This window comes from Gossypium hirsutum, chromosome D04, assembly GCF_007990345.1.
Source record: "Gossypium hirsutum isolate 1008001.06 chromosome D04, Gossypium_hirsutum_v2.1, whole genome shotgun sequence".
In the NCBI taxonomy this organism is placed as follows: domain Eukaryota; kingdom Viridiplantae; phylum Streptophyta; class Magnoliopsida; order Malvales; family Malvaceae; genus Gossypium; species Gossypium hirsutum.
This window is the reverse complement of record NC_053440.1, coordinates 4,552,257-4,624,345: the sequence shown is the minus strand read 5'-3', so window position 1 is coordinate 4,624,345 and position 72,089 is coordinate 4,552,257. Positions and strand designations below refer to the sequence as shown.

Genomic DNA, 72,089 nt, shown 5'->3' with positions numbered 1-72,089 from the left:
TGTGATAACGGACCTAAGAACACATACATTTCATATGTTATGATGGGATAAGACCATAGAAACCCATCTTGGGGAAATCAGGTATTGGGATTTTAGTGCTTGATATGATCAGGGGTCATAGTTTAGGTAGAGGTCCCAGTCGACGGTAGTGATGCGGTTACGGGTTCGAGTATAACTAGGGGCTAGGTGACGGTCATTACGTGGTCACGAGTTCAAGCTTTTTGGATGCCCGCAAATGATGCCTTATATATACCATACATAAAATTGAGGTCATAATCATACGAAAAAACTCTGGGGATTTTTGGTGTAATCAATGTAATTTTTTTCTTTATTTCCAAGTAGTCGGTATATTTAACCTTTCATTCTTATTCGAAGGCTGACACCGAGGTGGACACAAGAGGGCTCTCAAGGGGAGAACAGATGTTTTAGCGAAAATAAAGGTCAAACTCGGGTCAACGTGGTAGCGGTTGTAGTTTTTAATGTGTTGTTTAATAACGAGACCGTCATTGACCCGAAAAGAACATCACATTTACTTTATCAAAATAGTCATTCCTCGCCTGAGAGTCCTCATATGTCCACAAAGTGCCAACTTTTGGATAAAAAGAAAGGTTAATAGTACCGATTGCTTGAAAATGAAGAAAAAATTATGTCGGTTATAGCATGAAGTCTCACAATTTTTTCGTATGATTATGCCTTCAAACTTCTGTATGGTATTTATAAGGCAACATTTTCGGGTATCTGAAAAATTTTGAGCTTGTGGTCGTGTAATGACCATTAATTGGCTCCCCCATTATCTCCCGATCCATGACTGTATAATGGCCGTTGATTGAGACCTCCACGTAAACTTTCACCCATGACCATACAAAGCAAAACCACCCTGGAACCTGAGTTCCCTGTAACACCCTTAGCCCATCTCTATCCTCGGATTAGGTTACAAAACATTACCGAACAATCAAAAAACATTTAATATCATAACGTTAAATAAGTTAATCTTATTCAAAAACCAATCAAACATATGCATTTTGGTCCCTAAATTGAGCCTTTGATGCTGTAAAAATAGCTTAAAAGCAATTCGGGACTACTTTGAATCAAAACAGAAGATTTGGGAAAAAGTTGAAAATTTTGAAAATGGGTTGGCCGTGTGACATAACCCAGGTTATGTAACAATCGAATAAGAGACACATGGTCGTGTCCCAGCCCATGTCCTCACCCGTGTAACTCACTAAGTTGCAACACACGGCCGTGTCGCAGGTCGTGTGCTAGGCTGTGTAACTCATTGACTTAAAACACTAGGAATTTAAAAATGACACACGGTCGTGTGACAGCCCATGTCCCAGGCTGTGTGATCCATAAATTGACCCTAAATTCATGCATTTTTAAGGCCAAACCATACCTAACCAACCATTCCATTTGTGAACAATTCAAGGGACTTAAACATCATTTAAACACACTTAAACATACCATTTCAAACATTCTATTTTATCTAACCAATATGCTATTCAAAGGCACCGCATTTATACCAAAACATCACTAACCAAAACAAGATAATATTACCATATTCCAAGCACAAACCTAGTTCACAAATGGATATCATCACCAACATACCAACAAAGACCATGCATTTCAAGTTCCTAAAAGTGGTCAAAATGACCTAACTTAGGAAGGCATTACAATCCATCAAACCAAACATAAACTTCACAGACACATACATACCAAATCAAACATTAGCAGATTCATAAACTACCATTACAAAATATCCTATACATGGCATTTCTAATGTAACACTCCTAACTCGTATCCATCACCGGAATAGGGTTAAAGAGCATTATTAGAGCTTTTTAGAACATTTTCAAAGAAACCATGTACATCATTATTCATTTACCAAGATTGTTAAGAACGTCCCTTAAATGGACCCTCGTGGCCCAATACGAATATTAGAAATGAGCCAGGACTTATTCGGAACTTTTAGAAGTTTTTTGCAAAATTTTAAAATTTGTCTAAAGTGCAAGACTCACACACCCTTGTAGTCCAAATGACACGCCCGTATGACCCTTAGACATGCCCATGCATCAGGCCGTGTCCAATTTAGGTTGCTCTCTGACTTGTACCATACTGCCATGCCACGCGCCCGTGTGCTAGGCTGTGTGATTAATTAATTTAATTCAAATTAGGTGCAGGTTTCACATGACCATGTCACACGCCAGTGTTCAAGGTCGTGTCACCCACATAGTTGAGACACACGCCCGTGTCTCTACCCGTGTGCTCAATTCTGAGCATTTTATTTTTCAAAATTAAATGCAGAGGACACACGGCCAGACAAAATGCTCATGTACTAGACCGTGTGTCACACACGGCCTAGACACATGCCCATGTGTCTACCTGTGTGGACAAAATAAGGCCATTTCCTAGCCTTATTTCTCACCCGAATTTTACCATCTTCTTGCACTAATACTTACAAGTATAATCCAACCAATTGCGAATATAATTCAAGTCAATTTCTATCATCCAACTAATACATTTCATCATGTATTTATGTTAAATGACTTACCTTTATGTAATGTACATAATTTGCAACATTAGATGTTCATACTTATCATTTTAGTTAATATATTGATTCAACCATAACATGTATCAAAACATAAGTGTATTAGCCATTCCAATGGCTAAGTTTCATTCATTACTTACACAACATCTTTTGACTTAGTTAGCTTAGGAGTTTATACCAAAACGATAAGTTGATAGTGTGATGACTTGCTCTGGCCAATCTCTAACCTTCCCGAGCTTTGAGCACATAAAACAGGGAAAATAAAACCTAGTAAGCATATTATGCTTAGTTTGCTCGTATAGCCAAAAACTAAGCTTACCATTTTATTCCATATATTAACCATACAAAACATGCTTTCCAACTATTTGGAAATTTACCTATTCTCATACATTCAACCAACATATTAGTCATAAATATACCACTATGCATAGATGAGCTCATCATGCTATATGCGTATTTTATCTGTTGAATCATTGAATTTTCAATGGATATTTCAAGTAGTACACTCGAGGCGTACAATTCCATTATCCGTCAATTCATATTTAGTAGTACCTTATAGGTACACTCTCTTGCCACACATCACACAGTAGAATTACCAGTTTAGGCTAAATTCTAGCTGTAACATATACTCTAAGGGCTTTGTCGGATTACCAGTCCAAGCTAAATCCAGTCAATTAGGATTACCAGTCCAGGTTAAATCCTAATTGAAACATATACTCGAGAGGCTCGTTTTGGATTACCCCTCAGGGCTAAATCCATTCTGCAATACATGCAGTTTCATCAGGGAAATCACCTTTTTATCCATCGAAATTCAATAATCAAGGAATTCAATTTCAATTTTTTTTTCAATAATTTTCCAAACATGCATCATTTCAACCATTGCCATATCCAAATAATTCACATACATGATTTCATATAACATAATCAATATAATATAACATTCAAATCAATACATTTCTATACTCATTTAAGCTATACGAACTTACTTTGATATCTGTTCATATCTAAAATCTACTAATCTGAAATCTTTTGCTTTCCTCGATCTCACATTTTGTTTGGTATTTTCGTATATATAAAAATGAATTTAATCATCAATTAAATCCATTTCATATTCTATTGAACTCAATTTACAATCTAGGCAAAGGTACCATTTTGCCCCTATACTTTTAATTAATTCCAATTTCATCTCTAGGCTCGGAAATTGAAATTCATGCAATTTAATCCTTATTCCAAGCCTAACCAAAATCCTAATATAACTTTTACAGTACATATATTCTAAAAATTTTAGAATTTTCCGTGATTTTTACCATTTCAATTTAGTCCCTAAATCAATTTCCATTAAATTTCCCTTTGTAAAAGTTGCTTATCTATCAACAACCTTTCATTTTCTACCATAAACTTTTAAATTTCTGCATATTCATCCATGGAAAATTTTATATACTTTGATATTTATTCAAATTAACCCCCCAAATAGAGAAATTAAGTTTTCCCGATCTTAAAAATATAAAAATTACTAAAAACGGGACATTGGAACTTACCTATTTATGCTTGGAAAGCTTATTTTCTCTCTCCTAGGGTTTCCATGGATTTTAGGTTGAAGAAGATGATATAAAATGATGATATTTCATTTTAATTAATTTATCATCTTTAATTTTTTATATTTCCAATTTAGTCCTTAACCTTTTCTAATTTTTCCATGGATGATTCACCAAAAATATCTACATATTTTTCATCAATGGTCTAATTACCAATTAAGGACCTCAAATTTTGAATTCCATAGCTATTTAATCATTATAGCTACTAGAATTCAAATATAACATTTTATGCAATTTAGTCCTTTCTACAATTAAGCACCTAATTGATAAAATTTTCTTATCAAAATTCTCATGCAATCATTCTATCACATTACTAATCATTTCATAATATTAAAAATATTTTATCTTTTCGACTCGAATTTGTGGCTACGAAACCACTATTCCGACTTCACTAAAATTGGGTTGTTACATCTAACCTTGGCCAAAATACACAAAAATTACCAAAATGGTTGTTGGATAGTGTGATTGACCTCTAACAAGCTTCTAACCTATCGAGCTTTCGATAATCTATAAAACAAATGAGAGTAACTATTTAAGCAAATAATGCTTAATAAGCTTGTATAAACTCAAAGAAAACTTACCATTTCATTAGCACAACTTATAGAATAAATATGGGGTCATTACCAAGACCATAAGCTTAGTAAAAGCCTATACAAGCATCATCAAACTCATAAGTTAGTAAGTTCATCAATGATACATATGAATTCAACCATAATATTAATAGACTTTCATATGCACATCATTTATTACATTAGCCTTTTCATATATTAAGATTCAATATCCCATTATATACTTACCATGCCATTCCTTTACTTGCCTATTGAACCATCTAGAATTACATTGAATACTCGAGAATACTCACATGATACATATGAATTCAGCTACACGATGTTGTTCATAGAAACTATGGAGAATCCGCAACAAATGCAGGACCTCAACTATCTGTAGGACATTCAAGACCAACACCCGAAACATGAAATCCCTAATGATATGTCATTCATATCCTAAGAATTCTTAAGGTTTAAACGAGATTTGTTATTTGTTAATTATTCATACATTGATACGTATACAAATTCAAGTCCGTTTATATTAACACAACATAGTAAATAATCAATTTAGCTAATTATTAATACGATCATAATTCGTACGAACTTACATCGATAACTTTGGTTGTAGATGTAGAGTTGAACACTAATCTGTAACCTTAGCCTTTCCTTGATTTAAGTCTAGTTGTTGTTTATCTTGATCTAAATAAACAATTTCATTCAATTAAGTACTTATGGTATTCAATTTAATCCAAAATTCATATTTATGTAAAATTACAAAATTACCCCTAATATTTTAACTTTTTACAATTTAGTCATTAAGCTCATAATTTGAAATTTAACAATTTTAATCCTCCATTCAAGCTAGCCAAATTTCTTAGGGACTCTTAATTTTACCATGATAATTTACTATTTTTACAAATAAATCCCTAAATGCAATTTCATCAAAAATCACTTAATAAAAAATATTTATTTTACAACCAAGATTAATAATCTATCAAATAACTTCAAAACCTATTCAAAAACAAGAATGACAAGTCCCTCAACCTTTAACTGTAGCAGCCCGATTTTAATCCTAAATGGAACGGTGGTCTCGGGACCACAAATTCGAGTCAAAAAATAATATTTTAAAATTATTTTTGGTGTTTATAATGTGTGAATTAGTATGTGCTAAAATTTCGTTTAAAAATTTTATCGTTTAGATGTCTGATTTAATAAAAGGGCTTAATCGCGTAAACTGAAAATTTGGTGGTTTAATGTGCAAGGGCCGAATTGCATTTGTCTTTTTCACATGGAGTGTTTAAGTTGAAATTTGGCCATAATTTAAGTTAGTGGACGGTTTTGGCTTATTTATATAAAGGTTTTATATTTATTATTAAAGGTTAATTAAGTAAATGATTTAATATATTATATGTTATAATATAATAAAATGAAAGTGGTCATTCATTTTTTCCATAAACTAGCCGAAAATACTAAGAAAAAATAAGAAGAAGAAGTTCATACATTCGGCCATTGTTGGAGCTAATTCAAGTTTAGTTTTGTTTCGGTTTTTGATAATTTTTACGTTTTTGATATCGTTGCTTTGAATACTACCCGACCCATGCTTCAATTTCTGATTTTGATGAATATTTTGAGTTATGCCATTGATGAATAATTGTGTTTTGTGATGTTTGATGATGAATTATTGAAGATATGTTTTGGGTTAGTATGTTTTGTATTGGAAATTTTGATGAATTTGAGTAATTAGGGCTAAATTGAAAAAATAATAAATTAAGGGACTAAAATTTGAAATAAATGAATTTTGTGGGTTTGTTTGGGCATAATGAATATTCATCCAAAGCTTGGTATGTGTAAATTTTGTATGTTTTGTATTTTATGCAAATTGGACTAAATTGTAAAAAGTATAAAATGTTAGGGGTAAAATAGTAATTTTCTCATTTATGTGTTTTTGGATTAAATTTAATGAAATTGTGTTTAAATGAGCTTATTTTGAAATTGTATAGATCAAGAACAAAAGAAATTAGACTTGGATCGGGGGAAAAAAATAGTTGAATTGTCGTTCTATATACCTGTCGATATCCGAGGTAAGTCTATAAGCAAATATATATTGTTTATTTTAATTAAATATGAATTTTATATGCTGAAAGGAAATATGTGAAATTATACATGTGTTAGTCAAATGAAAATAAGCTTGTAAGCTATGTTTATGAATTCGTTTTGACCGAGTTACGACGTCCAAAAGCCCCGTACGAACCTTAGGAATAGCTAGGATACATATGTCATGACATAGGATTTTCGATATGTGTTCTCGTGTAAGACCACGTCTGGGACGATGGCATCGATATATGTGATTACGTGTAAGACAATGTCTAGGACATTGGCATCGTATTTGATTCGTGTAAGACCCTGTCTGGGACAATGGCATCGATATGAGATAGCATGTAAGACCACGTCTGGGACGTTGGCATTGTCCGATATATGTGATTATTCGAGTATCCTATTAAATTTTGAATGGTTCAACGGGCAATGAAAAGTTGTGATCGAAGGTGTAAAACGAGTTAAAACGATCAGGTGTGAGTTGGTTGACTACGTATTTAAAATTAAGGTAAGTTGGCCAGTTGATATGTAATACAAATTATATAAGTTACTAATGAGAACATATGTACATTGGTGAAGTATATTTGTCCATATGTTATGTATATGCATATGATGTTATATTTTGATTCAAAATTATATATGTGTGTGTAAATATATATTTGGATATATAATGATATTATGTCTTTGAATTGAACGACACTTTGAATATATATACGTATACGTTCGGTTAAGATAAGATTTACTTAAGAAAACACATGTTTTATATGAAACGTTAAGCTTGAGGTTAAATGTGATTATGCTAGTATAATTTAATTTGGTTAAAAATGAGTTGATAATGTAGTTTATATTCGGTCAAAATTGAGATGTAATAATGAGGTTAGAAATAAGAGCTGCATATGTGAATGACATTATATATATATTCGGCCAAATGTTAAACTTATATGTATTCTGTTAAATATGGATTTGATGTATTTATAAATATACTTTTCGATTATGGAAATGTATATGAATATTGAAAACATGATTTGATTTTGTTCTAACTAATTAAATGTTGTTATCTATTTGCTTATGACTTACTAAGCTGTAATAGCTTACTCTGTGTCTTTTTCCTATGTCTTTTTTAGAGTTCCAAAGACTTACTCGGGTTGGAAGTCATTGGAGTCGGCATCACACTATCTGGTTATTGCTTTGGTAAATTAAAGCTTTGAGTTGTTGGTTATGTGGCATGTATAGGCTAGTTTTAATTTAGTTTTTGTATATATATTTAGCCATGCGAAAATGGCTTGATCTAATGCTAATGATCCAAGGTTTAAGTAATTTTGGTCGTAGTAAAGGTTTAGGGTATGCTTGGTATATGAATTTGGTAAGACGTAATGATATATATATGGTTTATAATTATTTTATTTTGGTAAGCTTGATATGGATGATGGATGTGTTATGGTTGTGGTTTTTAATGATGCTAATGATAGTGATTTTCGGTTATGTATTAGCTAAATTTGTAAGTATGAATTATGGTCTAATTTGTGTGATGGAATGGTATTGAGATTTCGCTTGATTAAATAGGTAAAATACGAAATATATTGAAGATGAAATAATGGTTATTTCGATTTATGTGATGTAAATATAGGTGATGGTCATAATCTAGTTTGTGATTCGATATTGGTTATCAAATCATGTAGTTAAGTATTTAGTTATATGTTAATTTTGAATTTGGTTTGTGTTCATTATGTGTGGACTATGTTGTGCTATGAATATTTGGTAAATTGAAATGGCTAATTTGAGTAAATTTGTAATGGCATGAGTACATTAGTGAAGTGGATTGAAAATGGAAATTGATATATTATTATATATTCGGTTGATGAAATGTAAACAAATATATATATATATGTCTTTGATAAGTTATTTGATGATTTGGTATGTAAAGGACTAATGGTTTTAATACTTGAATTACAAAATGTGTTATATGTATACATAGTGGTATGATCGATTATGGAAATTGACTTATTATTGTAAGTATGAAATATTTGCATTTGTATGTGTTCTTTTAAGTTTATGAAACGTTTATGTCCTTATTATGATTTGACTATTTAAGTTTAATATAGGATGGCAAAGGTTGAATGTGATTTAAATGTTATATAGAAGTTAATTTGCATGACCGGATATATTTATATATATAATAAATTGTTTTGGGTGTGTATATGCAATTTTGACATGATTTATACTGTATGGAATTGGCACGTTTTGAATCGGCTAAAGTACTTGGAAAATGGCTAATGTTAGTCAAGTGAGTAAAGTATGAATTGGTTTTATATGTATTTTAGGCTTAATAATTAGCATGCGAATTGGGTGTAAATTGTATGGTTAGTTTGCTAGCTGAATAGAAGATAAGATGAATGGCAAAGCATACACATGTTTTGTACTTAAATGGGGAGTTAGGCATGTATGTCTTATTAGTTGAGTTTAAAAGAAAAAAATGGTGCATATTTGATAAGGTTAAATGCATTTGTGGCTAAGATGTTTATATGCTAAACTTGACTATTTGGTGAAATTGATTATGCTACATTTTCTAATAGATAATAAGCCGAGCGATATGGATTGTTTGGTTTTATGCACATGAATAGAAGTATGAATTGATATGTTTGATATTCAGCTTAAGAAGTAAAATATGCTTGGATGTCTTAATGTATGCGCATGGAATTTGTAATGTGATGAGTCATCTTATAATTTGATTTTTTGAATGATATGAGTAAGAGGTATATATGTTTCGAATGGTGGGATTTTAAAGCATGTGTAATATGACTATTTTGAGTCGTGTTTTATATGGTAATGCCTTGTAACCCTATTCTGGCGACGGATATGGGTTATGGGTGTTACATTAACAGTTTTGCAAATTAACCCCCGGGCTAGCTAGATTAAGCTAAAACAAACTCAAAAACATGAAAATCATTAAAATGGGACTTGAATACATACCATGCAAGGGAAAATGAAGCTTGATCGAACACTAGCTAAACTTTCATAGAAGAATCAGTTTTGAAGACACAAAATGAGGAAGATGATGATTTTAGCTTATTTAATTTTATGTTTATTTACTATTTTACCATTTTACCCTTATTAATAATAAAAAATTTCAAGTAAACCTTGTCCATATTTATCCACTAACTCCTTAAATGGTATAATTACTATCTTAATCCATTAGTTTAAGATTTAATAGCCATTTGACCCCTTTAACTAACAGAAACACACTTTTGTAACCTTTATGATTTAGTCGTCTTACCTAATTAATCGTTTAAACATCAAAATTTCTCAACGAAATTTTAATACAACCTTAAAAAATCTTGTGGACATTAAATAAATATTAAAATAATAAATAACTCGTCAAAATTGTGGTCCCAAAACCATAATTTCTGACACCACTGAAAACAAGTTGTTACATTCTTCAAGATAGGCTTTAGAGGTAATGGTTCCCACTCAGCATGATGTATGAAATGTGTACGGATCGAAGCAATATCGCATCACTGATGACCAAAGAATACCTCGAACATGATGTATATATTTCTAGTGACTGAAATTGTTAATACTCAAAAATATTTTATAGAAAAAGGATGGAGAGGGTGGGGGAGAAGATGTTTTAGGAATGATGAAGCATAGAGTGTGAGACTCCTTCTATAGACATTGGGAAGGGTTGGTTTGTAAAGTATAAAATTCTCGCGATTGAAAACGCGTCGTAGGACTAACGTTTTGAACAAACATATTCAAAACTTGCTTAAAATCAGCTGAAAGATTCCATGCGTACATTTCATTTCACTTTTAGTAGAAGAAAAATGTTAGAGAAAGCGCGGCTAGCTAAGCAAGCTTCCTTGCTGACATGGTAGGAAAACACGCCTAGATAGTCGTACTTTTCACTGTACATGTGTATTCCATCGGTTATTTTGGAATTTTTAGCAATGCAAAGAAGCTTTCTGACACTGCAAACCTTTGGTTCAATTGACGACATTTGGCTTAACGGAAGGTATCAGTATCAATTGTTGATTGTCATGGCTAAGGACACTAATCGAAAGATTCTTCTAATAGCATTTGTAATAATTCCTGAAGAAACAGTAGATGACTGGGATTTCTTCTTAAAGTGATTGTGTTGTCGCGTTTACCCATAGCTCGACATATGTGTCATATCAGACAGCGGAACTAAAATATTGTCCACAATTGCGCGTCATGGTAGCCTTTTGGATTGCACCTATCATAGGTACTGTTTACGACAAGTCGGATCCAACCACCACCAAAAATGGCTTTTGGAAAGTAAGCGAGATCTAGTCATTAACATGGGTTTGTAGTTCCAACTATTTAATCACAGTACGAGTAAAACCATACTGGGTTTGTTCCTTGCATTAACAGGTATGAGCTTATCCAACATCATTTTCCTAAAATTTTAAACAACTTGGGTGCCATCAATGCCTTTGGTGTGGTGTACCTAGTGAATATATCGTTCGAACAATGGACGCAATCATATGATGGGAGTCTATAGTACGGATAGATGACGTTAAACTTAGCCGAGTGCATTAATTTCGTACTGAAGGGGATGCATCATTTTGTTGGTAACATTGGTTGTCAAAGAAATATACTTTCGTTTGGTTGCCTTGTTTCATAAGAGGGTGACGGTGTATGCTAGACAGATAGCGGGCGGACATACTTGATGTGATGACATCATGAAAGAGATTAGATATAATACAGCAGGAGCGGACACTTTGTATGTAGTGTGTCACTTATGTCAGAATATGGAATTTTGAGTCACAAAGCACATTAGGCTCGACTAGGACATGTCAAGGCATCCTATCATGTAGACCTAACAAGAGGGACTTGCAATTGTGGGAGATTCCAAGCACTTCGATTCTCATGTGCACATGTAAATGCCGCATGTGGGAAAATTCGAATTGAGTACGCGTTTTACATCAACGATGTCTATAGACTAGAATGTATGCATAGTGTATAGAGTCCTAAATTCATGCCCGTCCCAGATAAGAGTATGTGGCTACCAGTGTCCAGTGTATCGTTCGAGTTGGCACCAAACAGGGACCTATGTTACATCCCGAAAGGTCACTCAAATTCCACTCATATAAGGAACGATATGGATATTCGAGAGAGAAACAATCAACAAAAATTATACGGCAATTGTAGAAACCCAATGCATATGAAGGCAACATGTTCTGTGTTAAGGGGTACATTGGGGCCTTAACATCGTTAGCCTTATTTACTTCTAGAGGATTGAAAATTGATTACAGTGCCTCCATTATTTTGGGATACAGAATTTGTTATTTCTTATTAACTTACATTAAAATGTATAAAGACAAATAAATGTTGCAATGAAAATTTATCGTTTCTTTATTAATGTAATCTATATTTACATTGTGATAGATAAATAAATTAAAAAATACACCATCAACATCGATGAAAGAATGTGTGCCGCATGACAATGGGTGATGGTCACAAGGAAGATTTTTGCGTACAATTATTGTTCGAGCTCATTAACTAGATCGGGGGCATCATCCTCATTTTCTTCACCTTCACTTACACTCTCTTGCTCATCTTATATATCCACTGTCGCCCTCATCTTCATATTTGTTTCCACCCTTGGCTTCGTATATGTCATCTTATTCCTCTTCATCTATATCGCCTTTCTTGGTGTTTAAGGGTGATGCTGTCTTAGCCTCCCGTCATGTATCTTTCACTCCAATAGAAGATGGATGCGCTGATGACCTGTCTCGATAGAACAAAGATGTAGTAGGTGTTTGAAACACTTTTAGAGTATATATGCATGGTGTCCCAAACCTCGTATACGACGGCATTGACCCATGCATCGAAATTGACATTGATGACTAGATCGGTAGTGGCATTGGTGTCGTTAACAGTAAAGGTACACGCTACAGCATTTGGCTCTACATTTTTGATGGCATTGAAGTCAACATATGGGTGAAAATATGGGGACGTTGGTGCCTTAAAATATGTACTTGCTGGAATAGAAGAACTAGGGACTTGTGGTGCTGCATAGTGCAATACTTGTGAAAATAAAAGGGGTTAGTAAAATGGGTAGAAATAAGTGGAGTGAGCTGACTGGGATGTTGCGTAGACATAGGTGGCGCATCTTCAATCGAAGAAAATGACAAACCCATCATGCGATTGCATCTGGCCTTACGTTGCTAGGGTGGTCGTTATTGCCTCTGCTAACGAAACTACCTACCCTTCACATCCGCTGATAGTAGATACAACTTTATGACTACTCTGAACCACGACATGTACTCTAAACAGGCCACCGTGTTCATTGGGAAAAATGGTTCGCAGATGGATTAGAATTCCATCCTATGCTCTCAAGTGTCGATATGGTTTTTGTGAACCTCTCGATAGTCCTCATCGTTCTTCATTTGCAAGTCCATATTGTACAGCTCTTCTATATCTCGCAGTGGCGGCAAAATTCGTTACCTCTACCTTAACTGTCGCATCACCCAATCCAATTCGTGCATTTCCACCATCGCGTACACTATCAACAACACCTTTGCATCTCACATCGGCTGACTTTCCCATAATTTCGGTAGGATGTAAGATATGATATCGGTGTCGGCGTACGACATCCATTTAAACTCAAGTGCACAATTGTAAATTTCGTTATGTACAAAATTTTATTTTATAAATCATTGCATAATTAATACAACTTCGAAATAATAAGTAACTATCTTCACTTTCGAAGTGTTGATCTAACAACAATCTTATATCTTTGAGTTGGTCGAGTAGTCCCATGTAACTCGGTCCATGGTTCCACCTGTACAAACGGTATGTTAGTTCAAACATATACTAAAAAAATTTACTATACAAACTATGTATTTATTAATAAATGATTTTTACCTTGTCACCAATGAGAACATGTATGGGTCACTCACTTGGGGACGTAGAAATGATATTCACGACTAGGCCCACGACTACAACAAGAATGTAACAGTCCGATTTTCAATGGTGATGAAATAGTGGTTTCGAGACCACAAATTTTCGTCGTGTTAACTCATAATTATTACTTTTAGAATATTTTTATAATTATTAAATCCGTATTAAAATTTGAATGATAAATTTTAACGTTTAGATAGTTAAGTAAGGAGAAAGAACTAAATTATAAAAAGTGAAAATATGCTAATTATAGCATTTAGGTGATTGAATGGACTAAGTAGTAAATGTGGGAGGACCAGTAGGGAAATTAATCCCTATTTTGGATAGTGGACGGTAATGGGTATTAATAATTAAATAAAAATTAAAAGAAAATAGGTTTAATGGCAATTTTGTAAATTATTCAAAATTAAATAAACAAATTGAAACAAAAGCTTTATTTTTCTCATTTTATCTTCTTCTTAGTTGAACCTCACCATTGATGACCTAGGAAGCTTTGTTCATCTTTTTTCTTTCCATGGTAAGGAAATTGAATCTTTTTCTTGTAATTTTTATGTTTTTGAGATCGTTGCAACTAGGTTTAACGAGCCCGTACCTTTGTTTTTGATTCTGTTAAAAAATTTAGAAGTTGCCATTGATGAATATTGATTTTTTTATGAATACCAAGTATTTGGAGTTTTGATTATGCTATTTGATGAATTTGTAAAGTGATTTTTATTAGATTTTAATTTTAGGATTAAATTGTGAAAAGTTAAAATTTTAGGGTTTAATAGTGAATTTGATGTTTATTAGGAACTGTTTGATGGTTTATTATATTTGTATAAAATATTGACTTGTGAAAAATGGTTAATTTGATGAATTTTGAGTTAAGGGACTAAATTGCAAAAATTATAAAATTTTGGAGAATTATATAAATTTGAAAAATAAAAGGGTATTAATTGTAAAATAGATTGGAAATGAAATATAGGCTAATAAATGAGTAATTTACATTTTAGATCAAGATCCCATAGATACTTGTGGAAAAAGAAAAATAGCGGAATAGTCCCTAAACTTCTATAGTTTTTACAATTTAGTCCAAATAAGTTCGTATGATTAAAAATTAACTTTTATATAAATAGGTGATTGATATTACATGATATAATATATATTCCATTGTTGGTAACGAATCATTGTTTGTATTATAATATTTAATTTGATGTTCGTTTTGAAATTGAATGTAGGATAGAGTACATTCATGTTTTGGTGTATTACGAGAGTTTGGAGTGGAGATGGTATGGGAGGGAGATATCGGTATATTACCCAAGTAAATCGAGGTTCAGCATTTGTTGCGAACTCTCATGTTATACTTTCTGTTTGACGTGATTTGGATGGATTAGCTCTTTCGAGCTTCTGTTCAGCTCTTTCAAGTTTTTATTAAACTCTTATGAGTTTCTATTGGCGTGTTTTGGGTGGACCAGCTCTTATAAGCTTCTGTTGACGATGTACTCTTACCTGTAAATCGTTCTTTGAATGGAATATCTCGGTAAGGTAATCTGTTTAATGAATTTGAAAGATATGTTATTTATTTCATATTGATTTGAACATGGATGAATTTATCGATTGAAGTTGTGAATGACAGAGAGTTATCTTGGATGATTATTATTGTTTGAATTATCATAATTAGTTCGGTAAGGTTTATCATTTAACTCGTCGAACTTACTAAATTTCATTAAGCTTACTTGTGTTGTTTAATGTCATTGTAGATACTCTGAAGGTTGGACACTCGAATCGACACTCAAGTTACACTATCCAGCTTAATTCGGTAGCTTTTGGAACATTTATTCCAGATTATATGGCATGTAATAGGTTTGAATGTTGATATTCATGTTTTGGTTATGTAAGTAGTTAAGTATGAATTTGGTCGTGTAAGTTGTTTGGATGACACCACTTTGGTTCTTTTGATATCTTGAAAAATATGCCTTAAGTGGTTATGTGATGCATGTTAAGATTACAACTTAGTATGTTATGAAGTGAATTTAGCATAGCTAAGACATTGTATTAAATCTAGAATGGTATGGTTAGAAATAAGTTAGCTGATGAATGGTTAAGAATGCTTATGTTTTGGTATATTTATTTGTTATGTTTGAGGTGCCTAAATGGCATGTTGGTTGTATGGATTATTAGCTTAATGTATAGATCATTTTATGCAGGTTTTAAGCATATTGAAGCCTTGATCATGTGTGCAAGTGTACTTAGGTTTGTGCTTAAGAAAGGTGAGGGGAATGGCTTGATTTTGACCATTTTCTTGTCTACATGACTTGAGACACGGGCGTGTGTCTTAGTTGTGAGTAACACACCGCCATATGACACGGTCATGTGTCCCTTGTAGGTTTAAGGCATACGAGTCATGCAGTTACACAGCCTAGCACACGACCTTGTGGCTTGGCCGTGTGACCCAAGTTAATGAGTTACACGGGTATGGACATGGGTTGAGACACAGCTGTGCGTCTCTATTTCAAATGTCCACGTGGGCGTGTGTCTCAACAGTGTGATTCACACAGCCGTGTGACCTCTACGGTCTAAATTTTTCAACTTTTTCCTAAAATGTCCAAATGTTTCCAATTTAGCACCAGACTGTTTCTATAGTATTTTTAGGACCTTGAGGGCTCGATTAAAGGACATTATGAATGTATTGAATGAAATTAGATTATGTTTGCATTGATGTATGAATTGAATGATTTACTATTCTATTGGTTCGATAATGCTCCGTAACCTTGTTCCGGCGACGGATACGGGTTAGGAGTGTTACAGGAACAGACAACCACCAATTAACATCTTATCAAGTTTCATCGCCCGACACAACTCCAGGTACAATGTGGCCAATATTGCTGATCCCTAACTCAATTATCCGTATTTTTGAAGTCTACTAAGTGTAGTAGCCACCTCACGTGTACACAATTTTGAGATTTATCGGGCATTAGAATGTCCTCGATTAACCTCATGATAAATGCTCAAGCATATTGTTGTATGACGACGTTAGTCCCATCTGTGCAGAGCTGTTTGAAATTGGTCCCCAACCACTTCATCTATATCCTACCAGCCTCAAACCTGTTTGGGACCTTCCCCAATAATGACAAGTAAAGATCTTCTTTACCGGGAACAACTACTAATCCCACGACTACTGGTCCGTCCATCAGCAGACCAAGTTGTAACACTACGTCCTCGAGTATGATTGTACACTTGTCACATGGAAGATGAAAAGTGTGTTTCAGACCTCCATTTTTCCACCAACATGCTGATGAGTGTAGGGTCAAGTTTGCAACCCCCAAGTATACGAGACGTATGTAAGAATCTCACCTTTTACAAGTAACCACGAATTTAGGTGATCGGAGATGCTACCAAATTATATATGATCCCCTCGAAAACACAATCATCCACCTATTTATAATAACAAAAAAATATTTTAAAATATTAAAAAAATTAATTTTAACTTAATTAAAAATAACTAAATTTAAAATTTCGTCTTACCATTATTACTTGAGTGACGGAAATGTGCTTGTTGTCGAAATGAATTAGGGAGGTTGCCATTTCGTGAAAATTTAATCCGAACAAATAAAATACGAAATAATTAAAAAAAACTAAGATTTTTAAATGAGAATATCAAAAATTTAGAAGAAAATCTTGAGAAATTTGAGAGAATTAAGAGAATTGAAGGAATAGGATGTGAGTGAAAAAATAAGAAAGGGGGTATTTATAGTGAAAAAATTTTATTGTTGCCCTCTTTTAAATTTTCTTACTGTTGCTCGACCAACTTTCAAAAAGTCGTTGGAGTATCTAGTTGGGGGAAAGCGCACTTAGTTGACACACTTTCTATCCAATTTACAGGAAAGCGCGACCAGTTATGCGAACTTTCCTGTCAACTGTGTAGAAAGTACACCCAATTGGACACGCTTTCCATTTCTCTTTCCAAAAAAATAGCTTATTTTCCTAATTATTCAAAAATCCAGCTTAAAAGGCCAATTTAAAAAATAAATTAGCATATATGGCTAATTTAGCCCCAATTTTGTTTTGTTGGTTAGGAGAGAGATTTAAACTTTTTAAGTATTCAAGTTTAAGTTTTATCATACACGATTGCACATGTGATCATCAATTTTATCATTTGTTAATTATAATTTTACTGTTGTCGTTACACACCAACAATTTGATTGAATCATTTCATAATAATATTTTTTAGTATTTCTTAATAGGAATGATATTTTAATTATTTATTACAAGTCAATTAGACATCAATTCATTTAAATAAATATGAAATCAAGAAAAAATATTTAAGGCAAGAATGAATTTTTTTTCGATGAAAAAAGGCCCCATATATACATATTTTGAAGGCAAGAAAATTAACACTATTATTTTTTTAACTACTGAAATTTTATTTTTTAAGAATTAAACTCTCTTATCTTACATAATTACATTACATTAAAGAAAAGAAAAATAAGCACATCATCAATTGTTGGTAATGAATCATTGTTTGTATTATAATATTGAATTTGATGTTCGTTTTGAAATTGAATGTAGGATAGAGTACATTCATGTTTTGGTGTATTACGAGAGTTTGGAGTGGAGATGATATTGGAGGGAGATATCGGTATATTACCCAAGTAAATCGAGGTTCAGCATTTGTTGCGAACTCTCATGTTATACTTTCTGTTTGACGTGATTTGGATGGATTAGCTCTTTTGAGCTTCTGTTCAGCTCTTTCGAGCTTCTGTTCAGCTCTTTCAAGTTTTTATTCAACTCTTATGAGTTTCTATTGGCGTGTTTTGGGTGGACCAGCTCCTATAAGCTTCTGTTGACGATGTACTCTTACCTGTAAATCGTTCTTTGAATGGAATATCTCGGTAAGGTAATCTGTTTAATGAATTTGAAAGATATGTTATTTATTTCATATTGATTTGAATATGGATGAATTTATCGATTGAAGTTGTGAATGACAGAGAGTTATCTTGGATGATTATTATTGTTTGAATTATCATAATTAGTTCGGTAAGGTTTATCATTTAACTCGTCGAACTTACTAAATTTCATTAAGCTTACTTGTGTTGTTTAATGTCATTGTAGATACTCTGAAGGTTGGACACTCGAATCGACACTCAAGTTACACTATCCAGCTTAATTCGATAGCTTTTGGAACGTTTATTCCAGATTATATGGCATGTAATAGGTTTGAATGTTGATATTCATGTTTTGATTATGTAAGTAGTTAAGTATGAATTTGGTCGTGTAAGTTGTTTGGATGACACCACTTTGGTTCTTTTGATATCTTGAAAAATATGCCTTAAGTGGTTATGTGATGCATGTTAAGATTACAACTAAGTATGTTATGAAGTGAATTTAGCATAGCTAAGACATGGTATTAAATCTAGAATGGTATGGTTAGAAATAAGTTAGCTGATGAATGGTTAAGAATGCTTATGTTTTGGTATATTTATTTGTTATGTTTGAGGTGCCTAAATGGCATATTGGTTGTATGGATTATTAGCTTAATGTATAGATCATTTTATGCAGGTTTTAAGCATATTGAAGCCTTGATCATGTGTGCAAGTGTACTTAGGTTTGTGCTTAAGAAAGGTGAGGGGAATGGCTTGATTTTGACCATTTTCTTGTCTACATGGCTTGAGACACGGGCGTGTGTCTTAGTTGTGAGTAACACACCGCCATATGACATGGCCGTGTGTCTCTTGTAGGTTTAAGGCATACAAGTTATGCAGTTACACGGCCTTGCACACGACCTTGTGGCTTGGCCGTGTGACCCAAGTTAATGAGTTACACGGGTATGGACATGGGTTGAGACACAGCTGTACGTCTCTATTTCAAATGTCCACACGGGCGTGTGTCTCAACCGTGTGATTCACACGGCTGTGTGACCTCTACGGTCTAAATTTTTCAACTTTTTCCTAAAATGTCCAAAGGTTTCCAATTTAGTACCAGACTGTTTCTATAGTATTTTTAGGACCTTGAGGGCTCGATTAAAGGACATTATGAATGTATTGAATGAAATTAGATTATGTTTGCATTGATGTATGAATTGAATGATTTACTATTCTATTGGTCCGATAATGCTTCGTAACCTTGTTCCGGCGACGGATACGGGTTAAGGGTGTTACAGGAACAGACAACCACCAATTAATTTCATCACCCGACACAACTCCAGGTACAACGTGGCCAATACTGCTGATCCCTAACTCAATTGTCCGTATTTTTGAAGTCTGCTATGTGTAGTAGCCACCTTTCGTCACTACACCAAAACAGGCTTTTAGCGGCACTTTTTTAGGCCTTTAGCGGCGTTTTTTAGCGCCACTAAAAGTATTTGCGGCGCTTTGAAAAGCGCCGCTAAAAATGCCACTAATGACAGCGTCACTAACTTTAGCGGCGCTTCCTTACTAACGCCACTAAAGACCAAGATCTTTAGCGGCGCTTCCCCACAAACGCCGCTAAAGACCAAGACCTTTAGCAGCGCTTTTCCCACAAACCCCGCTAAAGATATTGAGCTTTAGCGGCGCTTTTTCCCACAAACGCCGCTATAGAATAGACCTTTAGCAACGCTTTTAACACAAACGCCGCTAAAAATATATCTTTTAAAAAAATAATTTTTTTTCAAATAATATTTATTTCTATGATAAATATTATATTATGTTTTAAGGATAAATAAAAATATTATTTAAATTAAATTTTCTACGAAAATTTTAACTTTAAAACTAAATATAAATATAACAATTAATGAATTTAAATTTAGAATTTAAAATAATAAATTAATAACACAATTAAAATCCAAAAGTTAGACCACTTAAGTAAAAATACAAATTTAGAATCAAAACTAAAATAAATAATACATATGCAAGGTAATAAAATATACAATGCATTTTCTTAATCAAGTAAATCTTGGTAATAAAAGATATAATACATTTACTTAATCAAGGAAATCTTGTAATGAACTCAAAGCAATGAGCCTTAGAGAAAAACTTTTGAGCATGGCTTCGAATTTGAACCACAAATTTGGCTCCTACATGCTCTGCAAGAAAATAAGAGTAACTTAATCTGTTCAAACCATAGTGAACATGGCAAAGATACGTAAATCAATTCAACTTTTTAAGATTGTTTTATAATGTTATAGTAAATTAGGTGTCTTATAATGTTATAGTAAATTATTAAAAAATACATCTAAAAAATATATCTCAACTTTTTAAGATTGTTTGTGGAATAAAAAAAGTACACTACTGATATATCTACTCACTTAAGTCAATATAGGTGGAAAGTATTCATCAATATAAATTTAAAATATTAGAACATATCATGCTTAAATTCCAATTAAACCCTTAAGCCTATATTCTTAAATTCCAATTACCATCAACAATTGCAGAATCTCCTAATTAGCTTCTTTGTAGAATATTTGAACATGATATTCCATAGTCAGAATACATACATCAACAGGTTAAATCAAAGTATTAGAACATATCATGCTTAAAGATAATAATTAGATTTATCTAAAATCAAGCCCGATTTAACTAGTACTAAGTAAACCTATTTCAAGTTTTTTTTTTCTGGGCAGCCCAATTTTTGGAAAAATTTAGAACAAACCTCAGGTAAGCATAAGTGAACGTTATGGGATCCTTTCTGCCATGCAGAAAACATAAAACATTAGTTCAGAGAAGATATATACAATTAAAAATACAATAAATAATAAAACAGAAGAGTAATTTTACTATTGAAGTGTGATGAACTTGAAACTCAAAGCATACAGCACAAATGGTGATGCAAGAAATTCCTAATCAGAGTGTTTTACAAATGTTTTCACTTCTAGAACTTGTTAACACTTTGAGAAATATATAGGTGTTTGATTTACCCAACAGCTCTGCCCATGATGTATTTTGTTGCAACCAACGATTACTAGATGTGTACAACATTCTGTCATCGTAGAGATTAGCGTCTCCTGATGAATATGTCCAGTCAAAAGATTAAAAATGTTAGCATACTCAAGCAGTAGCTGTACATATGAAGATATTTAAAGAATGATCAACCACACACACACACACACACATATGAAAAAATGAGAAGAACTTGGAATGTATTTAAGACCATTCCACAAGTAGACAGACAAAACTATTTGGAAGTGTCCACTCTCCACTTCATTGGTGGGGAAAGAGATTTTAATAGTCAGAAAATATTTTCATGATTGATAATAAAAAGTTTAAAGTTCGTTGAAAACAAACAAACAAACCACAACTTGTATTTGCTCACATTCAACTAGCTTGATATCAAGGATATGCTACCTTTAGTGAGTATATCAGCTTCTTTGCTATCTCGCTGCTCATGAACCTGACAAAGCATAACCAAACATGCAATGTACTAAATCCAGCATACAGAATAACCAGGCGAGGACCCGTTAATTCAAATAATTTACAGCCATAACACCTATATAAATTTCAGAAAGAAAATGTTCAACCACTAGTACACAGCTCATGAACAAGAATGTTAGAGTTGACCATGGTGTTAACCTTATCAAAACTATTTGTTTCTACTTTCTAGAGATTTTCTACATCAGAACATGAGAACCTTCTGTCACTTGTCGTTCAAGCAGTTCAACATTTGGCAAATTTAAATTTATATGACTATCACAAATCAAAGCTCAAAATTTTTAAATACTTAATTTTAAATACGTGTAAAAAATTGGCTCACTCGTTTGAAACCGGGTTTCATACTCCCAGATAGCACAACCACCACCGGTGACTCGCTCCCAATAATGCAAATCAATCCTTTCCATATTATCAGTGCCGATGAAATAACCATTCTTTAACGAGATTTAAACTAAAAATTTCAATCATTATCCGATGGAATTTTTTGAAGTATAAAACGATTTTAAAGAATTAAGAGAAAAGTGGAAACGCACCGAGGCTGATGGCTTGAGAGAGAATTTGTCTAATATGAGTTGATTTCATATTTTCTTCAATCCACCCCATTGGAGATCAATGCTTTTCTTGTCTTAACGATTTACAACACGCTGCAGGCTGCAAAATAAGAATGGAAATAAGAAAAGTAACAAAAATAAGAAACCTGCAAAAGGAAAAAAGAAAGAAAGAATAATGCGCAAACATAACAAGAATAATTTAAACATACTCGATTAGTTTGAGACGTAAGCTTAATTTGATTAATTCCTCTAAATCGAATTCATTTTCTAGTCCGAGTATATCCAACAATTAGATTCACTTTTAATGCACATACTGAATGCACCTAATAAAAATGATTATGTAAAAAAAAACTTACATGAATTATGTACCAAATTGCAAATGCTAGGCAAGAAGCTAAAGCCAACAAGGAGCCTAAGACTTGATCGCCAACAGCAGCATGTTTGGTGCTAGTATGATGGTGTCTACCATGTTTGAATATGTTTATGTTGGTTGACCAAAGATTAAGTTCTTGAATTATTCTGGTATCAAAACCTATACACTAAAAAAAAAAAACAGATTATATGAGGAATTGTGAAAGTTACCTTTCAAAGATGAAAGCAAGTGGAGTTATACAAGCAGTGGCGAAGATGAATCTGTAAGCAATGAGTGCTCTCATGCTCATTCCCTCAACCACGGCCAATTTATAGAACGCAATCACACCTACAAAATAAAAATCAGTCATCCAAGAAAATAAATACTGGGTCACAGACACCAAAAAGCTTCTGGTTACTCAAAGGGTCTGAGAGTTGCCTTTGGCTTCTGAACCTCTGAAACTGGACTGGAGCAAGCTACCAAGCTCCTCTTCCCCCGAATCACTACTAAATCGCGGCGTAATTGAAGTTCAATCTTTTCGATATTTCTTCTCCTCAGCTGATGATCGATTGGCCTGACACTTCCCCGGGTGGGTGACTGCCCTTATCGTGATTTCCTCCTTCTTTCGGGTAAAGGTTAGAGTGATGAAGGGAAGGCTCGAGGTCGAGGTGGAGCACCCACCATTCCCTCTTTTAGTGTTATCAAGTCTTCTGTGGAGGTAGGAAGCCAGCTTCTCCCTTCTTTGACACTCCGCTTCAACATGATTTAGAGGCTCTTCTCTTCCATTAATCGGTTTTCTCCCCTGTTTTCGAGGCCTCTTTTCAGGCTCTACGACTCGACTACTATCGGCCTCCTTAACAACGGAAGCTTCAAGATCAGAGTGATCTGAATCCCCGGCACCCCATTTGATTTCACCACACCAGATGAAGGTAAAATTACACCTGAAGTAAACGAAAGCATAGCTTCTTCGTTGCTCCCTCTTGAATTAGGCGACCTCTTCTTGTTCTCCACGGCAAACGGAGAGTTTCCTGTGAACAAATTCCCATTCCCACTTCTCTTACTCTCACCAAAATTCAATATCTCTCCAGATTCAGGTTTCAACAAATGAGAAGATGAATTCCCATTCCTCACACTGCTACTCTCATCAAAGAAGATGAATCGTCTTTGGTGCCTCCATTTTAGGGGGAAATTTGGGGTTTTTTCGTTTTTGGGTTTTAGGGGGGAAATTTGGGAAAAAATCAGCGCGAAAATTTTTAAGTGAAATGAATTTTGTGGCGTTTTTTATAAAAACGCCACTAAAAATAAAATTATATTAAAACTTCACGTTTTGAAAAATCCAATGCGTATTTGCAATGTTTTCATAAAAACGCCGCTATTGCTTACTTTTTGCGGCGTTTTTCTCATAAACGCCGCTAATGATTGACTTTTTCTTACAATTTTATATTTAATTATTATATAATTCATATCAAATTTAAATAAATAAATTTTGAAAATTTAAGTAATATTTAAAAGAATTAGATAAATTTTAAAATTTTTATATAATTTTTTATGTAAGAAAACAAAAACAAAAACAAAAATTTTAAAATATGAAAAAAAAACTTTAAAAAACTATATTAATGATAATTTAATAAATTAAAATTCATATTATCTCTTTATTATCAATCTGTTACATTAATTTGTTACATTAATTTATTTATTTATCAATTTTTTCAAAAATCTAATATTTAAATATATCAAATGATTTAAACCATTTAATCTAAATTTAGATTAAATATTTTTAAATATAAAAACATTAATTAATTGTATAAACCTTAAATCCTAAACCATTTAATATGTATAAAATTGATCTATTATCTCTTATATAATTTAAACTATAATCATAATTTTAATATATTAAAATTAATATTATCTCTTTTACAATTATATAAGAAATTATTTAATATATAAATTAAAAAATACCAATTAATCTAAACCCTTAACCCCTATCTCCTAAACCTTGGATCATAAAACATAACCCCTAAACCCCTAACCCCTCTTTACAATTATATAAAAACTTAATTAATATATGAATTAAAAAATACTAATTAATCTAAACCTTAAACCCTAACCCAACCCTAAATCTTTAAACCCTAAATCAATAACTCTTAACCTCTAACCTTTAACCCCTAACCCCTAACCCCTAACTACTAACCCCTAAATCTTATTTAATATATAAATTAAAAAACACTAATTAATCTAGACCCTAAACCCTAACCCAAATCCTTAACCCCTAACCCCTACACCTTATTCAATATAAATTAGAACACACTAATTAATCTAAACCCTAAACCCTAACCTGACACTAAATTCATAAACCTTAAAACACTAACTCTTAATCTCTAACCCCTAACCCTTAAATTACAACCCTTAAACCAGAATCCCTAATCCATAATCCCTAATTCCATAATCTATAAACCTTAAAATTGTAACTCCTAAACCGGCCTTAAATCCTAAATTAACCATATACCCTAAACCATATATATTAAACCCTAAACTATAATGTTAATTAATTAAATATTTTAAAATTAATATTATCGTATCTTTTACAATTTAAGTTTTATGATATTTTATTTTACTCATAATTTAATATATTTTCTAGTAAAGTAGTTTAAATAAACTGTGATTGAAAAATAATAATAAATAGTTAGGAGTTAGGACTTCTCTTTAATAAAAAATTTTGTATTAAAAAATATTATTTGTTATCATTTAAATGTAAATTTGACCAATATATAATAAATAAAACGAAATATCTATTTTTTAACTTATAATGAAAAAATATAATTGAAACATTACTTGAGAATATATCAAAGAATGAGATAATTGAAAATATATCAAAAGCGGGCATTAGCGGCGCTTTTTCATAAACGCCGCTAAAGGCCCAAGCATTAGCGGCGCTTTTTAAAAAACGCCGCTAAAGGCCTGAGCATTAGCGGCGCTTATTCAAAAACGCCGCTAAAGGCCCGAGCATTAGCGGCGCTTCTTCCAAAACGCCGCTAAAGGCCCGAGCATTAGCGGCGCTTCTTTACAAAGGCCGCTAAAGGCCCGAGCATTAGCGGCGCTTATTCAAAAACGCCGCTAAAGGCCTGAGAATTAGCGGCGCTTTTTCAAAAACGCCGCTAAAGGCCCCAAAAACTCAGAAAACGACGTCGTTTGGCTTAGATTTTTTGCGGCGTTTTTTGGAAAATGCCGGTAATGCTTATTTTTAGCGGCGTTTTCCAAAAAGCGCCGCTAATGCTCGACCTTTAGCGGCGTTTTTATAAAAGCGCCGCTAATGCTTGATTTTTAGTGGCGTTTTTTATCCAAACGCCGCTAAAAGCCTGTTTTGGTGTAGTGCGTGCACACAATTTTGAGATTTATCGGGCATTAGAATGTCCTCGATTAACCTCATGATAAATGCTCAAGCATATTGTTGTATGACAACGTTAGTCGTATCTGTGCAGAGCTTTTTGAAATTGGTCCCCAACCACTTCATCTATATCCGACCAGCCTCAAACCTGTTTGGGACCTTCCCCAATAATGACAAGTAAAGATCTTCTTTACTGGGAACAACTACTAATCCCACGACTACTGGTCCGTCCATCGGCAGACCAAGTTGTAACACTACGTCCTTGAGTATGATTGTACACTTGTCACATGGAAGATAAAAAGTGTGTGTTTCAAACCTCCATTTTCCACCAACATGCTGATGAGTGTAGGGTCAAGTTTGCAACCCCCAAGTATACAAGACGTATGCAAGAATCTCACCTTTTACAAGTAACCACGAATTTAGGTGATCGGAGACGCTACCAAATTATGTATGATCCCCTCCAAAACACAATCATCCACCTATTTATAATAACAAAAAAATATTTTAAAATATTAAAAAAATTAATTTTAACTTAATTAAAAATAACTAAATTTAAAATTTCGTCTTACCATTATTACTTGAGTGACGGAAATGTGCTTGTTGTCGAAATGAATTAGGGAGGTTGCTATTTCGTGAAAATTTAATCCGAACAAATAAAATACGGAATAATTAAAAAAAACTAAGATTTTTAAATGAGAATATCAAAAAATTTAGAAGAAAAGCTTGAGAAATTTGAGAGAATTAAGAGAATTGAAGGAATAGGATGTGAGTGAAAAAATAAAATAGGGGGTATTTATAGTGAAAAAATTTTATCGTTGCCCTCTTTTAAATTTTCTTACCGTTGCTCGACCAACTTTCAAAAAGTCGTTGGAGTATCTAGTTGGGGGAAAGTGCGCTTAGTTGACACACTTTCTATCCAATTTACAGGAAAGTGCGACCAGTTATGCGAACTTTCCTGCCAACTGTGTAGAAAGTACGCCCAATTGGACACATTTTTCATTCCTCTTTCCAAAAAAATAGTTTATTTTCCTAATTTTTCAAAAATCCAGCTTAAAAGGCCAATTTAAAAAATAAATTAGCATATATGGCTAATTTAGCCCCAATTTTGTTTTGTTGGTTAGGAGAGAGATTTAAACTTTTTAAGTATTCAAGTTTAAGTTTTATCATACACGATTGGACATGTGATCATCAATTTTATCATTTGTTAATTATAATTTTACTTCTATAGTTACACACCAACAATTTGATTGAATTATTTCATAATAATATTTGTTAGCATTTCTTAATAGGAATGACATTTTAATTATTTATTAAAAGTCAATTAGACATCAATTCATTTAAATAAATATGAAATCAAAAGAAAAAAATTTTAAGGCAAGAATGAATTTTTTTTTTCGGTGAAGAGCTGCCCCATATATACAGATTTTGAAGGCAAGAAAATTAACACTATTATTTTTTTAACTACTGAAATTTTATTTTTTTAGAATTAAACTCTCTTATCTTACATAATTGCATTACATTAAAGAAAAGAAAAATAAGCACATCATCATGCATCACATGAAAAGCAAAATTAAAGTAAATACTAAATCAAAGTTATAACAGAAGTGATGGAGATGGAGGGACTGGTATAGTCATTGTTCCTTCCAGCATAAAGATGACATTTTTCATCAATGGACGCAAATTGGGATCATCTTGAATGCACCAAAGCCCTACCTTCACAAATCTTTCCACCATTTTCATGTCCACTTCTTCTTCACCTTCCACAAGCTTATTCAATTCTCCGCCAATAAAGCAACTGTATACCCATGTAGAAAGCAGTATCTCATCTGCACTACAAACTTGTACTTCTATGTTGCTTCTGCAACATATGATCTCCAATAGTATCACCCCGAAACTGTATACATCAACTTTTACCGACACCAATCCACTGCTTTGCCATTCAGGTGCCGAGTACCATGCAGTCCCTTTGGTCCTAGGGGTACTGCATGTTTGATTAGTCCTCAATAGCTTTGCCAACCCAAAATCTGAAATCTTTGCAGTCAATGAATCATCCAAGAGTATGTTATGGGGCTTGAGGTTGCAATGGATGATACACACCTCACACTCTTCATGTAAATAAAAGATACCTTTAGCTACGTCCAATGCAATTCGGGCTCTCTCTTTCCACACTGGGCGTTTATTCATGTTGAACAGAAAGTTTGCCAGTGAGCCATTGCCCAAGTATTCATAAACGAGGAGCTTCCTTGAACCTTCCACACAAAAACCAAGCAATCGGACTAAGTTCCTGTGATTAGTTCTTCCAATGACTGTCATCTCGGTTCGAATCTGATCTGTTTCTCCTTCGTTAACTTTCGCCAGTCTTTTAATGGCAATAGTTTTACTTTTACCATCCCGCAAAATTCCTTTATAAACTGTTCCAAATGAACCTTTTCCTAACTCATCTTGGAAACCATTTGTTGCTTCATCTAGCTCATCGAAAGTGAATGATCGTAGCGTAAACTGCTCGGTTAATCCTGAACTTTTATTTTCTAAAAGCTTCTCATAATTTTGGACTCGGTGCTTGTATAACAAGAAGCTACCTATTGCAATCACAAAACACAAGCTTGCAACGGAACCCAAACTTAAGCCCATGGTTAAAATGAGGCTTTGGTTTCCTTCGCTTATCAATATTTGACTTGTTTCGGGTGGGTGGCTAATGGTGCTACCCAGAATCAACTTGATGAAGGCTGTGGTTGTTATATTTCCATGTCTTTTACCATATTTGAGCGGTAGCATATACATGCTGCAGCATTTTCGGTTAGAATAGAGAACTCCGCCACAGGAGCAATCCTCCTGGCAAGATTTCTTACAGTCTTCCTTTTCCAAGTTTTGCTTGACAGAATAAGGATCACCAGCCCAATCAATATTGTCTAAGGTAGTGATGTTGTAATGTATCACTAGATCTTTCCTTGCCACGCACTCATCTATAGTGAAATTCTGAGAGCAGCCCAGGGATTTGGTATTCTCGTCGATAAATGTGAAACCAGGATAGCAGTAGCACTCAGTATCCTTACCCCTGCTGGAGCAGTAGCTGTTCAACCCACATTGACCTTTAGCATCACATGAATCATTCAGAATCTGCCACTTGTGTGAGATAGTATTGCTTTCGAGTTGATGCGAGTACAATCTGAAATTTCCGTCAGGATCGAGGGTTGCTCTGTAGATAATCGTTGTTCCGTTCCCAGTTGCGGAGACGTTTGCCAAAACCCTTTCTTGGTCGGATTCTGGTGATAAATACATTGCTAGAACGCCTCTCTTATTGAGCTTCAACACATAGAAAGGAAGACCACTAGTCTTAGTGTCCCAGTATGCATCACTAGGATCAACTTGAGCAGGATTATTTGCATAGGCTACAAGGTTGCCATCATCCTGTTGCATTCTCAACAAATATGGCCCAGATGAATGGTTTGACCATGACACACTGGAAATCAACTGGTTATGAGAACCGCTTAAATTCTGGCCTCCTAATATTGTGTCCGTTGGAAAATTAAAGCTCTCCCAAACAACAGTCCTGTTCTGGTAGAGCATGAAATTCCCGGTGTCCAACATAGAAGCTGAATCAACAGATACAGACCCGGCCAGATTCGCAATTTTTTCCACACCGTCCTCAGTCCGAAGAAGCAAACTGCCTTGTGTTGTGAATTCCAAAGTAGCATTTGAGGAGACAGTCGGATCATCTCGATTTGCAGTCCAGACAATGGTGTTTTCTGGCCGGCCAACAAGCCAGATTCCAACCGCATATCCATTGCCTTGGCGATAGAAACCAAATTGGAAATACCCTGAAGATGAGGGCCATGAACGAGGGTGTTTTCCGGCATAAAGTGAAGAACCTGGTCGGATGATGTTCGACTCGTTTCCTTGAGCTATAATAATAACATGTAAAGAAAGGAGAAGGAATAGAAAGAGAATATCTGACTGTAGTAAATGAGCCATAGTTAGGGTTGGTGATGTAAGGAGACGAGCAAACGAGTTAGAGAGCAAACGGGAACACTGTTGCTAGACGAAACCAAATGTACTCCGACTATTAGAGCTTAGCTCTTTTTTTTTTTTTTAAAATCTTTTTTTTCAAAACAAAAGTATTTTTACTTTTTCTCACTTTCAGACGTATCCAAATGTTTGTCGTAATACGCTTGTCATTGATCGGTTTGTATGAAATCTATACGAGATTAATATATAAATAATTAAGAAGGATTTCTTTTTTTAAATTACCATAAAAACACTTATATTAAAAGTAAAATTGTGTTTTATCATTTTACTCAAAAGAATTAAGTAAATTAATTTTATACATTACGTCAAATAATTTAAATTAGTTAAAATGAAATAATTTACTTACTGTTAGGATCGACCCGATTAAACAACAAGTAAAAAAATAGCGGAATAAATTTAAAATGGAAAAACCCCTCTAAAAGAGGATAAAAAATCACAGGCAAAGATAATTTTACTATAATGGCAAAAGAGTGAAGAGTACAAAAGATGAAGATAAAAATTAAACCACGAAAACTCGAAAAAAAACCCTCAAAATGTAAACAAATAAATGTGTTATGAGGTTCTAATATCTAATGTGTGTATTTCTAATGTTGTAAAAGAGTCTATTTATAGGCTAAATTCATAGGTTAAATAATAATAAAATAATCTAAACTAATCAGTGTTTGATTGAAACAAATAAACAGAGTTTAACTAGAAGATTGTTTCTCAAATTTGACTAAAATAGGAATCATACTTAACACTTAGTTTTTACAAAAAAAATAAAAATTGAATCCAACATAAATAAAATAAATGGTTCGTACATTTTCATTTTGAAATTTATAATATATATATATTTTCATTTTCAATGTGCAATTTGAAGCATGAACTTTGATTTAGTATAATTATATACATTAAATTTTAATTGTAGTCAAAATGTATGATTGTGATTCAATATACATATTTAAAGAAATAAATAATTGTAGTTGTAATTCAAAGTTTGTATGTCACATTTAACCAAAATTTATATGCAATTTAGATCATCACTTGAATTAGATGAAGGAAGCAGTTGGACATGGAGGAATAAATATATCAGTGATCCCTTCCAGCATCATCACTACAGTCTTGATAGAAGGACGAAGAGAATTTGCGGGATTGGTTTGAAGTCATCATTCAACTAATTATAAAAAATAAAAATAAAAATATTTTGATATAAGCTTAAATGATGTACTAAAAAAGCTAGATTATAGTTGTTTTTAATTCAAGTGTTTTTAATTTATAAAATCTATCGTATTTATGAATAAAAAAATCTGGGTTTATTATTTTTAAGAATATAGTTGTTAATTTTTCGGATTTAAATATTTAAGTTTAGTTGTTATTATTGTTAAAATTTCTTTTATTAAATTCTTTGATGTAATACAAATAAGGTTAGAAATATTGATTAGAATGTTTTTTAGAAATATAAAATGATTTTTTTTGTTGAAATAGAGGAACCAAATTAAATTATGTCAAAAAATTAAAATATATAAATTAAATCTGAAATGTTAGTATAGTTTAAAGGCCAAAATTGAAATTTAACCATTTTCTTATAATGTCAAAAAAAGTAATGTAATCCTAACTAAAATAAGACTTTTAGGATATTCAAATTTACAAATGTTTTAATGATACTAACTGTTATTATAAAAATGTACTAACTAAATATGTTATAAATTTAAAAATAGAGATTAAATTTAGAGACTAAGACTAAGATTTAATTATTTTTTAAAATGTAAAAAAAGAAAGAAAGGTGGACCTTTCTCATCTTCCACTATGTATGCTAGCATGTTCATTACCTTAATGGTTGTGAGCACATAGTCATTTATTTTCTGCAATTTGAAAGTTATAGTTTTTGGTTTTATTATCATGTTCATAAATTGTAAATTGAAAGAAATAAAGCGATATTTTTGTTGATTAAAATAAAAACAATTCCATTGAAGTCTTGGTCAAGTCCTCGCACCTATGCAAGGCTAAATCCGTGGTACACTTGGAACCGCTTTTTTTTTTTGGTGAGAATTATTATTTGGTAAATTAACGATAGATTTTTTTTTCTTTTACAAATAGGATCAGGAATTCCTCTATTTATGATTTAGTCACTCAACTTTAAAATGTTACAAAATGATCATTGAACTATTCGAAAGTTTTCATTTAACTCATTAGGTTGTTATATGATCTTCTCTATTTGAATCGTCTACTCTAATCGAAAGCTCTCACTCTTCTTCTCTTTTACAACTTAGTTTCTTTTCATAAAACAACTTTGAATATCACGAATCTGTAAACCGAAATCTAAACTACTTGGTTCTTTGATATTTAACATTGACCATCAAATCAACTTAAATCTAATGTATGTTCTTATACTTAGTAATGGGTACTGACCCACCGTACCAATCGTCAATTTGTCACTTGAAAACTCGCTAGCCAGTCATTTAAAAAAAAAACTTAACAACCTAATAATTAAATAATGCATTTGTTAAAATAAAAATAATTAAATGCATAAAACTAATTGTACTAAACATTAAATTAAAATAATTAAATTATATTTTTTTATTTTTAATATTTTTTATTTTTAATAATTAAAATAGTTAAAGTCTTTAATTGTTTTAATTAACAAAATATTGTTTTAATTAATTGTAATGAATATTAAGAATAAATGCTAGTGACAACAAAATTTCAAATAAATCTTAAAATTACATTAAATTTTAATTTGATGTAGAATGTGATTTAAAAAATTTATTTTGGTGCAATTGTATACATATAAATTTAATTTTAATTCAATATATAGATGAAATTTTAATTTTAGCTCAGTTATACATATACCTACAAAGCATCAACATAATAACATGATCAAAGATTTTGAAGACGAAGAATTTATGCAAATTGCTCTAGACTATTTTCAAAATTTGTTCACCTCACAAGGATAGTCTAATTCTACATAAGGTTTTGGTTAATAGACTAAGGCATGCCATCTGTGATTGTATTATCGAGGCCTAAAGTGCTTTTATATCATGACAACTAATTTGATAAAGAAATGATTTTCAAGTTGCAAAGATAATTTTAATTTCTATTCTTTTGCTTCGTAAAGATTCTAAATTTGTTTTGTTTATTTTTCTTTGATAGTGTGTTATTGCTTCCTCTTCTTCTTTGGCTTGTTTGATTGCTTCCTCCACCCACAGTTGAGCGTCTTGTATTCACACAATCATTGTAAGTTCTTTGGCAATTAAGTTATTTTATTTTATTTTACTGTTATTGAAATTATGATTGGAGAAATGTTACCCTTTTACTACGATTTGAAGATATATAACACATTAATATCTTGCAGTAATGGCTCGTCTGCCTTTAATTGCACAAAGTGTGAGGCGTAAAAGAATTGGTATTGCATTGACAATATGGTTGCAAATCTGTAGAATTGCGAGTTGGTTCTTACTTACATTGGGTGCCAGCCATAGCCTACATACTTATAGACTAAGGATTAGGTCCCATATTTTAGATTTTTATGCAAAACGGGATTATGTGAAAAGGCTTATATATGCTAGTGACGAGACCTGTATTAAACAAGTTAGGATGATTAGAATTGCCTTTTTTAAACTATGTGAGATGTTACAAACGTTAGGGGGATTGAAGTCGTCAAGGAACATGCTTGTTAATGAGCAAGTGGCAATGTTTTTACTTATCATTTCCCATCACCTTAAAAATCGAGTTATCAAGCATCACTTTAATAGGTCCGGGGAAACTGTTAGCAGATCATTTCATAGTGTTTTAAATGCTGTCATACGCTTACAAGATGTGTTATTTAAAAAGGCAGAGCCAATTACAGCTAATTCTTCAGACACAAGGTGGAAATGGTTTAAGGTATTGGACTGAGTTTTATATATAGCTTGTACATAATTTAGTTAATTTAGATTTAAATTTAGCATCCTAACTCAAGGTTTTATAACATGTGATATAGAATTGCTTAGGTGCTCTTGATGGAACCCATATCAAGATTAGGGTTCCAACAGTTGATAAACCTAGATATTGAACGCGAAAAGGTGACATAGCAACAAATATGCTAGGTGTTTGTACACCTGACATGCAATTTGTTTATGTTCTTCCTGGTTGGGAAGGTTTTGTTGCTGATGGACGGGTTCTTCGAGATGCCATTAGTAGGAGACATGGACTAAAAGTTCCTCATGGTAAAGTGGAAAGTTAAAGGACTTTGAATTATTCATTAAGATCAAACTTTTTTTGGGGAATTAATCATTTTAAAAAAAGTTTTTTTTATAGGTTGTTATTATCTAGTTGATGCTGGATACACAAATTGTGAGGGATTTCTTGCACCTTTTAGAGGACAACGATATCATTTGAATGAGTGGCGTCAGGGTTATCAGCCAAGTACTCGGGAAGAATTTTTTAATATGAAACATGCCTCAACACGTAATGTTATTGAAAGATGCTTTGGGTTATTAAAACTTAGATAGGGAATACTTAGGAGTCCATCATTCTATCCTGTAAGGGTGCACAATAGAATCATTATTGCATGTTGTTTGCTCCATAATTTTATTCGAACCCATATGAGTATTGATCCTATTGAAGCGGAGATGGGAGAAGGATTACCTAGTAATGTGGTAAATGACGATGAACCAAATATCGTAAATGTACGAACTAAATATGTTATAAATTTAAAAATAGAGATTAAATTTAGAGACTAAAACTAAGATTTAATTATTTTTTAAAATGTAAAAAGAAAAAAAGGAAGGAAAGAAAGAAAGGTGGACCTTTCTCATCTTCCACTATGTATGCTAGCATGTTCATTACCTTAATGGTTGTGGGCACATAGTCATTTATTTTCTGCAATTTGAAAGTTATAGTTTTTGGTTTTATTATCATGTTCATAAATTGTAAATTGAAAGAAATAAAGCGATATTTTTGTTGATTAAAATAAAAACAATTCCATTGAAGGATTGGTCAAGTCGTCGCACCTATGCAAGGCTAAATCCGTGGTTCACTTGGAACCGGTTTTTTTTTTTTTTTTGTGAATTATTATTTGGTAAATTAACGATAGATTTTTTTTTTCTTTTACAAATAGGATCAGGAATTCCTCAGGTTATTTATTTATTTATGATTTAGTCACTCAACTTTAAAATGTTACAAAATGATCATTGAACTATTCGAAAGTTTTCATTTAACTCATTAGGTTGCTATATGATCTTCTCTATTTGAATCGTCTACTCTAATCGAAAGCTCTCACTCTTCTTCTCTTTTACAACTTAGTTTCTTTTCATAAAATAACTTTGAATATCACGAATCTGCAAACCGAAATCTAAACAACTTGGTTCTTTGATATTTAACATTGATCATCAAATCGACTTAAATCTAATGTATGTTCTTATACTTAGTAATGGGTACTGACCCACCGTACCAATCGTCAATTTGTCACTTGGAAACTCGCTAGCCGGTCATTTTAAAAAAAAAACTTAACAACCTAGTGACTTAAATAAAAACTTTCGAATAGTTCAATGACAATATTTTTTTAACTTTTTGAAGTTGAGTGACTAAAATATAAACTTACTAAAATAAACTTGGATAAACTATATATATATTCAAATGAATCTAGATATCCTGTTGTCTAAGTTCATTTTAGATGTGTATTTTTTAATATATTTTTTTTAAATTCCAAATACTTTTAGAATTTTTAAAATTTCATACTTTAACCACCAAGAGTATGATAGCTTTACGTTAGATAATAGATAAATGGATGCATGGCAACAACTGTGTTGTCCTTGACAAAATTTCATCTTAATGTCTTAAATGAAATCAAGATCTTCTAAAGAGAACTAACAGCAATCATTAAGAGAAAACAAGACTTGTTCGTATAGTACAAAATCTCTTTAGAAATTTATGATTTAAAAAAATCATATGCCTATAATTTTAAAAAAGAAAATTATAATTTTAGAAAGTAAATTATAAATTTCAAGATTTATAAAGAAATTTTTGAATTTTTTTTAAATTATTTATAAAATTATTGTTAAGAGTTAATGTGTCACGACATCATTCTAGTGAGGGGTTAATGACCATTATTCACCTTTTAAAAATTAGTTGACCCAAATGTTAATTTACCAAACAAAAAACTATTCCTTTGGCTGGAAGCTTTCATTCCGATGAAATAGAAAGAAACTAACACATTTGGCCTTCTACTCCACTTGCGAAGAAAAGTCTTGGTCAAGTCCACCTACACGCTTTTCAATAGTGACGTTGGTAATTTCCATGAAATAAGACAAGAAGAAATATGTGATCATTATTTCCTTGGAGACTTACGGATTGTGAGACTAGTGTCACCCATTTGGAAAGAAGTGAGGCCGAGCTGGAGCAAGAATAGCACGCGTTGATGGAGGTAAAACAGTGGAGTTGCAAGACGTGCAATTAGGGACAATATTTGTGATCCTTGAGGCATTACGGTGGGAATTTTCAAAGATAATGTTAATATTTTGGCTCATATATTACACGGTGCAAAGAAAAAAAAACATTTCATTTGGAACTTAAATACGTTTATATAGGATATTAAAGCAAATTAATTGACAAAGAAATGGGATCAATGCAACATGCATTCGGTTAAGGGTTTGATTTTATTCTATTACTTTTTCATTCATTACTATCCAATGTATATTTAATCATTAATTATAAGTTTGATTTTTACATTTATCAATGGATCTTACACATTTAAAGAATGGATAAAAACATAACTGCGTATCTTTACCTTTTAAGCAAGTGTCAGAGATGAGCATCAAGTATATATTTACATTTCCTTCTTAATGCCACCTTGATTCGGTAGACGAAACAAAACAAATTTATAATAATTATTTTTAATCAACTTTCAAATTAATTATTATTTCGGAAAAAAATTAATTAAATGATAACATATTTGATAAAAACCCAAATTCAAATGTTAAAAAAGATGGAAGGCTAAAATAGATTCTTATTTTTTTTTTTATAATGTTGGAGGATCAAATAAGTGCTGTAGGATTTGGATATGAATTCCATGACTCATTTTCGATTAATGATCCTGCTTAAGTCAATGGTTAAAGGATTTTCTTGAGGGAACATTTTGAGCTAACAATTGCAGTAAAGAGAATGTCAAATGTTCAAATTACCTTTAGAACTTTTGGATTTCTTCACCCATGGTAATTTCATGGAACCTCAAAAACGTGAAGTAGGGGGAATAGATGAACTTAGGGAGAAATAAAGACGAAAAAAATCCAACTCTGATAGCCCACATATGAAAATCTCCATTATCTATAATCCCAACATCTCAATTTCAAAAGCTCCTAGAAACTAAAATAAATATTTAAGTTATTCCCTAAATCTAAATATCATTAGAATACCAAACATAACCCTATATAATAATTATAAATACGAAGCTAACTAGTAGAAATTAGTATATGAATACTTTGTTCATGTGTACATCTGAGTATGCCATAAAATAAATCAAAGTGACAAAATGATGTTTGATCCTTCAAGCAGTTTGTTGTGTCTGGTATTACAGGAAAGCAACACAGACTGATAAAGTTCCATGTTTTAATAAAGGATTATCAGAGTTATTACAAATGCAACTGACACAAGCCATTCGACTACATTTTGTTGTAGTTTTAGAGGTAACTCAAGAAACTGAACAAATCAAATTAGTGACAAGCAAGAAGGATGCATAGAACGTTGCTGCAACCACCATATCCTTTAGTCATTAACAAATCATTCTTAATCAACCATCTTTGTTTTTTGGCCTCCTCTTAATCACCCATCTTTATATTAATTTAATTTACTCACCAATCAAAAGAAAAAAAGTAAGACAGCTGTTGTTTCAGCTGCCTCAAACATAAGGGCCAAGTCATACACAGAAATTGGCCCCAATCCTACCACGTGACCTGAAGACATGTTCCTGCAGTTCTACATTGTTAATAACTATGTTAAAATTGAAGATACCAAAACAACTATGATTCATTCACTGATACTGGTTGCGCATTACAAGAAACAACTGAAGTATGATTAGCAGTTACCATTAGCAGTTACCACCGCTGGCTGCAAAATTCAACTGGCACAAGAAACTTCAGCATGGTTATACAATCCAACTTCATATCTACTAAACATTTTCAAGTTAACCAGCCAGGCTGTCTTTCTGAAAACTAGAAAACAAATTTTGCAGACTACCTGATATATCTAAATTTATAATGCCGTGAAGTTTCTTACTTTCTTTCACAAAACTGGAAAGCAAAGTTTAATTGGCAACTCTCCATAGATTGATAGACCACTACTTATCCCAATCCCTGAAACAGATATTTCACTACAGGTACTACCTGGACTAGGTATTGAACATGCTTAATGCCAGCCAGGGTGGCTTGCTCAAAAATAGAAAACAAACTTTATTTGGAAACTCTTCATAACTGATATATCCCGATTCTTGAACCAGAAATGCCACTACTTAGACTCCTAGCAGCAAGGTATTGAAGTTTCTAATGCACAATCTCTTTGCTTAAAAACGATTATTCAGTTTCCTAGAAAGTACATCAATTGCTAACATCCAGTCTTATGAGATCAGAACTAGTTCAAGACAAAATTCAAAAAGAAAAGGCAATTATTAGTCTTACCATACACATGATGGCTTGCTTACATGACCTTTAGCAAATTACTCCAGGGTAAGTTAAAGCAACCAAATTAAGTCCTGAGAAAATTATGTTAATACAAAAAAAAAAAATGATGCCACATTTTCAAATACACAAGAACAATTAATTAAGTGTCAAATCCTCAAGAAATCTGGATAAAAATAACTTCGAAGTTAAAAAGAAAAATATGTAAATTAATTGTATGAGCTATTGACAAATGATGCAAAAAGGGTTAATCTAAAAAATACAATTTATATGAGGAGTTCTGTGCATTACCTGCTACCAGCGTCCGTATCATCATACTCCACATCAAATGGACAAGGAAACTCAGAGTCATCAAAATCATCTTGTATAGACCTACTGGAGCTTCTGAAAAATGAAATTCTGGGTGAGTTCACTCCAGAATATTTCTGACCGTCTCCTTTCCCGAAAGAGAACAGCTATAAGATACAAAACGATAGTAAATTCCAAGGAGAAAAACAAGATAGGGTTGGAATCACAAATCATACCAATGAGGCATATATGAAATACCTTCTCGATAGTTGCGCCAGGTTTCATGGGACCCATATTATTATCAGTCCAAGAACTATCAGCTCTTGAAACTTTAAGGGGAGGAGATGGCGGCAAATTTTGCTTGCAGGAATGCAGGGGAACCAGCAAGCTTACAGACAGGTATGTTAACATGAGCACTTTCGGAACGTAAAAGAGCTTTTGACAGATGACCCCCAGGAATGCGGATGGGCGGGGATGGGGAAGGGGAAGGGGAAGCAGAAAAATTTGGGGAAGGCCAATACTCATCAAAGTTTGTATTCTTCTTATGAGGTAGAGATGCCCCAGGAGGATGAGGAGGTAAGCTCATAGGTGGCGGCACGCACGGCGAGAGCTTGGGTTAGAAACCAAAGCATGTGATTCTGAATGTGTTGGGGATGGTGAGAGAGAAACTGAAGGCGGTCAATGGGCTGTGACACAGGAAGAGAAGGAAATCTTCTTAGTGGGTCTGTCAATGGGCTTCCAACATAATCTGGTATAAATTGAGGGGACATAGGGGTTGATGACTGGGAGCTTGTATCTGAGATTGATGAACGGTACAAAACTGAAAGGCAAAGCCTTCCACAAGAAGTATCCACAGGGGTGAACCAAAATCGCTGCATTTCAGCCTCGTCTTTCTGAGTGAAAGATTTATCAGAAGAGGATACCCTAGGAAGAAGCTTAAAAGCACGGATTTGACCAGATGAATTGAGATCACGAAAAATCTTGTACGCAGGTAAAAGCCTAAAGGTCACATATAAGGACCTCAACAGCAATAACAATTTCTTATATAATGCACTCAAATTATTACTACTTGACCTTCTACTCCCTGAACTGCAATCCCTACCCTTTCTACTTTCATGCTGCACGAACCACCTTTCTATAACCTTCTCACCTTTTGCCTCACAGCCTGATTCTTCTTGATCAGAATTCCAGAAAAATGAATTCTTATCTTTTGATGAAGAATGCTCAACAAGATCAGGTTTGGGGGAAAAGGTCACAGGATCCCAATCAAGTGGCTTCTGCTCCAAGATAACATCAATCACTACCGGCTCAAAATTACTCTGGCGACAAAGATAAAAATTTTCTAGTTCTGAAGGGCACTCCCTAAATTGAACCATTTATCTCTTGGTCTCACACCTGAGAAAGATGATGGGGACGAAGATGGAGATGACATAATTTGTTCACCAATATAATTTCGCGATGACACATAAGGAGACCTCCATTCAAGTATAATTAGAAGACTCTTATAGAAGAATTCAGTGATGATTTGTTCCATTTTTGCGGCTTCAGTGTGAGTATTGCTATGAGATGATGCCATATTATAAAATTAAAAAAAGAAGAAGAAGAAGAAGAAGAAGCTAAAAGTGGAACAATCAAACCCTTTTAAGGGAAACTGAAAATTCGAACTTGAAACACCCGTGCAGATAGTTTCACTGCAAGTAGAAAAGCCATAAATAACAATCAGAAGCTCATTCATAAGGGGAAGAAAAAACCCAGTAAGAAACAACTCAAAAAGAACTAAATTAACCAACGAATAGCAATTCAAGTAGCGAAAAACAGTATCTAAAAGAAGCAGCTATACAAATATTATATTAAATATAAACTATATAAATTACAGGGGAAACCCATTAAATAGAACAGTTCAGACTCTTGCTTCTTCATAACTACTAGGCAAACACGTTTGGGTGCATACGCATAGGTCTTTTTCATTTCTTTTTCTTATTTTTGCCTTTTGGGTTTTTCTCCTCTTCATCCATCTTACTTTTTCCCATGCAAAAATTGAATAACAGACGAAGGAGGCAACAGACGAAGGAGGAACCGAGCGGATTGAAGATGGGAACTTGAAGTCACTTTCAGAGGGCTGCGATGATTCAGCTTTCTGGGTTTTGACTTTTCCCTTCTTTGCTGGAGCCATTTAACTTTTCCTTCAACTCGAGAATAAAGCCATAGATCAGAAGCACAAAAGGAAGCAATGCAGAAGAACGGGTCTCCTTCAACCAAACGGGTGGGTTTGGCGGATTCGGATCGAATTATCTTTGGATTTATATTGTTCTGGGTTGGGAGCACACCTATTGATGGGCTGAGTTTTTCTGTATGAATTATTTTATCCATTTTGGATATTAATTGATTTGGGTCAAATAGTTAAATAATTTTGAAATTTTGTAATAATTATTTTTTAAAATTTCTCATTGTATCTATTAGATCAAGTCTAGTAATTAATTTTTCGTATTTTGTAGGCTCATTAAGAAGATAAATGTTGGTCACGAGTTTTGAACTCACTCCATACCCAAAAGGGTATAATAGTTTAATGTTTCTATTGAGTATTAACTTATTATATTACTAATTTATCCCTTTTTATTTTATTTTAATTATAACTATTAATTTTATTTTAAAATAATAAAAAATAAATTTTAAAATTTAAAGATTAACATTTATTTAATTAAATATAAAAGTATATAATAATTTATATTTTCCTATTGAGTATTAATATATTGTATTTATAATTTATTCCATTTTATAAGGCCAAGCTTTGAGTACTAGCTTAAATGAAACTCAATTAGGCCTGAAAATTGTTGTTCTATGTATAAAAGCCCAGACTAGAGACTACCAACTCAAAAGTTTTTTATGTGACAAAATGACCCATTAGTCCAATTGGTCACTATCCAATTATCTTATGGTAGTACATTAGGCCGGGTTAGGGTCGTAAACCCACCCTTATATGTGGCCATTAGTATATATATCAATATTGTATTTGCTTTTGTACTATTTAAGTCGAGCTACTATATAAACTCATCTACTGTAGGCAAGTAATAGTTTTCCACATATTACATAAACTCATCAACTGGCTACTGCAATACTGCTTCTTACGATTGGATAATCAGTAACTGTAAGTAAATTCTTTATACTTCGTGTTTAATGATCATACTTAAAATCACCATTTCATTAATATATGATTGAGTAATAATAATGCAACTGAATATTCATACTAACAAACCAGTACATAACCCAAGCCTATTATAGGAGGACACTACAGGAAGCATTTTACATATTTTATTGACAACATACACATATACTTTTGAGTGAAATGATTGATTGTTGGATCATCACTTGATGAAGGAAGCAGTTGGACATGGAGGAATACATATATCAGTGATCCCTTCCAGCATCATTACTACAGTCTTGATGGAAGGACGAAGAGCTGGTTCATCTTGAATACACCAAAGTGCCACCATCACCATTCTTTCCAAGCTTCTTTTATCCACTTCTTCACCAAGCATTAGCTTATCCAACTCCTTTTCAACCAAACATCTATACACCATACTTGATAGAATGACCTCCTCTGGTTTTGATACATTGGTTTCCAAGTTCCGTCGGCAAAACACAGTCTCCAACAGCACAACTCCGTAACTGTAAATGTCAGCCTTCACTGATATTGGAGTATTTTTCTGCCACTCTGGTGCCATGTATCCTCTAGTTCCCCTTACGCCTGTGAAGGTCCTTGTTTGATCTCCCATCAACAGTTTTGCCAGCCCAAAGTCTGAAATTTTAGCTCTCCATAAATCATCCATCAATATGTTTTGCGGCTTTATATCACAGTGAATGATTGGAGTCTCACACTCATCATGCAAATAGAGGATTCCTCTAGCAACATCCAGGGCTATTCTTGTTCTTTCATCCCAATCTGGGGGCTTTGTTGACTTGAAAAGTAGATCTGCAAGGGAGCCATTGCCCATGTACTCATACACCAATAGTCTCTTGGAATCCTCAACACAGTATCCCAAAAGTCGAACTAAATTCTTGTGGTGAGCTCTACCAATTGCTCGCATTTCTGCTTGGAACTCTTTTTCACCTTCTTCCACTAACTTCTCGAGTCTCTTCACAGCAATCAACTGTCTTCCTCTGTCTAAAGACCCTTTGTAGACTGCTCCAAAGGATCCTTTACCCAACTCTTCTTTAAACCCATTTGTTGCTCTCTTTAGTTCTTTGTATGAAAACAATGTCAACGTAAGCTCTTCCGTTAGGCCCAAATTTCCAAGTTCCAACAGCCTTTTGTACCTTAGAACTCGAAATTTATAAATGTATACACCAGAGATTGTAAGCAAAGCACATGAACATGCAACAAGACTGAAAGTTAAAAGAAGAATTAGCACCGTCTTATTTTTCCGTTTGATTAGGACTTTGGGTGGCTTTAATTCAGAGGGAACAGTGCCGTTGTCTGCTTCAAGGCTTATGATTCCCACCTTCAATAAAACTGTAGAATTCACTTGGGCATCAGTCTCTCGTAGCAAATACCTGAGTGGAAGCTTTTGTTTCCTGCAAATCCCATTCTCGAACTGTGCTGCCTCACAATTGCAGTCTTCCAAACATGTTCGGCTGCACGCATCCTTGGACAATAGCTCTTTACTGTAAAATCTGCCCGTAGTCCATACAATACCTTGCATTGAAGTGATGTTATAAAAGGGTATGTTGGCCTTCCCTCCTTTACAGTGTGCTTCAGAATAATTTCTCTTGCAGCCGAGGTTGTTCTGAAGAGGATCAATAAAATCAGTCCCGGGTAGGCATGCACAGTAAGGTTGGTTATCATTAAATGTGCAATAGCTGTTGAAACCACAAAAGCCTTTAACTTTACAGGAATTTAACAACGCACTCAACAGTGGATAAGTCTGAAACCCACCATTTCGCTCAAACAGATAAGCATGTAACCGGAAATTCCCATCAACATCAAGGCTTGCACTGAAAACAGTACTGTTGTTGTTGTTGATGCTGCTTTCGTTGTAGTCATTGTAGGTTGGCTCTGGAAAAAAGGAACGATTAATTGTGTCGTAGATGGACGAATCATCGTTGTTGATGAGTTCGAGGAGGCCTGTGGCGCTAAGAAAAAGGCGGAGCGACAAGTTCATTCCAAAAGTTTTTGTGCTCCAATAGGCAGTTATAGGGGAATCTTCGGACTGTAGAGGGTATAGAACGAGATTCCCATCTAGTTGCATACTTAGATGAAACCTTCCAGGTGAGTGATCATTCTCTGACGAACTGGAGATCAACTCGTGATTAGTTAATAGAGTCTGACCACCTAAAAGGGTATCTGTAGGATGCTCGAAACTCTCCCAAATGGTATGATTGTCTTTGTCGTAGAGCACAAAATTGCCTGAATCTAGCATGGAGGCAGAGAAGACACTGACAGCCGAATTGTTTGGATTAGCAATAAATTTCTTTTCTCCGCTCACAGCGATCGAAAGAAGCACACCTTTGTCATTTAATATCAGAGTCACATTCGAAGTGAGCGGCGGACCATCACGATTCGCTGTCCATACAACTTTGTTATCGTTCTTTCCTCTGCCATCTAACCAAACTCCAACAGAAAGGCCACCGCCTTGACTGTAAAAGCCAAATGCAAAGCGACCAGAAGGCGAACGCCATGGGATGGATTGAGTGGCCGAGGAAAGCGAAGATCCCAGCGAAATGATGCTGCTTGACTGCTTCACGCAGAGAGAAGAAAGGAGCAAGAGAAGAGCCCACACGCAAGCCATGGGAAATATGGTGTTTCTCTCTTCTATTTTGTGAGTGATGACGAAATAATAAATGGCTGAAATCTAAAAGATAATAAAAATTTAAAAATATCAATAATTTATTTAATTGGAATTAGAAAGTGAACTTTTAGAAAATAACAAAAAGTAGATGCAAATGGAGAAAATCTGCAATTTTAGTACGATTTAAACAAAATTTTATCAAAAGAAAAGAACATAATATAAGAGAAAAGTATCAACCAGTTTTGGGCATTGAGCTAGGAACCTCAGTAGTCATAACGTTCCTAAAAAATCCTTTATTCGACAGCCATTTTCATAGTTAAACATGCAGTACCATTTGTAACCCTGTTCTACCTCAAGATATGATTCATACGAAAGTCCTCCATCGGCTGCAAATAATTCTTCACTATTTTCCCTAATAAACTTTGATCCAGAGTTTAACCATTTAAAAAATTAATCATATTTATGCAGTTCATATCAAGGACAACCTTACTAACACCCTTCTGTTATGCTAGCTTAAGGCCCTCAAGAGCCCACCATAGCTCATCTTCAAACACACGACAGACCCCTACCTTGCAAGAGAACCCCTAAGTCATCATCCAACACTATTACTGGCCACTCTTTGATCGTGACAACTGACGAATTATCACACACAATCGCATCAATATTCACCTTGACCCACCTTCCTTCATGCACCTCCCACCTCACTCCCTCGCCTCCTCTGTTTGCATTCACTAACTCCTGTCGATGTGACCACCCAATCGCACTAACATCGTCAGCAAACCAAAAACACCATTGCAACAACTTCTCCTCAAAATCCGGGCTTTTTACAGATATAAGTTAAAAAAAATTTAATATTAAAATAGGTTGTCAGATGGATTAATTATCAAAATGGTATATTTTTTTTTAATGGAGCTTATCTGACAGGAGCTAATAAATATTTTATATTATTTTTTTTTGTTTTGAATAAATATTAATTTTTTATTTTTATTAAAAATATTTAAATATAAATACGGGTCAAAATACAGTCAATAGGTCAAAATACGGGTGAGAAATGAGTTTTTGAGTGGCGCCTGTCAGATAGGCGCCACTAATTGCGCCTCATAGGGAGGCGCCAATGACCATGGCAGTTTACTAAATTATTTAAAAAGTTTAATTAAGATATTGTGATTTTTTTTGTTATTAATTATTAATTATAAATTATTTATGTTTAGCGTTTATAGTTTTGGATTAGTATTTTGTATGAATATTATAATTTTTTTTGCTTTTTATAATTATTTTAAAATTAATTTGTTAGTAATTTAGGATTATGTTATAAATTTTTGTGTTTGTAATTATTTTAAAATTAATTTATTAGTAATTTAGGATTAAGTTATAAAATGTGGTTTTTTTTATTTTGGTTTTTTAATTATTTAAAAAAATTATATAATTATGGTTTTTTTTTATTTTGCAATTTCAAATTAGATTAACTGCAACAAATTATAGACAAATTTGTGATTCAATCCTCTTAACATGTAATGAACTACATATCAATTTCTACCCGATTGAGACGATTGTCCAACATGGTAGTTTAGGAGCGGGCATTTACTCCGATTATGACTGGCTAATCTGTATACGCCACACAGCTTCCCGTCGGATTTCTCCCTAATGTCTATTTCGTTATGGATTCTGAATGATTGTGGACCACCTTTTAGGTTCCTACGCAATCTTTTGTCTGGGACAAGCTCGAAGGTCATCGGAGGTACCTCCCAAGTAGATAAGTAAGGAAGCACGGGGAACTTGTTTTCCCATACACGCAACGTGCGTTTGATGGTGTACACTTCATCGATAAATTGTTCTACATTGAGCCCAACTTTAGCACAAGCTGCCACGACATGTGCACATGGATAATGAAGTGTTTGAAACCTCTTGCAGTTTCACCGTCTGTTTCAGATATCAACTCGTAGGACCTAGGTGGTATACTGGGTCGACGACCGATGGTCTCTGTAACTCGAAACGTTTCATTATGTCGTGAATATATTTCTACTGTCATCGATCTCGCTATTCGACAGTTTGCAACCATTACATCCCTAACATCTTCGACAAAGACGTGTCCCGCCTCTATCTGGTTGACTTGTTGCTGACCCATTCTTGGCATCAAGGTAGCCAACCTGTAGAACGTAGTCGAGAAGACAGATGAAATTGGAAGATGCCGTGTTTTTAATAACACAGCGTTGATCCCTTCCACCAAGTTTGTGGTCATTTGACCATAACGAAAGCCGTCGTCAAAACTTTGAGCCCATTGCCACGGCTCCATGGTACCCAACCACTACCGAAAAGCTGTGTTGGTTTGACCCTTTATGTCACTCTCAAGTCGGGCCATTCTTTGACAAAAAATGTTTGGCTTTAGCTCGTGTGCTGCATATGTATTAAGAAAATATAAGTTACAGTATTGCTCTAAAATATTAAAACTTATATTAAAAAGATAAGGTAATTCTTTACCCATTTTCACAACTTGTCTCTTCCAGTCTGCATTCTTATAATCTTGCTGGAAGTTAGTCGCAATGTGCCGAATGTAGTAAACAGATCTTCATGGTACACCGGAACGACTAATGGCTGCAATTAATCATTTCCCTCTATCGGAGATGATGCAAATATTATCGTTGCTAATAACATAATTCTGCAGGTTTGTAAGGAAGAACTCCCACGATTTCATGTTCTCCTTATCGACGATGGCAAATGCTATCGGAAGCACATTCCTATTGCCGTCTTGAGCAACCGCAAGAAGTAGGATCTGTGTGTATTTTCCATATAGCCAGGTTCCATCTACTTGCACAAACGGTTTGCAGTGGGGAAATGCAGGCACACATTTATCAAACGTCCAGAACATCCGATGAAAATTTTTTTCTCGATTATAGTTGGTTATCCGATCCGTAATAAGGTCATTTTTGTAACTCAATGACAATCCCTGGCACGTGTTCCCTCATAGCGGCTATCTATCGCTGTAACTTATTGTACGATGCATCGAAATCTCCGTACAATTGCTCCATTGCCATCTGTTTAGCTATTCATGCCTTCCGGTATGATACTTGATACTGGAATCGTGCTTGTATTTCGACAATCAGTACCAAAATTTTAATGGTCGGCATGTCTTTCACCATTGGCATGATGCATGCATAGATAGTTTTGGAGTCAAGTTTTTGATAATCTTCTGTCATACGTGTTGAAATGCATGTGTGAGGCCCAACAAATTTTTGTATCTCCCACATCTGCGACTTCTGGATAAATGCAGCTTATATCCGCCAATTGCAGCCTTCTGCCGGCCTCCAACATTCTCCAATATATAATGTTGGTTTAGACTCGACGACTTTGTAGTCTATTGATATATTCATGCTATACTGCTTAATGGCAAATATGCATTCTTCCTTACTTTCAAATCTCTGGCCTACGAACAACTCCTTTGGATCAGAATATACGGCCATTTGATGAGCAGGTAGTATTTTAGGGTACTCTGAAAACTCAGCTTCCCGCGCTGCATCGGGTCTATTCGAGACATGTGTGCCCCAGGATTATTGTGTATCACAATACGACGAATCTGGTTTCCAACAGAAGATGCGTTAACGTTTCCATCCTCATTCACACCTTCGTCGTCAATATCATCCGGGACCTCGTCCACGTCGGGATCACTCACACTATCAACTTCGTGATCAACAGGATCACTACTATAGTATACATCATCACCAACCACATCAGTCTTTGGTGCAGCATTAAGATCAATATCGATCCCGTGTATAGTTGATTGACTATCAACATACGATACTGGAACCACCATACATGGCGCTTGAACTCCATTTTCTTCACCTAATGGAGTGGGATCTTCAATTGCCTCTACACCGGCTAACTTAGCAAATAACTGAATCGGTGCATTTTGGTTGCTCCGAGTCCCACAATAAAGAGCGACCATTGTCTCCACGTCTTCATCGTCTACAAGTTCCATTTCGGTAAATTTTATTGGATCTGTCGAAATTGGAAACTTGTAGAAAAGTTTTGATATCCTTCTCCCACAACGTCTATAAATTTTTCACTAATTTTTTTCCTTCATATCATCAAACGAGATATTTCTATTAAATCTCATTACTACTTGTTTGCGACATTCAAAAATACATCCCACGGTTGTTGTCAAAATTTCTCCATCGAAATAAACACATACAAAAAACTAATTTTCCATCTTCAATACTAGATCTGTTAAAAAATTTTTAAAATTCTTAAAACAGTTTCGAAATGCAAAAAATTTTCATAAAATTTCTAATTCAAAAATTTTCATTCAGAAGCTAACAAAATTAATAACCTAACAAAATAACTTTTAAATAATAAAATTACTAACAAGACTCTATATTCTATTTAATAAGAAATAAACCAAAATACCTTATCCTTTTTCTTGTTTTCCTTTCTTTTTTTCTTCTTTCTATCTTCTTATATCCATTCCTTTGCTCAAATTTATGTCTGTGTTTCGGGGGTATATATAAAGAAAAAATAACTAGCTATGGGCCCCACCATTGGGGCCTCTCAACATGGCACAACTAGTGGCGCCTGTCAGATAGGCTCCACCATTGGCGCCTCTGAGATAGGCGCAACAACTCTATATCTATACGGGTCATGTACTGACCCGGGAAAAATTAATAATATTTTATTAAAAAATTTAATATAAAATATTGATTGACGCCTGTCAGATAGGCACCATTAAATATATATATAATATTTATTAGCGCCTCTCAGATAGGCGCCATTAAAAAAAACAACCTATTTTAATAATTAATCTATCTGACAATCTATTTCAGTATTAAATATTTTTTTTAACTTATATCTGTAAAAAAACCCTCAAAATCCTCATAAAAATTCTATTACGTCGATTCCATCGTCCCCAACAATTAACCCCCAAAAGCACTTCCCAATTATCGCTTACCATGGGAAAAGAATCAGGCCTAGACATATTAATAACAATCCAATCCTTTAGATTCAATGTTAGAAACTTAGTAAGTTTTGAAGACTGAACGACAGCCGATCATATGGTGACTGCCCGAAAGCAAAGCCGCAGCCCATGATCCACATCTTCCACCCACCATCAAAAGAATACCATCACTTTTTGTGGAAACCGATTTTAGTCGCTAATATTATCATTGTACTTACATGATTAGACATCGACAATTTGATTGAATCCTGTAATAATATTTATTAAATTTTTAAATAAAAACAACATTTTAGTTATTTATTAAAATTTATTGGACACCAATCCACTTAAATAAATATTAAATCAACAAAAGACACTTTTTTTTAAGACTAGAATGGAAGCTTTTTGTGAAGAAACACCTAAATATTTTTTGAAGGTAAGAAAATTAACACTACTATTTTTTTTAACTACTGAAATTTTATTTTTTTAGAATTAAACTCTTTTATCTTACATAATTACATGACATTAAAGAAAAGGAAAATAAGCACATCATCATGCATTACATGGAAAGCAAAATTAAAGTAAATATTAAATCAAAGTTATAACAGAAGTGATGGAGATGGAGGGACAGGTATAGTCATTGTTCCTTCCAGCATCAAGATCACATTTTTCATTAATGGACGCAAATTGGGATCATCTTGAATGCACCAAAGCCCCACCTTCACAAATCTTTCCACCATTTTCATGTCCACTTCTTCTTCACCTTCCACAAGCTTATTCAATTCTCCCCCAATAAAGCAATTGTATACCCATGTAGAAAGTAGTATCTCATCTGCACTACAAACTTGTACTTCTATGTTGCTTCTGCAACATATGATCTCCAATAGTATCACTCCGAAACTGTATACATCAACTTTTACCGACACCAATCCACTGCTTTGCCACTCAGGTGCCGAGTACCATGCTGCCCCTTTGGTCCCAGGAGTACTGCATGTTTGATTAGGCCTCAATAGCTTTGCCAATCCAAAGTCTAAAATCTTTGCAGTCAATGAATCATCCAAGAGTATGTTATGGGGCTTGAGGTTGCAATGGATGATACACCCCTCACACTCTTCATGTAAATAAAGGATACCTTTAGCTACGTCCAATGCAATTCGGGCTCTCTCTTTCCACACTGGGCGTTTATTCATGTTGAACAGAAAGTATGCCAGTGAGCCATTGCCCAAGTATTCATAAACGAGGAGCTTCCTTGAACCTTCCACACAAAAACCAAGCAATCGGACCAAGTTCCTGTGATTAGTTCTTCCAATGACTGTCTTCTCGGTTCGAATCTGATCTGTTTCTCCTGCGTTAACTTTCTTCAGTCTTTTAACGGCAATAGTTTTACTTTTACCATCCCCTGGCAAAATTCCTTTATAAACTGTTCCAAATGAACCTTTACCTAACTCATCTTGAAAACTGTTGAGAGTGTAAAACTGTTGTACCAGCATTTGTATAGTTAGTTAGAAATTAAGTAACAGTATGTAATTAGTTATAGTGTTAGTTACATTTTCTGTATATATTTACTGCATTTTTACTCAAAGGAATTAACAGTTATTCATTCAACTCTTTAAGCTTCTTTTCTTAACATGGTATCAGGCTAAACCTTTTTCCTGATCATCTTTGATCTAGTTTTCTTCTTCATTCTTCTCTTCTCTTCTTTCTTTTTTTTCTTCATGGCTAATCCTTCCTCTTTCAATTTGCCATTTGGCCATCCTCTTTATTTGCATCCTTCTGACATGCCAGGAATGCTTTTGGTTTCTCATCAGCTCACTGGAACTGAAAACTATTGCGTTTGGAGCAGGTCTATGCGTATCGCCCTTCTTGCCAAGAATAAGCTTGGTATTATTGATGGTTCATGTTCCCGTGCTGACTTTGATGCTGATCTAATGCCTCATTGGGATAGATGCAATGCTTTGGTTCTTTCTTGGATCCTTAACACTGTTACTCAGGAACTTTCTGCTGGAATTGTTTTTGCGTCTAATGCTGCCATTGTTTGGAAGGATCTTCAGGAACGATATGACAAGGTTGATGGTTCTCGTATTTACTATCTCCATCGTGCTATTTCCACTCACACTCAGGGAGCTTATTCTATTTCCACTTACTTTACTAAGCTTCGATTATTTTGGGATGAATATGATGTTCTTGTTCCTTCATCTACCTGCAATTGTGATCTTATTCGCCGAAATGCTCAACTTCAACAACAACGTCTTTTTCAGTTTTTGATGGGTTTAAATGAAACATATTCTAATGTTCGATCCCAGATCCTTTTGATGCAACCTTTGCCCACAGTTAATCAGGCTTACTCGCTTGTCATGCGTGATGAAACTCAACGAGAACTTGCTTCTCCACTACCTGTCTCGGAACCTACTGCTCTTCTTAGTCAGCAATCATCAACTTCTTCGGTTTCCAAGAAGCGTTCTGATTTGTCTTGTAGTTATTGTCAAAAACGGGGTCACATTCGAACCGACTGCTATCGCCTCAATGGCTTTCCTGCTGATTTCAAGTTCACCAAGAAGAAATCACCAACTGTCAATCAAGTTGTTGTTCCTTCTTCTGATTCTCCTGCTATGCCTGCTTCTTCACCATCTATTGTTTCGGCTCCTACATTTACTGCTGAACAGTATCAATAGATCTTGGACCTATTACACAAGAACTCTTCTGTGCAAGCTGTAGCTCACATGGCAGGTATCTCTTATGCATCTGATCCGATTCATTGGATTCTTGATACTGGGGCTTCTAATCACATGACGCATGCTTTTAATGCTTTAATTCAACCTGTTGCATGTGCTAACAACACTTTTGTTAAATTGCCTACTGGTAACACAACCACCATCACTCATATTGGTACTCATAATCTTACACCTCATCACACTCTTAAAGATGTTCTTTACATTCCCTCATTCAATTTTAACCTTCTCTCCATTTCTAAACTCACCAAAGATCTCAATTGTTTTGTTTCCTTTTATCCTACATTTTGTGTTTTACAGGACCTTTGCAGTGGAAAGATGATGGGGATTGGTAAGGAACAAGATGGTCTTTATCTACTCCTCCCTCAACCCTCCTCAACTCCCACTTCCCTACCCGTACCTCTTCCTGTACATTCTTCAAATGTTACTTCTTTATCTGTTTCTAAGCATGTTGATTACCCTCTGTGGCATGCTAGACTTGGTCACACATCTTTTTCAAAGATGAATAAAATACACTTTTTACATAATGGCTCTGTGCATTCTCATAACATTCAAACATGCACTGTCTGTCCATTAGCAAAACAAACACGCTTACCCTTTCCACAAAGTACTTCACGAGAATCAAAACCTTTTACTCTTGTCCATGTCGATCTCTGGGGTCCTTATCGCACTTCAACTCATTCTGGTCATAGATATTTTTTAACCATTGTTGATGACCATACTCGAATGACGTGGATATATCTTTTAAAACTTAAGAGTGATGCCCTTTTTTACCTTAAGCAGTTTATTATGTTAGCCAAAACACAATTTTCTGGAATTGTTAAAACTGTTCGCAGTGACAATGGTCATGAATTTTTTACTAAAGAAGGTACTTTCTTTTTTCAATCCCTTGGAATCATTCACCAATCATCTTGTGTCCACACACCTCAGCAAAACGGTGTGGCCGAACGCAAACACCGCCATCTTTTAGATGTTGCCCGAGCATTAAAATTTCAATCGCATGTACCTGTTAAGTTTTGGGGGGAATGTGTTTTAACAGCTTGTTACTTAATTAATAGGTTACCTTCTGCAGTACTTCGCTGGAAAACACCTTTTGAGCTGCTGTATAATACGCCACCAAATCTTTCTCACCTTAAAATTTTTGGTTGTCTTTGCTATGCCACAGTAACCAATCTGCATGATAAATTTTCTCCCAAAGCTACACCATCCATTTTTATGGGTTATTCTCAAGTCCAAAAAGGATATATCCTGTTCAATCCTGGTATTCATAAACGAGGAGCTTCCTTGAACCTTCCACACAAAAACCAAGCAATCGGACCAAGTTCCTGTGATTAGTTCTTCCAATGACTGTCATCTCGGTTCGAATCTGATCTGTTTCTCCTGCGTTAACTTTCTTCAGTCTTTTAACGGCAATAGTTTTACTTTTACCATCCCCTGGCAAAATTCCTTTATAAACTGTTCCAAATGAACCTTTACCTAACTCATCTTGAAAACCATGTGTTGCTTCATCTAGCTCATCGAAAGAGAATGATCGTAGCGTAAACTGCTCGGTTAATACTGAACTTTTATTTTCTAAAAGCTTCTCATAATTTTGGACTCGGTGCCTGTATAACAGGAAGCTACATATTGCAATCACAAAACACAAGCTTGTAACGGAACCCAAACTTAAGCCCATAGTTAAAACGAGGCTTTGGTTTCCCCCATAGTTAAAACGAGGCTTTGGTTTCCTTCGCTTATCAATATTTGACTTGTTTCAGGTGGGGGGCTAATGGTGCTACCCAGGATAAACTTGATGAAGGCTGTGGTTGTTATATTTCCATGTCTTTTACCATATTTGAGCGGTAGCCTATACATCCTGCAGCTTTTTGTGTCAGAATAGAGAACTCCGCCACAGGAGCAGTCCTCCTGGCAAGCTTTCTTACAGTCTTCCTTCTCCAAGTTAGGCTTCACAGAATAAGGATCACCAGCCCAAGACATATTGTCTAAGGTAGTGATGTTGTAGTGTATCACTAGATCTTTCCTTGCCACGCACCCATCTATTGTGAAATTCTGAGAGCAGCCCAGGGATTTGGTATTCTCGTCGATAAATGTGAAACCAGGATAGCAATAGCACTCAGTATCCTTACCCCTGCTGGAGCAGTAGCTGTTCAACCCACATTGACCTTTAGCATCACATTCATCATTCAGAATCTGCCACTTGTGTGAGATAGTATTGCGTTCGAGTTGATGCGAGTACAATCTGAAATTTCCATCAGGATCAAGGGTTGCTCTGTAGATAATCATTGTTTCGTTCCCAGTTGCGGAGAGGTTTGCCAAAACTTTTTCTTGGTGGAATTTTGGTGATGAATACATTGCTAGAACGCCTCTCTCATTGAGATTCAACACAGAAAAATACCAACCATTAGTCATAGTGGCCCAGTATGCATCACTAGGATCAAGTTCAGCAGGATTATTTGCATAGGCTACAAGGTTACCATCATCCTGCATTCTCAACAAATATGGCCCAGATGAATGGTTTGACCTTGACACACTGGAAATCAACATGTTATGAGAACCGCTTAAATTCTGGCCTCCTAATATTGTGTCCGTTGGAAAATTAAAGCTCTCCCAAACAACAGTCCTGTTCTGGTAGAGCATGAAATTCCCGGTGTCCGACATAGAAGCTGCATCAACAGATACTGACATGGTCAGATTCGCAATGATTTTTTCCATGCCGTCCTCAGTCCGAAGAAGCAACCTGCCTTGTGTTGTGAATTCCAAAGTAGCATTTGAGGAGACAGGCGGATCATCTCGATTTGCAGTCCAGACAGTGGTGTTTTCTGACCGGCCAACAAGCCAGATTCCGACCGAATATCCATTGCCTTGCGGATAGAAACCAAATCGGAAATACCCTGAAGATGAGGGCCATGAACTAGGGTGTTTTCCGGCATAAAGTGAAGAAGCTGGTTGGATGATGCTCGACTCGTTTTCTTGAGCTATAATAATATGTAAAGAAAGGAGGAGTAGAAGGAGAATATCTGACTTTCGTAAATGAGCCATAGTTACGTTTGGTGATGTAAGGAGATGAGTAAACAAGTTAAAGAGAAAATTGGAAAGCTAAGCTCTAATAGTCACAGAACATTTGGATTCGTCCAGCAACAGTGTTCCAATTTGCTCTTTAACTCGTTTATTCGTCTCCTTACATCACCAAACCTAACTATGACTCATTTACTACAGTCAGATATTCTCTTTCTATTCATTCTCCTTTCTTTACATCACCAAACCTAGCTATGGCTGTTATGCGGCTGTTAACCTGACACAGATTTCACTATGATACCAATATAGCGTGCGTTTGGATGGGTGGACAGTGCATGTATTTAGTTTACTTTTTATCTTTTATTATCGTATATCTAATTTTATTTTATTATCATTTTAATTTTATACTTAATATAAGTAAATACACCGCCTACTTAAACTTACTCTAAAACCTTGACATGACTTCATTGAATTCACATTTTATTTTTTATATTAAAAATAGTCTTTGGGAACGGGTAAATTTGTAATAATAAAAAAAACCCTTTCTTATTAATAAATCCTCCCCTCCAAAAAGAAATTAAACCCTTTCTTAGAGAATGGATCAATTAAGTTTTTTAACTAACAATTTTAAAATAATATATTTATTAAATAAAATCTTTAGTTTTGTTGAAAATAATATATTTTTGGGTGACAATTGTACCGAAAAATTATCAATAAAAGCCCCTTTATTTTCAAAATTATCGAAATGGGTCAGCTCCTAAATTAATTACCGGAATGGGCCAATTTTCTCCAAAATGAGTCCACGTCAGCGTCTTGTCAGGGGATAAAGCAGGAAAATGCTTCCTGAAGGAAACGCTTTGTCCACATGGATAGAAAACGCGTCCTTGAGGGTGCGCTTTGTGTCCACGTGCACAAAGCGCTTCCTTGAGGAAGCGTTTTCTCCATTTTTTAGGCTTAGGTTTTTTACAATTAGGGTTAGGGTTTTAGGATTTTAGGGTTTTTAGATTTTAAGGTTTTAAGGAAAAAAATTAAATAAATAAGGGTTTAGGGGTTTTTAATTAAAATAATTATAAATTTTAGAAAATTAGTTTATGATTTTTAAGGAAAAAATCAAATAAATTAGGGTTTAGGGTTACTTGAGTAAATTAATTATAAATTTTAAAGAAATCAAATTAGGGTTTAGTGTTTAGGGTTTTTAAGAAAAAATTATATAAATTAGGGTTTAGGGTTACTTGAGTAAATTAATTATAAAATTTTAAAAAATTAGATTAGGGTTTAGTGTTTAGAGTTTTTAAGGAAAAATCAAATAAATTAGGATTTGGAGTTTAGGGTTACTTAATTAAATTATTTGTTAATTTAAAAAAGCTTCCACGTGGACGCTCTTTTGCTACAGTAGTTCCTAAAAAATAATTTTAAGAAGACGTTTCTGAGCAAATAGTGTCAAAAACGCTTTAAGTAGGATGCATTGTCAACAAAAGTACTGAAAGAAGCTCCCACGTGGACGCTCTTTTGCTATAGTAATTTCTGAAAAAATAATTTTGAGAAGATGTTTCTGAGCAAATAGTGTCAAAAATGCTTCAAGCAGGATGCAATGGCAGCAAAAGTACTGAAAGAAGCTCCCACATGGACGCTCTTTTGCTACAGTAGTTTCTATTTGGCCTGAGGCTATAAATGAGCCAAATTTTTTTCTCAGGTTGCATAGGTTACAGCAAAAAAAAATAGAGAGGCTAAGAAGGATGGAAATTGAAGATGAGTGAACGTATTAGTGCTGTTATTTACTATGATGGTGAGGTTCGTCACACCGAGAACGGTGTTGTTTTTTTTACCAGATATTACAGTGCGATTGGTTTTAACCAGAACATAGATTTGACAGAACTTCGTAAAATAATTAGGCGTAAAATATTCAGAACGACGCCAATGAAAGTTTTGTCTATTAGGTGTAATAGCCCAATTTTACCCGGGCCCAATACCAAACCAAATAAATAAAATAAGAGTCCAAAATTACAGTCCATTACAAGTCCAATTTTAAAACATCAAGCCCAAATAAAAAAAACCCTAATGGCCCGATAAGCCCAATAGCCTAAACACACTTTCAGGAAAAAAAAAAAGAAACCCTAGCCCCCTAGTGCCGCCGCTCCTCCCACGTCAGCACGCTGCCACCACCACATGCGCACCAGGCTCCCTCACGCGTCTGACGCCCTCTGCCACCACCTGCAACATGCAACCAAAAGAGGACAACGAAAAAAAAAGAAATGGAAGCAAACAAAAGAAAAAGAACAAAAACGAATCATGTATTTCGGCTATAAAAGCCCGAGCATCATCTTTGTAATTTTTTCGGTTACACACTAATTCTGAATACAAAAAGGAGTTTGAAACAGAGAAAATCAAGGTCTTTTTATATATATTTATTTTTATTCGAAATAATAAATAATATAAAATATAAAATAAATAAAGGAGCGAGATTTGTTACCTTTGTGGCCGTAGTCGGAGGTTTCTCCGGTGTTGAGGGTGATTGAGCCAGTGGGCTCGCCGAATCCCCACCGGCAGTAATGGGAAACCGAAAAGTCCCTTTTTTTTCCTTTTCTCTTCTTTTTTTCGAACTTTAAGGGTCTTTTGGGTTATTTTAACTCCAAATCCGGGCTCTACTCGAAAAGAGGAGCGAAAGGGGCGGCTTTGGCTTTTTTTGGCCACCGCGGATGGTGGTGCCATTGTCGGCGATCGGCGGCCGGCACGGTGGCCGATGGCCAGACCCCTGGCTAGATTCTGGGAAGGGAAAAAGGGCTTGAGAGAATTCTGTTTTGTTTTTTTAGAGAGAAGGGAAAAAAGAAGGATTTTTAAAAATATTTGGCCTTTATAGCAACATGAAACGGCGCCGTTTTGAGGAGTGAGCTTAGAGGCCAAAACGACGTCGTTTAGGCCTCAGACCCGAAAACCGACCTGTTTTCCCTCAGGATCCGTGTGTTTCTGCAGTAAAGGGGCTATTTGCGCAATAGGTCCCTCTATTTGTTTGACGTGGTGCAATTTGACCCCATTTGTTCCTTTTATTTTAGCTGCATAATTTTCAGTTTGTTTGATTTTAGTCCGCGCTGAAATACTGCGCATGAGGGCTGGAAATATTGCCCGGTCGGTCTTTCATTCCTTAAGCGCGCTCTATTTCAGTCCCTAGTAGCCCATTTTTTTATTTATTTGCAATTTGAACCCCAAATTCTGGATCGATTTCAGTATCATCCTTAGTATATTTAATTTATTTGTTTATTTTATTTAAAAAAAAACTCTTTTACTATTATTTGTTTTAAGGTTTTATTTATCATTTATTCTAAACTGTTTTACTTAATATTTGTTTAAAAGTTTTTATTATATTATTTATTTTAAACTATTATATATGTTTTTATTATATTATTTATTTTAAACTATTATTTATTTGTTTTAAGGAAAACTGTTTTATATTTTTTTTCTTTTCTTGATTATTTACTTTAAACTATTGTATTATTATTCATTATAAGTTTTTATATATCGTTTATTAGAAATCTTTTATCATTTATTATTCTCGTAAATTATTTATTTAGACTATTATTTACGTGAAATTGTTTTCTATATTATTTTGCTTCGTTTACTTTGATTATTAATATTGGTATTTTTAAAATGATGCATGTTGTGTGGTTATTATCATTATGTGTACCATAACTTGTTTATTTATTCTCATATTATTGCCACTCATTAGCGTAACATTTTATTCACAAATTGTTATTTTATGTTCTATGTTATCGTTCCATTTCATTGCATCATTTAAAAAGTTTCGTTCGATTTGTAAATACCATAATAAACCGTTCTATTTTGTCACAAATAAAACAAATTCACCTCGTTCAAGTATTGTACTTGCAATTACTCAAAAAAGGAAAAGTTTTAAAATAAGGCAATATTTCGTGTTTTGGAGATTCGAGAAATTATACCCTAACTTACGGGGTTTTAATTTTCTTGTTGAACCTAAATAGAAAAATATCCTTCTAATTTTCAAAGTTTACGAAATTCCAATAAAAGTTAAAGGCTAGCTTATTCTCGAGGGTTCCAAGTGTCGTGTCCTAACTTACAGGATGTGACATTTATTATCTCGAGACGAGAGGTCTTTGACATTCGTTTCGATTTAATTCAAGCGTTTTTAAAATTAACATCATTAAAAAAAGGAATCATATTTTAAAATCTTTTTCAAAATTTTAACTTTCGACATTAAGACATTAAGTAATCAACTAGGTACCAATTTTGAGCGTATCGAGGGTGCTAATCCTTCGTCATGCGTAATCGACTCCTGAACCCGTCTTATGAATTTTGTAGACCAAAAATTATCGTTTTAGTAAATTTAAACTTTTATTAAAATGGTTAAATTATGAGGTGATTCGATCACACCTAAATAAAAAGGATTGGTGGCGACTCCCCTTTTTTCGTTTTCATTTTCAAGATAAAAGTAGACCCTTTTTTACAAAAAAAATGGTTTCGACACTAGGTATCGATTTTTGATGTTTGATGCTGGAAATACGTACTAGGGAACGGCATCAACTTCTAGTTGTTGGCAATCTACATACAATTGGGGATGTTATGAAATGCCTAGAAAAAGGGATGATGTATTCCCTACGACGTCCACCGGTGAGGGACCTCGTACGTTGCAGATGATGGTGGGTTAGAAGATGAGTCTGATGTAGATCCACCTTGAGAGCCTAGCCCTGATGGTGCAGAAGTTGTATTATTTTTTGAACCGGAGCATATTCCAACCGAACCTGAAGATGTTGAAAGGTGTTCAGATGAAGAAGAAGATCCACGATTCAGGGCATACTCGTATCCAGCCCACATGCATAATGTCGATCTATCTGCAGATGATGCGTTGGAGTTTCCAGATCTACAACACAAAATGCGTGATCGTACAAGTTCATTATTGGATTCGGGTGAATTTGAAGTTGGTAAGGAGTTTTCCAATAAGTATAGTTTTCTTGGTGCATTGAAACAACATATCATCAATAATGGCGTTAACTACCACGTGGTTAAATCCAAATCTGATAAGTTTGAGGCGAAGTGTGTAGTGTAAGACGGTACATGTTCATGGAAAATCTATGCCTCGTTGAGGAAAAGGACAAGTTTGTGGGAGATAAAAAAGTACAAAGGTCTACATATATGTGCTACAGGTATAGTATTTAGGGTTTTTGAATAATACTGTTATTATGTAATATTGTATTAATTAATGTACTTCGTTGACAGGTATTTCACAAGATCATCCCAAGATGGATTCAGCTATGTTAGCTAGCTTAATACTACCCACGATGAAGGCAGATCCTAGGACTTCAGTGTCGGTCTTAATTGCCAATATTCGTAGCCAAATGGGGTACACGCCCTCTTACCGCAAGGCTTGGATAGTTAAGCAGAAGGCGTTGGAGAAGATGCATAGTGGGTGGGACGCTTCATATAATGAAATATGGCAGTGGTGTCAAGTGCTAGAGAGATACGTCCCAGGTTGCATAACAGACCTTGAAACGAAACGTGCGTACTACAACGACTGATTGTTCTATTGATGCCAAGTGTTCAAACATCTGTTATGGACCTTTAAGCAATGCCGAGACGTAATTCTTTAGTACAAGCCATTGGTACAAATTGACAGTACCTTTATGTTTGGTAGATATACCCATCGACTATTGCTAGCAGTGGCACAAGATGGTAGTAGGAGAATTCTTCCAATTGCGTTTGCAATAACACCGGGAGAGTCAGCTGATGACTAGAATTTCTTTCTATCTAGGTTAAGGAGACATGTGTGCCCCCAACCTGATATCTGTGTTATTTCAGATCGGGGCACCGAAATACTAGCTGCTATTGAGCGACAGGAAAGCCTATGGCAGTGCACACACCATCGGTATTGCCTAAGGCACGTTGCTTCCAACTACTATAGGCAATATCCATCTAAAAGTGAATAACGACAAGTGACCAACATGGGTATTTAGTCTCTATTAATATAATTATCTTTTGTCATTTTGAATTTATTCTAAATGAAAAAGTGGTATGTAATATTTGCTATAAACTTATATTGGCAGGGTATGAAATAAGTAAAAACCGTTTTCATGAGATGTTGGCAATTTTGCGTTCAGTTAACGACGAAGGCGCAGACTACCTCTGTAACATACCTTTCGAACAATGGAAACTAGCATACGACAGCGGCCTACAATATGGTCATATGACCTCAATCCTGGCTGAATGCATAAATTATGTTCTAAAAAAAACGGGTCATTTACCGATAACATCGATTGTGCGAGAGATATATTTTCGTTTAGCAGTGCTATTTCCAAAGCGAGCAGCGAGTTATGCAAGCCAAATACAGGGAGCCCATGTATGGTGCAGGAAGGGATTGCAAGAAATTAACAAGGCGAATGCGCGAGTGAACACCATGCACACAGTGTGTCACGATCGAGACAACTTATGGTTTCGTTTGACGGAGTTTGACAGACCGCACCAAGGTATTACTAGCGGGCAATATCGTGTACACTTGAAAAATAGGACTTGCGACTATGGGATGTTTGACGCACTTCATTATCCATGCGCTCATGTAATTGCAATTTGTCAGAATCTCCGTCTGGATCCCATGAGCTATGTCGACGAAGTGTACAAATTAGAATACATGTATAACATCTAGAGACACGTATTCCCACCAGTCTCAGATGAACGTAAGTGGCCGTCTGTATCGTTTGCTCCCTTTAAGTTGTTATCGGATAGAGAATTGCATCACAAACCAAAGGGTCGACCTTGCTCGACTAGAATACGTAACAATATGGATATCCGAGAAACAACCAATCAACAAAAGTTGTGCGGATCGTGTAGGAACCCAGACTATACAAGTAGATCATGTCCAAATCGCAATAGTTGATAGTTGTTGTAAAAAACTATGTTGTATTATTTATATTTTATTAAATGAAATAATATAAAAATATTGAAAATATTGCCTTATTTAAAAGAATTTCTATTTTTATTAAAAATATAAAAGTAAATTACAATTACTTTATTCAAAACAACCTTTTATTTTATTACATGAAATAAAATAAAAATATTTAAAATGTTTGTACAAATATATTAAAATAAAAATCAATGTTCGTGCCCACCGAATTCAGTGCCACATGGAGGTCATCAACGGTTACGCGCTGGATTCTTGGATTTAAAGGGCCACGTCGTTCCCTTTGGACACGCAATTGTTGCCGCCTCTCCTCTTCCGACAGTAAATATGGCTTGCCATGGATCCTATACTATGACATGTATTCCAGTAGGTATATAATCATACTGATCTTCCCACATTTGGATATAGTGTGACCAGAATCTCGGCCTGTGACACCCCTTACCCATGTTCCTTACCAAAACAGAGTATGAAGTATTACTAGAACTCAAATACTTATAAATTTTTTTTATAAAAATTTCGGCAGTATTTCTGCTTATTTTTACATAAAACCCCCTGTAAATTTCCAAAGACAACTTCAAATAACTTCAATATTTCTAACCAATTACAATTATATAATCAGACATAATTTATCCATTAATAAACACCAACATATTGAACCGAACATTACTATATATACATATTTATACCACAATACATAAAGTCATCTATACATGTCATGTTTCAAAAGTGTTGATTGCCAAAATACCCCAAAAAGTTGATGACAGTGTGGATGATTTTAAACTTCGTTCAAATTCCGAGCTGGCTGATGTCACTATAATCAGGGGAAAAATAAAGATGAGTAAGCATATAGCTTAGTAAGTAAACATATGACAAATAAATAAATTTCTCACAAGATTACATAGTGACATAATTTTTATCACACATAAATTTCATTGTTTGTTCAATTTCAAGCAAACTGTTTTTCTGCGTCATGGTCACTACTTTATTTTTATCTGGAGTTACAAGGCTCCAAATTGAATTCCGTAAATTTTCCCCAAAACTAGACTCATATATATTTCCACCATAAAATTTTTAGAATTTTTAGTTAATCCAATTAGTACAGTTTATTCTCTAAATATTCCCCTATTTCAGTGCCTAACAATTCTGACCTCTCCTTACTAAAATTCACTTAACTATCTGTAAAAAATTCAAACAATGTTCTTGTTTGTTTCTATTAAAAAAAGAATCACCAAGGAGTTCAAGCATGTAAATTTCAAGCCATAATAAGTTTTTTACAATTTTTGGTGATTTTCCAAAGTTGAAACAGGGGATTTCGAAATCAATCTAATCTTGTCTCAATAAAATTTAAATATCCCCAAATACAGAACTCTTTTGCTTGCTATGTTTCTTTCATACAAAAATAGACTTATTCAGATTCAATTTCATATATTATCCAGCCTCTAATTCATTTTCCACCATTTATGGTGATTTTTCAAATTTTTCCCAACTGTTATTATACAAAACAGTTTTATATTTAAATTTGTTCTTTTGAAGTTTTGGTATTTCCTTTCACCTTACACATGGGTTGATTAAGTATCAAACCCAATATTCCTCACATAACCTTGTCCACCATATATAAATATTCACCTTTCCAATTTCCCATTGAACACTCGGAATGTTATCCGTTATCGATGGATTCAGCACTTAGCAACCACCAGTGATTCGGGGAATCAGCACTTAGTAACCCCTTTCACATTCAAAAATACGGTGGAATCAGCACTTAGCAACCACCAATGAATCGGGGAATCAACACTTAGCAACCCCTTTCACATTTAAGATATGGTGGGATCAGCACTTAGCAACCACCAATGATTCGGGGAATCAGCACATAGCAACCCCTTTCACATTTAAGATACGGTGGGATCAGCACTTAACAACCACCAATGGTTCGAGGAATCAGCACTTAGCAACCCCTTGGGGGAATCAGCACTTATCAACCCCCTTTATATTCAATATACTCCGGCTTAATCCGAGTGTTTAACCGGAAACCTCATTTTTCAATACTTTGCCACCTTTCCCAACTTAACCACATTTTTAGGATCTATGCCAAATATTTATTCTATGTTCAATTAAATCTCAACATATATTAAATCATAACAAAATAATACATTAATTCACATGTTTACTTACCTCGGTGCAAAATATCGTAATTTTGCAATTTACTCCACAACCTTCTCTTTTCCCCGTTTGAGATTATCTTCTCGTATTTCTTGATCTATAATAAAAAATTTAACTCATTTAATGTTCACATTTATTAAAATAGTCCTCCACTCAACTTTTTGAAAAATTACAATTTTACCCCCAAAATTTTGCATATTTCCATTTTCATCCCTAGGCTCGAAAATTAAATTTCACACTTTATTCTTATGTTTTACAACATTCTGAACACTTTTCCCTTCTATGGCAACATCAAATTCTCACTCTAACATACACTTATGAACAATAAATATTTTTACCGATTATGTCAATTTACCCGTTTTTACTTAAAATCGCTTAGCAAAAGTTGTTTAACATAATTTGTAGCTCCATATTCTACCATAAAACAGTAAAATAAACATATTTCACCTATGGGTATTTTTCCAAATATGCACCCTAACATGAATTAATGGTAGAATAAGCTAAACCGAGCTACGAGGATATCAAAAATGAGAAGAACATTAAAATAGGGGCTAGGATGCACTTACTATGAGCTTGAGAAAGTGAAGAAACCCTAGCTATGGTGTCTTCCAAGTTTCGGTAGCAACTTATGGAGAAGATGATGATTTTTTGCCATCTTTTTCCCTTTTTATTCTTTTTATTACAAAATGACTAAAATGCCTCCATTTAAAAAAATCTATTTCACCCATTTCTTATGTCTATTTTTGTCCATCAATTAACTAATGGTCTAAATACCATATAAGGACCCCCAATTTATAATTTCATAACAATTAGACACTTCTAACATGTAGAAATCAACTTTTGCACTTTTTACAATTTAGTCCTTTTGACTAAATTGAGTGCCCAAACGTCGAAATTTTCGAACGAAATTTTTACGAAGTTTTTCTGTGAAATTGTAGACCATAAAAATATAATGACAATAATATTTTCCCTCGTTGGATTTGTGGTCCCGAAACCACTGTTCCGACTAGGCCCAGAATCGGGCTGTTACACGGCCAATCTGCATGCAATTGTCATAAGTCGATTCTGTGATGATCATCCAACACCTCAGGTGCCGCAGGAATCGGTTGTCAAAATCCAAATTATCGTAGTACTCTGTCTGACTGGTGCATCTTCACGACCACAAAGTTGACCAATGAGACATTCACAAGCCAAGCGTTCGGATTTTGCAAGTATTCATCCAAAATTACTACCTGAATTGCCGGATCCTCGTATGGTGTCCATTGAAACTATATGAACATGATGGAAATATTAGTTATATATATAATACTAAATACTAAATACTAAATACGAATTGACTATACTAAATACGAATTGATTATCTCATTATGTATATGTATTTTATTTAATACTTACTTCTGCTTCCGACCATTGGTCTAATAGAAGCCGTATACCTCCAAGAGAGGTAGGTAATCAAACATAACTTGCCGAATGGTTCCACCTAATTAGATAAATTTTTAGCATATGATTATATTTTAAATATACGTAATAATTGTAAAATCTAATATAAAATTTACCTCGTTATGAGTGGGAATGTATAGGGTGGACCACTCGAAGACGTAAAAATAGAAAGTGAAATCATTTCCATGATTGCAGTAGTGATAGGCAACCTCCGATTTTCTCTTTATTTGGTCACGTCACCCCGTACATCTCTTGGTACAATGTTGCCAACACGACAGACCCCCAACTAAATTCACCAGCTGTTCTAAAATCAACGAGTTTCAGCAGCCATCTCAGATGTACAAGGTTTCGTGACAAGTCCGGCACCATATAAACTCCAATTATCTCAAGAATATATGCCTAAGCATATCATATTCTTTCTAGTTCAGTAGAACCATCATTCAGCTCCAGGAATGTGTCTCGTAACCTACCTATCTCGATCCGACCTCCGTTAATATTATCCAGAATAGCACCCAAAACTCGTAGCATACCGTTCCCCAATCACCAGATTGAACAGACCCGGTGACTGCGTACCCGTCCACCTGCAATCCTAATTGCAAATTTACGTCTTCTAACGTGATAGTACACTCTCCACATGGAAGATGGAATGTGTGCGTCTCGGTCTCCACCTCTTTATCAATGCACTAATGAGTTTTGGGTCCAACTTGCACCCTTGGCCTATCGTCGCCACGTGCCAAAAACCCGCTTCCCGCAGGTAATTCTCTATCAACGGTGATGGAGGACCAGGCATATTACGGATATAGCATTGCAATATCCGATCTACAAACTTTTATAAGAAATAATAAAATAAAAATTATTTAAAATTGCATAAATGAAAAAAATCTTAAATAATATTTAAAAATTAAATTTAGCACTTACCATTTTCATTTGTTCGACGGATATGTGTTTATCATCGAGACGATTAATTCTCCGGCCATTGCTAACACGATCAAGTTTTTTTATTTAAAAAAATAAATCCAAAAAAATAAAATTAGAGCTTTTTAAAAAAATTAAATAGAGCTTTGAGAGGAATTTGAGAGAAATTTGAGAGAAATTTGGGAGAATATTGAAAGATTGAAGATGGGAATGATTTAAGTGTGAAAAAAGAAGAAAGGGGGTTTTATAGTTTTTTTTTACCATCGGAGGATTACCAATGGTAAAAAAAATAGCCGTTGGTACTGTAGCAGACACGAGGAAAACGCTTCCTTAAGGAAGTGCTTTGTCCACGTGGACACAAAGCGCGCCCTAAAGGATGCGTTTTCTATCCATGTGGACGCGTTTTCTGTCCACATGGACAAAGCGCTTCCTTGAGGAAGTGTTTTCCTGCTTTATCCCCTGACAACGCGCTGACGTGGACACATTCTTGGGGGAAATGGCCCATTTCGATAATTAATTCAGGACCTGGCCCATTTCGGTAATTTTAAAAATAAAAGGACTTTTATTGGTAATTTGCCCCAATTGCACATAGTAAAAGAGAAAAAAGAGACCGCCATTCTATGTTTGACAGTGACAAAATAATTATAACACTAATTTTATGATAACAAATGAAAATTTAAGGCAAAATACTAATAACAGCCCATGTTTTAAAAAATTACTAAAATGGGCCCGGTAAAAAATTAATTACCGAAATAACCCCGAAAACGCATCTACGTTAGCGCGTTGTCAGGTGACGAGGCAGGAAAACACTTCTTCAAGGAAGCGCTTTGTCCACGTGGACAGAAAGCGCGTCCTTGCCCGCGCGTGATCAGTACCAACGGCTACTTTTTTGACTGTTGGTGACCCCCCAACGGTAAAAAAAACTATAAAACCCCCTTCCATTTTTTTCACACCTAAATCCTTTCTCTCAATTTCTCTCCAATATTCTCTCAAATTCCTCTAAAAAAAACTTTAATTTTTTAATTATTTTTAAAAAATATTTAGTTTTATTTTTTTTGATTTTTTTAAATCATAAAAATTTGATCGTGTTAGCAATGGCCAGAAAATTAATTCGTCTCGATAACAATCACATATCCGTTGAACAAATGAAAATGGTAAGTGTTAAATTTAATTTTTAAAAATTATTTAAGATTTTTTTGATTTATGCAATTTTAAATAATTTTTATTTTATTATTTCTTATAAAAGTCTATAGATCGGATATTGCAATGCTATATTCGTAATATGCATGGTCCTCCATCACCGTTGGTAGAGAATTACCTATGGGAAGCAGGTTTTTGGCACGTGGCGACGGTAGACTAGGGATGCAAGTTGGACCCAAAACTTATCAGTGCGTTGATTGAGAGGTAGAGACCCGAGATGCACACATTCAATCTTCCATGTGGAGAGTGTACTATTACTTTGGAAGACGTAAATTTGCAATTGGGATTGCCGGTGGACGGGTACGCAGTCACTGGGTCTGTTCAATCTGGTGATTGGGGAGCGGTATGCTACGAGCTTTTGGGTGCTATTCCGGATAATATTAACAGAGGTCGGATTGAGATGGGCAGGCTACGAGACACATTTCCGGAGCCGAATGATAATTCTACCGAACTAGAAAGAATCTGATATGCTCGGGCAAACATTCCTCAGATAATTGGAGGTTATCTGATACCGGACTTGTCACGGAGCCTTGTACATCTGAGATGGCTGCTAAAACTCGTTGATTTTAGAGCAGCTGGTGAATTTAGTCGGGGGTCTACCATGTAGGCAACATTGTACCGGAAGATGTGCGGGGCGACGCGACCGAATAAAATGAAAATTGGAGGTTGCCTATCACTTTTACGTCCTCAAGTGGACCACCAATATACATTCGCACTCATAACGAGGTAAATTTTATATTATATTTTACAATTATTACGTAGATTTAAAATATAATCGTATGCTAAAAATTTATTTAATTAGGTGGAACTATTCGGCAAGTTATGTTGGATTACCTACCTTTCTTGAAGATATACGGCTTCTATTAGACCAACTGTCGGAAGCACAAGTAAGTATTAAATCAAATAGATATTTCCATCATGAGATAGTCTATTGGTATTTGGTATTTAGTATTTAGTATTATGTATATAACTAATATTTCCATCATGTTCATATAGTTCCAATGGACACCATACAAGGATCCGGCAATTCGGGCTGTAATTCCGGATGAGTATTTCCAAAATCCAAACGCTTGGTATGTAAAAGTCTCATTGGTCAACTTTGCGACCGTGGAGATACACCAGTCGGACAGAGTATTACAACAATTTGGATTATGACAACCGATTCCCGTGGCACCTGAGGTGTTGGATAATCATCACAAAATCTACCTATGGCAATTGCATACGGTTTGACCGAGATTCTGGTCATACTACATCCAAATATAGGAAGATCAATATGATTATATACCTACTTGAGAACCGATCATCCTTCTAGAGTTAGCGTGCGTGCCAGAATACATGCAATGGTTTAGAATCTATGGCAAGCCGTATTTACTGTCGATAGAGGAAAGGCAGCAGAAATTACGTGTGCAAAGGGAACGACGTGGCCCTTTAAATCCAAGAAGAAGGGATGACGACGTAGGTCTATCACAATCACACGGCCCATCACCAGGCCCAACAACAGCATCCACACAGTCACCAGCCTAACACTTCAACTGACGACACCCACAGCACAACCTTTTCAGATGATGCCAGGTGCGTATCCTAGCCCTTTTATTTATCCTAACCCTTATATGTTTCCTTCTTTTAGTCCTATGACAGGTTAAAGTTCATGGTCCGGTTCATCTCCATTTTCGATTACGCCGAGTGGGCCACCGATGTATAGGCCACCGTCGCACGAGGGATCGTAGGAGGGGCCGTCGGGGAGCTCTTCTTTTTACCAATCCCCATCACCATATGGGTTTCAAACAGCTTTGCCGTTGGTGATGCAAACACCTCCACAATCACTATTCTCTCAAGGTGGCTCATCATCCCAACACCGACAACCATATCCCCTACCGGAGGAACCAGAATCCCCGCGGGAACAACCATAACCCCCACCGGAAGCTAGACAAATGAGGAATCCAGCGCGTAACCATCGACGGCCACCATGTGGCACTGAATTCGGTGGGCACGGAGATTGATTTTTATTTTAATATATTTGTACAAATATTTTGAATATTTTGATATTATTTAATGTAATAAAATAGAAATTCTTCTATATTATTTAATGTAATAAAATAGAAATTCTTCTATATTATTTCATGTAATAAAATAGAAATTTACTTTTACATTTTTAATATAATAGAAATTCTTTTAAATAACACAATATTTTGAATATTTCTATATTATTTCATTTAATAAAATAAAACATTGTTTTGAATAAAGTAATTGTAATTTACTTTATTATTTTTAATAAAATAGATTTTCTTTTAAATAAGTCAGTATTCTGAATATTTCTATATTATTTGATTTAAAAAATATATATAATACAAAGTTTTTTACAATAACGTTCAACTATTGTGATTTGGGCATGATCGGCATGAATAGCCTAGGTTCCTACACCATCCGCACAACGTCTGTTGACTGGCTGTTTCTCGAATATCCATATTGTTACGTATTCTTGTCGAGCAAGATCGACCCTTTGGTTTGCGACGCAATTCTCTATCCGGTAACAGCTTAAAGGGAGCAAGCAATACAGACAGCCACTTACGTTCATCTGGGATCAGTTGGAATACGTGTCTCCAGACGTTGTACATGTTTTCTAATTTGTACACTTCGTCGACATAACTTATCGAATTCAGACGGAGATTATGACAAGCTACAATTACATGAGCGCATGGATAACGAAGTGCGTCAAACATCCCACAGTCGCAAGTCCTATTTCGCAAGTGTACACGATATTGCCTGCCAATAACACCTTGGTGCGGTCTGTCAAACTCTGTCACGCGAAACCATAAGTTGTCTCGATCGCAAACCCCGGGCTCTTAAGGTGGATCCACATTGGAGTCATCTTCTAACCCACCATCATCTGCAACGTACGAGGTCCCCTCACCGGTGGACATCGTAGGGAGTATATTATCCATTCTTCTGGACATTTCATAACGTCCCCAATTGAATGTAGATTGCCAACCACTAGAAGTTGATGCCGTTCCCCAGTACGTATTTCCAGCATCAAACATCGACCCACCGTGGTGCATGTCCCATCCACTAACAGGGTGTCAAACAAGGGTTGTGTATACCATACCGCTGCCAAACATGGGTTGTTTCGTGTTTTGTAACCCACTAACCGAGTGTCAGGCAGGAGTCGTGTATACCTCTCGAACAGCAGTCGCAAGTGCATCATTTGGCGATGTAAATTGTACATATAACTCAATATAGTGTGCTCCACTAGCGAGATGTGTCTACACCATTGCCTCCAAGCTACGAGCACATTTTATGTCGAACGAGTCATATGTCACCGGATCAACAGAAGAACAAAACTGATACGTAATAGATAAAACTTTCATTGACGTCGTTTCTAATATTTTACGCCTAATTCTTTTATGAAGTTCTATCAAATCTATGTTCTGGTTAAAAACCAGTCGCACTGTATTCTCCGATAAAAAAATAACACCGTTCTCAGTGTGACGAACCTCACCATCATAGTAAATAACAACACTAATACATTCACTCATCTTCAATTTCTATCCTTCTTAGGCTCTCTAATTTTTTTGCTGTAACTTATGCAATCTGAGAAAAAATTTTGCCTCATTTATAGCCTCAGGCCAAACAGGAGCTACTGTAGCAAAAGCTCGTCCACGGGGGAGCTTCTTTCAATACTTTTGCT

At 34.6% G+C, this 72,089-nt stretch overlaps 4 protein-coding genes and 1 pseudogene across 9 annotated transcripts; all 5 read right to left on the bottom strand.

The window, feature by feature from the left end:
• Window positions 1-20,587: 20,587 nt before the first annotated feature.
• Window positions 20,588-23,343, bottom strand: LOC107890483 (signal peptidase complex catalytic subunit SEC11A-like). Of its 5 annotated transcripts, XM_016814933.2 has the most exons (6): window positions 23,224-23,343; window positions 22,413-22,741; window positions 22,007-22,052; window positions 21,580-21,666; window positions 21,315-21,350; window positions 20,588-20,748 (listed from the first exon to the last, which is right to left on the bottom strand). In XM_016814933.2, exons 2-5 carry the CDS (start codon window positions 22,521-22,523, stop codon window positions 21,337-21,339), a joined length of 258 nt encoding a protein of 85 aa, XP_016670422.1. In that variant the 5' UTR covers window positions 22,524-22,741; window positions 23,224-23,343; the 3' UTR covers window positions 20,588-20,748; window positions 21,315-21,336. The 5 variants fall into 5 exon arrangements, 2 of the variants coding, with proteins under 2 accessions (XP_016670422.1, XP_040947675.1); XR_001681990.2 differs by lacking the exon at window positions 21,580-21,666 and having other exon boundaries at window positions 22,007-22,741; XR_005912356.1 differs by lacking the exons at window positions 20,588-20,748; window positions 21,580-21,666 and having other exon boundaries at window positions 21,039-21,350.
• Window positions 23,344-27,971: 4,628 nt separating this feature from the next.
• On the bottom strand, window positions 27,972-30,350 carry LOC107959458 (G-type lectin S-receptor-like serine/threonine-protein kinase LECRK1). Its single transcript, XM_016895523.2, has one exon. It carries the CDS (start codon window positions 30,348-30,350, stop codon window positions 27,972-27,974), a length of 2,379 nt encoding a protein of 792 aa, XP_016751012.2.
• A 7,465-nt stretch (window positions 30,351-37,815) lies between these two features.
• On the bottom strand, window positions 37,816-41,734 carry LOC107959457 (autophagy-related protein 13b-like; annotated as a pseudogene).
• Window positions 41,735-42,531: 797 nt separating this feature from the next.
• On the bottom strand, window positions 42,532-45,771 carry LOC107959456 (G-type lectin S-receptor-like serine/threonine-protein kinase LECRK1). Its single transcript, XM_016895522.2, has 2 exons — window positions 45,343-45,771; window positions 42,532-45,168 (listed from the first exon to the last, which is right to left on the bottom strand). Exon 2 carries the CDS (start codon window positions 45,103-45,105, stop codon window positions 42,682-42,684), a length of 2,424 nt encoding a protein of 807 aa, XP_016751011.2. The 5' UTR covers window positions 45,106-45,168; window positions 45,343-45,771; the 3' UTR covers window positions 42,532-42,681.
• Window positions 45,772-50,534: 4,763 nt separating this feature from the next.
• On the bottom strand, window positions 50,535-56,054 carry LOC107960887 (G-type lectin S-receptor-like serine/threonine-protein kinase LECRK1). 2 transcript variants are annotated; one of them, XM_041091739.1, is made up of 2 exons: window positions 54,235-56,054; window positions 50,535-51,470 (listed from the first exon to the last, which is right to left on the bottom strand). In XM_041091739.1, the coding sequence occupies exons 1-2, from the start codon at window positions 54,431-54,433 to the stop codon at window positions 50,629-50,631; spliced, it is 1,041 nt and encodes a 346-aa protein (XP_040947673.1). In that variant the 5' UTR covers window positions 54,434-56,054; the 3' UTR covers window positions 50,535-50,628. The 2 variants fall into 2 exon arrangements, with proteins under 2 accessions (XP_040947673.1, XP_040947672.1); XM_041091738.1 differs by having other exon boundaries at window positions 54,235-56,050.
• Window positions 56,055-72,089: the final 16,035 nt, after the last annotated feature.

What these genes read in the sequence shown, in the direction of transcription:
- LOC107959456 (XM_016895522.2), bottom strand. Translation starts at nt 45,105, where the DNA reads ATGGCTTGCGTGTGGGCTCTTCTCTTGCTCCTTTCTTCTCTCTGCGTG.
- LOC107960887 (XM_041091738.1), bottom strand. Translation starts at nt 55,797, where the DNA reads ATGGCTCATTTACGAAAGTCAGATATTCTCCTTCTACTCCTCCTTTCT.
- LOC107890483 (XM_041091741.1), bottom strand. Translation starts at nt 22,523, where the DNA reads ATGGTTATTTCATCGGCACTGATAATATGGAAAGGATTGATTTGCATT. An exon ending in TGAAACCCGGTTTCAAACGA is followed by an intron (nt 22,053 to 22,412) that starts GTGAGCCAATTT and finishes ATGCTTTGTCAG; the next exon opens with GTTCATGAGCAGCGAGATAG. An exon ending in AGCTGATATACTCACTAAAG is followed by an intron (nt 21,667 to 22,006) that starts GTAGCATATCCT and finishes CATATTCATCAG; the next exon opens with GAGACGCTAATCTCTACGAT.
- LOC107959458 (XM_016895523.2), bottom strand. Translation starts at nt 30,350, where the DNA reads ATGGCTCATTTACTACAGTCAGATATTCTCTTTCTATTCCTTCTCCTT.